Genomic DNA, 72,089 nt, shown 5'->3' on the forward strand with positions numbered 1-72,089 from the left:
GCTTATAATTCGGAACTTCAGGCAGTACCGAATCATAATTTGAAAAGTAGTACTCGAATCCTTCCCTACCATAAAATATACTAAGCAGTAAGCTACATGTTATCCCATAAGTCAATGGGAGATGGTGATATCTAATGCCTTCGTCTACAGAAGCCGGCAATTGCATACAAACATAGCAATCTTTGGCCTCCATGGCATCGATATACTCATATAACAATTTGGCATATGCATTTGACCTAAAGTTTCCCTGTGACTCGTCTACATGTAATCTACGAGCTTCATTTGCCAATAACGCCTTTTCACGCATTTCATTGCTCTCCCCTTTCTTCCCCACAAGAGCAGGTCTCAAAGTCGTTACAGGCTGTACATTTGCTGTTTCTTTATCACTTTCATGTCCTATTATGTATGATATTGTCACTACTGCAATTATGAGAAATATTACTATTGCTATCAGTGTACCTATTATACATCTAGCTTTTCGGTTTGGGTTGCCGTTCTCCATGTTATCAAACAGCTTAGCTCCTTCTTTTGCGAAAAGTTTTTCTTTTCCAGTCTTTGTTTGCTTTATTTGCTTTCTCAGTCTTTAAAGTGTTCTTTATCAAAAAGTCTCTTTTTCGCAACAATGTCTTTCTCTCTTTTAGCAACAGACAACCCTAACCCTTCTCCGTCCTCTAAATGTAATCCCTAATTTTATTCTTCTTTCCACTCGGCGCTAAGTTATCTTCTTCTTTATAGCTTATACACAAAAGTCTTTTATGCATCAACAATTATTCTCGCACCTGCAGATTTCACAACAATTTCCAATAATTCAAAACGAATGACTTTTTCTTCTTCCTCTGGAATTTGATGACCAAAAGTCGGAAACTGTAATCTATTTAGCACTAGATCTTGAATTTGACTCAAATATGGGGGTATGGGAAGTGTGAAAGTCAGTAACCCCTCAGTCTCGAGTCCAGGCGTCAACATCCATATCTCCACTGCCACAAATGGATCGTGATCGATTACTTTCACTTTCTTCACTCTCCCAGATTTCTGTCCCCAAGACATCTGCTAGATAAGTCCACTCTGGGGTGGCGTACCTTCTGCAGGGCACACGTACCCTTCTCGATCTCCTTGGACTTTCAGTTCCTGAGTCTGTAGTTTCCTCCTCCTGGTCTGATTCCTCTGCAATCGGAACAAGAGTTCTTTCTTGCTTTTCTTCCGAGCTTGGCCTTTTCCTTCTCTCCGGCCAACTGGCTTCGTCTCTCTTTGTCCTCCTGCTCCTTGTTCTTGGACTTGTCTCTTGTTCACTCTCTACTTGTTCATTATCTGTGTCGGACTCCCAATTACTTTCTTCTCCTGAGGCGACTTCGGTCCCACTGATGTCCTGACCTTCGTCGACCTGTTCCGTCTCAATCTCAGTCTCTTCGCTCACCTCCACAGCTTGGCTTTCCCCTTCTATGGCTTCTCCACTTTCCGCTGGATTCTCATCCGAGAGAGGAGCTGTTTCTTCTAGAGGTGTTGGCACTCTTCGGGTGTGTGAGGCATGTATCCAGTTTGGCAGACCTCCACACTTTACTGCAGTATTCGTCACAAGTATAACTTGAAACGGTCCTCTCCAGCGCACGTCTAAGCAGTTCTTCCTGACATGCTTCTTCACCAGGACCCAGTCCCCCGGACTCAGGTCATGGCACAAATCTTGTGCTGATGGAACCTCTGCAGCCTGGACCTGGAGGGACACAGAATTAACGGCATCAGATAGTCCCTTACAGTAGTCCAAGATCAAATCGTCTGTGATGTTCACTAGCGCTGCAGTCGGAACCGATGGCAATCTCATAGCTCTCCCCATTAGCACTTCATGTGGAGAGAGACCTGTTTTTCTATCCGGTGTGCTACGTATGCTCATAAGAACCACTGGAAGTGCGTCTGGCCAACTCAGGGATGTTGCTGAACAAACTTTGGCAAGTCTGGACTTTATCGTGCTGTTGATTTGCTCTACAATCCCTGAAGCTTCTGGTCGATAGCTGCAATGAAGTTTCTGATCGATACCCAAAGCTGAACATAGCATCTTCACTATTTTGCTGTTAAAATGAGTTCCTCTGTCCGATTCCAAAGAGGATGGCACCCCAAACCTCGGTATTAACTCTCTAAGTAACAATTTTGCTACTGTAAGTGTATCGCACCTACGTGTAGGGTAAGCCTCAACCCATCTAGAAAATATGCACACAATCACTAAAACGTATCTGAGTCTGTTGCACGGAGGCATTTCTATAAAATCAAGCTGCATTCTATTGAAAGGCCCCCCAGACCTCCCAATGTGACTCAATGTGACTGGTGTTCTCTTTCCCACATTTAGTTGCTGGCAGATCGTACATCTCTGACACACTGCTTCTGCCGCTACTCTAAACTTGGGATTAAACCACGTTTGTCTGAATACTCTCACCATAGCCTCTCTACCTATGTGCGCTGATCCATGCAATTTCCTTGCCATTGGACTAACAAGTTCATTTGGTAAAACTGCTCTCCCATCGGCAGAGATCCAGAAATTCATCTCACTTCTGGAACAACCTGCTGTTTCCCAACTCTTTTTCTCATCATCTGGTGCATTTTCCTGAACACTTCTCAATTCATCCCACGTATCTACAGTATCCAACAACATTGTCAATTCAGTTCTTTCCTGGATTCCCCCCACTTTTACATCAGTGTGAGAATATCCCTGTTCTGCGCAGTAACGCGCTACTTCATCCGCATAGCGGTTACCTAGTGACACAAAATCTACGTTCTTCGTATGCGCAGCACATTTAACCACTGCTATAGCTGATGGGCCTTGCAATGCCTCTAACAAGAGTCTCACGAAATCTCCATTCCTAATGGGAGAACCCGAGGAGGTCATGTAACCTCTTTGAGACCATAGCTGCCCGTAATCATGAACTACCCCGAAACCATACTGGCTATCAGTGTATATGGTGACTCGAAGTTTGTCGCCCGCTAAGCAAGCACGAGTCAAAGCAACAATTTCAGCTACCTGAGCGGAGTGTATTCCTTCCAGGCAAGCGGCTTCTATTACTCTCGTAATTGTGCAAACTGCATAAGCTGCTCTCAGCTGACCGATATTGTCTCTTACACATGAACCATCAACAAAGAATATTTCATCGGGGTCAGTCAATGGCTCATCTACAATATCGGGTCTCGGTTTGGTGCATAGTTCAGTCACATCAAGGCAGTCAAGATCTGTACAAATTTCGTCATCAATCTCGTTTGGAAGTGGCATCAAAGTTGCAGGATTCAAGACGGAGCATCTTTTTAGGGTCACATTCTCGGCAGCCAGTATGACTTGCTCGTAGCGTGTGAGCCTGCTATTTGTCAGATGCTGAGTCTTAGTCCTGGTCATTAACAATTCTACAGAATGAGGTACATACACAACTAACTGATGACCCATGACTACACTTTCAGAACGTTCAATGCTGACACCCGTTGCAGCTACGGATTTGAGACATCCGGGCAACGCTGCGGCTACTGGATCTAATGTAGCCGAGAAATACGCCACTGGCCTGCGCGCATCTCCGTGGATCTGAGCTAAAACTGCTAAAGCGCATCCCTCTCTTTCGCAGCAGTAAAGCAAAAATGGTTTTGTGTAATCAGGCATTCCTAAAGCCGGGGCGCGACATAAGTCCTCCCTCAGCTGCAAAAACGCCATCAAACAATCCTTGTCCCATGGTACCGGATCACTTACTCCTTTATGCGTCAGTTGCAACAAAGGTTTTGCCTTCAGTGAGAAATTGGCTATCCACTGCCGACAATAACCGACCATACCTAGAAACATCCTGACTTCTCTTTGTGTTGTAGGCGCGTTCATTTTCATGATCGCCTCTATTCTGTCTGGAGACACCTTCTGTTTTCCCTTTTCAATCCTATGGCCCAAGTATTGCACCTCAGTCTTACAATACTGCAATTTACTTGGAGACACCTTGTGTCCGTTCTCGGCCAAGTGATTTAACAAGGTTATGGTGTCTTCTCTGCAAGCTTCCTCAGTTTCTGACGCAACTAGGAGGTCGTCTATGTACTGGACTAGAACCGAATTCTTGGGCAGTACTAGACTTTCAAGATTTCTTTTTAATAACTGGTTAAAGATCGATGGGCTTTCTGTATACCCCTGAGGGATACGACACCATGTTAAGACGCGATCTTCCAGCTTAAAAGCGAAAAGATACTGGCTCTCTTCATCAAAAGGTATCGAAAAGAAAGCCTGGCATAAATCTATCACTGTAAACCATTCGGCTTGGAACGGTATCTGAAATAATATCACTGATGGATTCGGTACCACTGGACAACATGAGACAAAAATGTTATTAATCTTCCGAAGATCCTGCACTATTCTGTATTTTCCACTAGGCTTCTGCAAACCCATAATCGGGGAGTTACATGGACTTCCCACGATCTCCTTCAGTATTCCCTGTTTAATCATGGATTCGATCACAGGCTTTATTCCTGCAATCGTCTCTGGAGTCAACTTGTATTGTGGGGTTCTTGGATACTCAGCATTGGGTCTTACCAAGATTTTTACTGGTTCTACTCCTTTGATCAGTCCTATTTCTTCTCCAGTAAAATCCCACACCTCAGCTGACACTTTCTCCCTCAAATCCTGTGGAAGTTCTTCCACTGTTAAGGTAGGATATAGTTCCACGCACTCTTGCGAGTTTACAACCTTAAAATCGGCATCCTCATCATTGGTCTGTACTTCCACTCCTTCAGGTGTGCAATGTATTGTGCAGTTCAGTTTACACAATAGATCTCTTCCTAGCAAACACACAGGGCTAGAATCACAGATCACAAACTGATGTTCGTCACTGTAATTCCCTATCTTCACTGACACTGGTTCTGTCAAAGGATTCGTCATCCTCTTGTTTGCGACTCCTACCACCTGAATCGTCTCTCCCGATATTGGCAAACCTGGGACTACCGCTGATCTCAACGTAGATCGAGTAGCGCCCGTATCTACCAAAAAGGTTGTAGGACATCCAGCTACTTCAGCCTCTACGTATGGTCCCCTCTGATCTACTTCCAGGGCTGCTCATAGAGTACAGTCTTCCTCCCTGTTTACTCGTTGCCCTGTAAGAGGATCAACGTAGTAGCATTCTTCTCCTCCTACAAACAATGGCATTTGTCTATAGGGTTTCCCTCCGTTTGTGATGCGAGGCGGTTGAGGAAACGGGGCTCGAGGAGTCTGAGTCCCCCCTTTGATAAATTTTCCCTTCGGGGCTGCGGCTCCCTTAACCACGTTATTCTGTACCTCTTCCTCCTCTTGTTCTAATTCCCCTGTCTCAACATTGTAAGGACACTCGCGTCTCCAATGTCCCACTTCGTTACACTGATGACACCTCGTTGTCTTTTTCAGTGTCGCGATATCCATTCTCGGTCTCGGTCTTTCTTCCTCATCTCTGCTCTGATTATTCTGTTTCTTTGCTTGCGTTCCTGTTCCCTGTTGCCGCTGTCCACCCTTTCCAGCTGCTTGCATTTGTACCAGCATTAATTTTTCCTTGAGTTTCTTCGCTTTCGAATCTATCTCATCGCTACAGTACCTTGCATACCTCAGAATTTCGTCTAAAGGTTTGTTCTGCCAACAAATTAGATGCTGTTGTATCATCAGGCTTATGTCTGGTCTTAATCCTAAAACAAACTTCGACACAAACTGTCCTATGTCCTTAGGATCCATTACGTCTAACCCACTGTATTGTTTAAATGCTTTCAGCAGCCTCTCATAGAACTCGTGAACTGTCTCTTTGGGCTCCTGAGTTGTTCGATCTATCTTAACCCAGTCTATGTCTTGTACTGGCACTTTCTCTTTTAGCCAAGTTATTACTCTTTCGTATTTCTCCATGACTCTGTCTGACGGACCATTTGTCCGACTATCTCTCGGAGGCTCGCAAGCGGGCCATTCAACACTGAGCTTGCATGCCGTCCACAAATCTCCGGGTACTACGATATCGAACAATGTGTTCAAATCGATCCACAGCACCTTAGAGATCTTCACGAACCTCTCTACCTGCTTGTACCACTCAACGGGATTTTCTCTAAGCTTTGGGAAGGAATTGGTAAATGCCGCCAAATCCCCCCTACTCCAGGGTACATGAACATAGTTTCCGTTCGCGATTTCTCGCAATGGGAAAGCTTACATTCGCATTAGGTCTGTATCCGGGGACCTTGTAAGTGAACTCCTTCTAACGGATCCCTTCTTAGACCATCTTTCCTCCCATTTATCCAAATTCCTCCATAGTCTAATACTCTGAATCAGTTCCCTTATGTGTACCTTCAGCGCGATCGTTCTACGCTCATCCAGATCCTGATCCTAGCAAGTTAGCCTATGATTACCCTGTAAAGCTTTGGTTCGTGACAGGTCTATCATATATCTATTTGCCAAATTTGATAAATTTTCATGAGCTGACCTCGCTCTCCGAGTAATGTCCTTGGATAAGAACAATATTTCATCTGGTGCGTACAATTCTAATCTCTCTATTGTCACGGTGCCATCAATTATTTCATCTAAGTCTGACTTCAAACTCATTACATCGAGCCGTTTTGCTTTTATTTCAGCTCTCAGTATGTCAGTCCTAGGCGGTTCGCTCATACCCCTCTCACCTCCACTATGCGCCCTACGCCTGAACACAGGTGAGTTATGAGGAGTTTTCTTTCCATCCCTTTGTTCCCACCTCTCTAGATCCCAAGCCTTTCCATCTTCCCGTGGGGTGTGGTGGAACATTACTCCATCCCCCATCCCTACACTTCGTCTTTTCGGCTCGGTTTCTCCAGATACGAGATAGGATCCACCGTTCTGTTCAAAATCACTATAACTCGCTTGCTGTCTGGTGTCGCTCAATAAACGATAAGGTCCTTCATGGCTCCCCATGCTCCCGCGATCTCGATCCTGATCACCAGAAGTATGGCGAGACGTTTCGCGACTCCCTATATTCTCATGACTTCGCCCATGATCACCAGATGCATGGCGAGACCCTTCACGACTCTCCATGTTCCCGTGATTCCAATGTTGCACTGTTTCACTCGGGGTATGGTGAGTGCATCTGAAAGTATTACGGTACTCCTGCGTCCTTCGTTCCCCTTCACTAAAGGTGACGCGAGGCACTTCGCCACACCCAGTACTCCTGTCGTCGCACATTTGCCTATTGCCGCTGATAGTAGGACAATTAATTCCTCTGCTTTCCTGACTCCCTCTCTCCCACTCCGGGCTGCTTTCGCCAGCTCCACAATGAGAGAGGATCCGGTTATCCTGATCTCTCCACTCTGCTCCTGTTTCTAAACTTTTATTCCGAGCCTCTTCGGCAGTATCCCATTCTTTCAGGTATTCCCTTAATTCTTTATGGGTTTTCGGTTTTGGTCCCCTTAAGTCCATTGGCCCTCTTTGACGCCCTTGTTTTACCCAGGGACCTGTTGCAGCATCTAATGGAGTACTCCGACTCATCGGTGCTAGTATCTGTCTCTGAGGATTCATCATGGTATTCCTATTCTCCATCTCTGCTCTTTCCCTGTCCCATCGTGCCTGTTCCTCCTGCTGGACCCCCTCTGGGTTGTAGATTGACACTATAGGGCCTATGGTAACAGGTACTTGTAGAGCATCCGGCATTTGATAAGATCTTGCATGTTGCGTTTCTGGCATTTTCTGGACCACGAATCTTCCCACTACTCTCTGTTCGGAACTAGATTGAGGTACTTCCTCCTCTTTCTTGGCATCCCACTCTGTTACTGGGATCGATTTATATTCCCCCCATCTAGCTCCGTCCTCTTGTGGAAATATAGGACTTGCGGCCCCTCCGCTGTACGTAGGTGGTCTATCTGTCAATAGCCTCTCTATCAAATCCTCTTCTGTCTCGCTTTCCTCTTCTTCCTCTAGAGGTTTCTTTTCTCCCGTAACTTCTAGCATCGGGTACAGTTTGTCTGCTTCTATCTTTTGTACTCTCCACTTTTTCGCTTGCTCGTCCCATTTAGCATCCTGCACTGCTTTTACCGATCTTCTCACTCTTTCTTGGCGCCTCTTTACGCTCTTTTCGTGTGCTGTTCTAAACCATACACTAAGTGCTTCGAACTGTGTTGGCCTCGGTAGAGGTCTTGTTGCAAGCATTACCGCTTTTAGTTCGTTCAACACATCTAGCTTAAACGTTCCGAATCTCGGAAACGTCAGTTCTTTACTCCCTTCAGTTAGCTTATTCCACTCGGAAATCCATAATATCGAGTGCAAGCCTACATTCACTGCCATATAATAAGCTGGTGTGCCTTCTGGTGGAGCTTCTTCTCCAGCATATAAATTTCTTCTATTCCTCCTAAAGAGTGCTCTTAAGCTCTTAAAACACTTCATTTTCGATAATCTACAATTTTCCCTTTACTCTTCCTTGTTTACGTCCCACTGACAACCAACCAACCAATCCCTACGCGGCTCTCGCTAATCGGCCTATCTCAGCGCGACTCTTCGCTGACCGACCAATCTCAGCGCGACTCTTTGCTGACGTCTGACAAACTAACCAATCTCAGCGCGGTTCTATGCTGACGTCACTCGTTCCCTCTGTAGCAGTTCTCCTTCTTTCTCAACTCGTCTCACGATCTCGCATGCGTTTTCATTCATCCGCCGAAAAATGACTACTTCCGTCCAAGCGATCACTTTTCTCTGACTGTACGGCCACAGTCTAACTGTAATTGTCACCTCAACTGACGAAACGTCTTCCCTCTTACGGTCAGACGATCGCCTCAACTGATAGGTTACTTACACACAGTAAACGTACGACCAGCGTCCGTTACTCATTCACTCACTCTTACGCTCCCCCTATCATCGGTCTGTCGGGAAAATCAATGGTACCTCATGACCCCCTTTCAATGGTAGACAAATTACTCTGGGTGTTCGATACACCCGAACCACTTAAGTCCTTCCCTGGAGCTTAAGATTTCATCCGGTTGCGCGCGCTCACAACCATCCCTCAATCACACTACAGGCATTCAACTCCGCTTGACATTACACCACAGGAACAACATAAACACCGCAATCTTACAACGCATGACCCTTATACTCACTCTCGACCGACTCTGCTGCTTTTCTCTCGTCGCACCGTCAGCACCGTCTTCGGCTGGGATTCATCTTCTGGTCGTCGATGACTAGGGACCTTGGGGTAATCTACACCTGACCTAGGTTGTCTTCCTCAAGAAGAGAACCATCTTTCTCTGCTACCAACTGCGGGGAATGAGATTTTGATATCAATTTATGATCAATTTAATAACTTATCTCATTCGTCAATTTTGGATCGATTTTTCCCTGTCATTGAGTAAAAGACAAACCCCGCTTAAGTTAGATAAACCCCATAAACTGACGCTACTCTGAAGAACCACTTACAACTGATAAAGTTTGAAAGTTTTATATAAAAGTCAAAGTTGGATGCAATTACAATCCTTTCAGGATCAAAGTATACAAAAGAATACAAAATCAATTCCAATATCAGCAATTTAAAGCTTCGATGTGAAGTGGTTCCTTGGCGTCATCTACAGAAAGAGAAAAGTATCACGTTAACTCTGTCCCTACTCTATGCTAGGTGACATCCCTACTTCGCAAGTTCCTAACCTAAAAAGGTGTCAGCAGTTTGACTTCCAAAGAAGATCAAACTCTCTTAGCCTCTAAAGGTAACTTAAATTTAAGAAGCAGTACCCTCTCTGCCTACCCATCCGCTCTTCTTAAGGGTCCTCGGCCTACTGCTCTCTTGCGCTCTGATCTCTCTCAGCGCATCTGCTCAAGTCATCTACGCTCTTGCTCTCTATGATGACTTCTGCTCTGAGCTGTTCGCCCTCGCCTTCGCTCTTCCTTCGCTATCTTATCCCCGGGGTGCTGTCCCTAAAATACACAATCACAATGTGGGTGGAACGCCCCTTGACGCCCACCACGGACTTTCCCCGATGATGTCAGCTTCTGGCTTCGTCCATTGCTTCATCTCTTTCGCCGTCCGTTAAGTTGACCTTTCTTCTTTAGATGTCATCTTCGTCTTCTTGTTGGCGACTTCAACTGACACTTTCAGATCAAGAGTCATATGAACTTAAACAAGACTTTAACTTACAACTGCTATTCTTGACCCTTCTAGGTCCTGTGAATGGTCATTCAAAAACAAGTTTCAAATTCTAAGCGCTTCTTATCACGTTCAGGCCATAAACCTTGTCCAGCGTTGTCACCTTAAATCTAACAAGTGCTAGACTTCTTGGCTCTCACGTCCACATCAAGCTATTCACGACTCCTGTGAGTCCACTAAATTACACACATTGGACTGTGTTCCTGCTAACCCTTGGTCAGTCAGGTTAAAATCACAAATGACCTAAACCTTTCTAACATTCTTTACAAGATGCCTTCTACACAGTATAACCTTTAACATACATTTTCGTACTTAGCAAAAGTCTGTTACATATATGTGAATACTTTGTACATAGAATATAACTACGTAGAGTATAATTTTTATATTCTCATTCGCTATATCGTGTTATACGTGTTCTACACATTTCTTCACGTTTCATTTCTCGCCGCTTCTCCAGTTTAAGGTTACACACGTACATGAATTCTATTTTGCACGTTCTACATTTTCATAAACATTTCTACACCATCTCTACATCAGCCCACTACGTATACGGGCCTTCTAAATCTAATACATGTCCTAAAGTGAATAAAGTTACATTTCCTATATTACTTTGGATTATATCAGTTATCTATACTATAAGTGTCAACTTCACATTATGATATACATTTCATTCCTACGTTATACAATGTGCTTGTAAATATGGCCTATACATTTTTTTTTTATTCAAATTTGCGCTCTCTCAGTTGTCTCCTGGATGACAACTTAAGAAAGCAAATTACATGTGAAACATATCCCATGTAAGTCAGGTTTGTACAAGCAGTGTGAACATGTTTTTGGTGCACATAACATCGCTGTGCCTCATTTTCTTCAAATAAAACCATCTCACAACCATGGACAATGACACAGGGCCTCTAAACACAACGCACTTTCAAAATCAGTGACTCACCCAGCTCAAACCTTGGTCAGCCGGGAGTAAACTTGCATGGGTTCAGCTGGGCACTCTGAGTATGCTGTGGAATTACAGGTGCTGGATAGCGCAGATGTTCCACCATAAAAAGGAGGGCAGTCTCTGTGCTGTGCCCAGCTTGAAATCCATTCTGCGTGATGTCTAAGATGTTGGCCCGTGAGAGATGGTCTGACAGGGCAGAATTTACATGTGCCTCCATTACCTTGGCCGGCCAAGGAAGGAGCGAAATCGGGCGGTAGTTCTCGGGTTTGCTGGCATCCGATGACAGCTTCTTTAGGATGGGCATGACCACTGCCTGTTTCCAATTCGCAGGAACTGAACCGGATGTCAGCGAGGTATTGATCAGAGAGCAGACCGGCGAGAGGTCGTAGGATGCCAGGTCTCTAAACAAAGCTGGCCTTAATGGATCAGCCGGGGACCCAGACTTGACCTGCTGAGCCAATTTCTTAAAACTTTCAGGTGTTAGGCTAGGAAGAGAATGTAGGACATCCTACACTGGGAGGTTACAGGGTCTTGCAACAGAAGGCAAAACCGTAGGAAAGGCTCTGTAGATGGCTTGGACCTTTTCGAGAAAAAAGGCCGCCAAGGTTTCGCAGTGTGAGATAGAACAGTATTTGTTCGCTGAAGCATTTTTAGCCACCAGATCTTTAAGAGCCTTAAAAATGGTTTTGGATGGATTGGTAATGTTGCGGAATTCAAGGGCATAAAATGCCGCGCGAGCTCTGCAGATAGCTCGATGATAAAGTTTAACAGTAGCCAGGTACAGGACTTTTTTGTTAATATCATAAGTTTTCCGCCATTCTTGCTCAGCACGTCTACACGTGCATTTGAGCGTCCGCAGAGATTCATCGTACCAAGGACTGGGGTCCCTTGATTCACGTTTGCACAATGCTATCGGATATGACTCCCAGCAGTGCCCAGACATAGGAGGGGGTGTGAATAGGACTCCCAGCAGTGCCCAGACACAGGAGGGGTGTGTGTAGGACTCCCAGCAGTTCCCAGACGTAGGAGGGGGGTGTACATAGGACTCCCAGAAGTGCCCAGACATAAGAGGGGTGGCTGGATATGACTCCCAGCAGTGCCCAGACATAGGAGTGGTGGCTAGATATGACTCCAGGCAGTGCCCAGACATAGGAGGGGGTGTGGATATGACTCCCAGCAGTGCCCAGACATAGGAGGGGTGGCTGTATAGGACTCCCAGCAGTGCCCAGACATAGGAGGGGTGGCTGTATAGGACTCCCAGCAGTACACAGACATAGGTGGGGTGGCTGGATAGGACTCCCAGCAGTGCCCAGACATAGGAGGGGGTGTGCAAAGGACTCCCAGCAGTGCCCAGACATAGGAGGGTTGGCTGTATAGGACTCCCAGCAGTGCCCAGACATAGGAGGGGTGGCTGGATAGGACACCCAGCAGTGCCCAGACATAGGAGGGGGGTGTACATAGGACTCCCAGTAGTGCCCAGACATAGGAGGGGAGGATGTACAGGACTCCCAGCAGTGCCCAGGCATAGGAGGGGTGGGTGGATATGACTCCCAGCAGTGACCAGACATGGGAGGGGTTGCTGGATAGGACTCCCAGCAGTGTCCAGACATAGGAGGGGTGGCTGTATAGGACTCCCAGCAGTGCCCAGACATAGGAGGGGTGGCTGTATAGGACTCCCAGTAGTGCCCAGACATAGGAGGGGGTGTGCACATGACTCCCAGCAATGCCCAGAACCAGCGAATTGCTGCATTTGCGTGGCTTGTAGCCTCCACTCTACCCACGGAACCACCACTGTTCGAGTAAAGTCCTTGCATCTCCATCAATGACAATATCAATGTCAAAACTGAAACTCTCAACCACATTGGAGCTGACGCATCAACACTACTGCGAGACCAAGACCAGTGCATCACCTCCAAATGCATGAATCGACATCAGCACATCGCCACCTCTGTGCTCTGCAGTCTCTCCAATCACAGGATGTTTTTAAATTGACACAACCTGCACTGAGGCCCTTTTGCTCAGTGGGTCCAAGCTAGTACCTGTAGCCAGCCAACTCTCCATCGCAGTCAACCTGAACTTTGGACTTTGTCCCTGTCCTGTGCTCCAATATGTTCATTGTTGGCGCTTAGTGCTTTTTGGTGCTATTTTCACTCTATTCTTGAAAATTACACATCTTGAGTTCTACTTATTGGAGTTTTGTTGTTTTGGGTTCATCTTATTTATTAAAACAAGGTCTGTTTTTCTAAACTGGTGTAGGATCTTTTTCAGTGGTGTGTTCACTGTTTTTACCGTTTGAATTGTTGCAAAAATACTTTACACATTACCTTCAAGCCTGACTGTTATGTGCCAAACTACCAGAGGGTGAGCACAGGTTAATTTGGGAAGAGCTGCTGTTTTCCCCTGAATAGAATTTTGGTTGCGCATACTTAGTCAACCAACAACCCAATTTCTAACAGCCGCTATCCCTATTTTATTTGATTATTTTAAAGAGAAGGTTGTAGTGCTTGAAGGAGCAAATATGTTTTCTTCTGAAGCCACTTTGCAACTGTTCAAGACCTGCAATGTCTGAAAACAAGATCCCTCCTGCTTTTCAGCAGGAGGAATAAGAGGACAGGTGCAGCAGGAGGAGAATTGGTGTAGAAGAGGAAAAAGCTTAAGAAGTCAATTGTGGGGAATTTTTTCTCACTGCATCCTGGAGGGTAAAAGGTCAACACTAAACTAGTAAAATGCAACCTCTGTAACAAAGTAATTACCTGTGGGAACATGAAACAGTACTCATTTGGGACCACAGGAATGAGAAGTCACCTGCAGGCAATGCATTCAACCAGGTTGGTACGTGCCAAAAGTAGGCATCAGAAGGAGTTTGAGGAGTGCGAAGCAGAAAGGTCAGATGAGGGCACTTCTTCAGCCACTGCAACACTGTCAACTTCTTCTGCATAGCCAACACCTCTACCACCACCTACTACATTTGTTCCTCCAATAGCACCCTCAACGTTTTCAGCTACATCTGTTCCTCCACCCCCAGCCAGTGCATCTGGCCCTGCATCAGTACCTGCTCCCAGTACCACAAACCAAATCCAATTTTTAAGGCAGAATAGGGAAATATCTAACAGTATGGCAGTACTGCAACAAACTGTCTGCTTTGCCATACTGCGATGGTTGCAGGAGAGAGCAACATGATGAAACAGCAGGAGCTGGTCATGGCTCACCAGTGTCCTCCCCAGCATGCTTTGTTTTATTTTTAAGGATTTTTACTCCTGTGTCTTATGTTGACCTTTCAAAAAAATTATCTTTCAGAAAATATCATAACAAAAAGATTTGTGGCAAAATTAATCATATGTATTCGGCTATCAGAAATACATCATTGTAATTAAGATAGAGATAAATTGTACTTGCAAGGTAAGTTAAACATGTTCCTTATGGCGGCTTCATAGTAGATGGTAATTTAACAATAAACTATTACAAAGATATCTTATTGAGATTGGAATGGAGTAAAGTGTTATAAAGGAAGTGCCACAGAGTGGAGTGAGGTGTTGTAAAGTGGAGTGTCAACAGTGGAGTGGCATAGACTAGACTGTAGTTGAATGGAGTGTCATCCAGTGGAATGTTGTTGAATGGAGTGGAGTTTTGTCGACTACAGTTGCATATAAGGGCATAGAGTGGAGCGTTATACAGTGAATTGGTATTGAGTGGGGTAGAGTGGCATAGAGCATTGTGGCATAGAGTGGAGTGCCACTGAGTGGAATGGCATGTAGTGGAGTAGCAAAGATTGGAGTGGGCTACAATGGAGTGGAGTGGAGTGGAGTAACGTGTCATAGAGTAGAGTGGAGTGGCACAGAGTGAAGTGGCATGTCGTAGACTAGAGTCGAGGGGCATGTCCTAAAGTAACATGTCATACAGTGTATTAAAGTGGAGCGGCATAGAATGGAGTGGCATATAGCGGAGTGGCATGTCATAGAGTGAAGTAGCATGTCGCAGATTGGAGTGACCTGTCTTAGAGTGATTTGGCATTGAGTGGTGTTTAGTCGAGTAGAGTGGCATAGAGTAGCATAGAGTGGAGTACAGTTTTTAGAGTGAAGTGGCATAGAGTGGAGTACAGTTTGTACAGTGGAGTAGACTGTCATATAGTGGCATAGAGTGAAGTAGAGTGTTGTAGACTGGCATAGAGTGGAGTAGAGTGTTGTAGAAAGGTGTGGGAAAGACTGGAGTGGAGTGTCATTGAGTGGAGGGGTGCAGGGTGTTATAGAGTGGAGTACTCTGTCACAGAGTACAGTAGAGTGAAGTGTCATTGAGGGGAGTGAAGTAGGGAGAATTGTCATATAGTGATGTGTCAAAGAGTGTAGTGAAGCACAGTGTAGTGGCATCTAGTGTCATGGCATACAGTGTTGTGGTGTACAATGTTGTGGCATTGAATGTCATAGGTTTGAGTAGAGTGGCTTAGATCCAAGTGTTGTAGAGTGGAGTGGTGTACAGTGGTGTGGCATAAAGTGGTGTGGCATAGAGTGGAAAGGCATACAGTGTTGTCTTGTAGAGTACTCTGGCATAGAGTGCTGTGGGGCAGAGTTGAGTGGCATGGCGGTGAGTGTCATAGAGTGGAGTGGCATAAAGTAGAGTAGTGTAGAGTGGAGTGATGTACAGTGGAGTGATGAGTCATAGAGTAGAGTCAAGTGGTGTAGAGTGGAGTGGCATTTTGTAGAGTATACTGGAGTGGCATGTCATAAAGTGGTGTGCTGTAGAGTGTCTTAGAGTGGGGGGCATTGAGTGCGAGAGGTGTAAGTGTAGTGCCATGTCATAGTGCTGAGTGGCAAGTCATACAGTAGAGTGGGATATTATAGAGTGGATAGTGTGTCATGGAGGGGAGTGTAATATCATAGATTGCAGTGGAATGGCGTGCCGTTGAGTGTCATAGAGTAAAGTAGAGTGGAGTGACATGTCTTACAGTAGAGTGAAGTGGTGTATCATAGAGTGGAGTATTGTAGAGTGTCTTACAGTGGAAGGGCATACAGTGGAGTGGCATATGCTGCAGTGACATCTCATTGAGTTGAGTGGCATGTCACAGAGTGTAGTGGCGAGCTGTAGAGTGGATTGGCATGTCGAACTGTGAAGTGGTGTGGAGAATCATAGAACAGAGTGACATGTCTTACAGTGGAGTTATGTGTCATAGAGTAGAGTGGAGTGGGATGATGTAGAGTAGAGTAGAGTAGAGTGGTGTAGAGTGGCATATCATAGGGTGGCATTTTATCAAGTGTTTAGAGTGGAGGAGCATACCGTGGAGTGAGGTAGAATGAAGTGGCATATCATCGAGTGAAGTAGCATGGCATAGAATAGAATGATGTGGAGTGAATTTCTAATTTGCACATCACGTTATAATTTACAATATTAATGTATGCACCACATCAATTAACTATACGTTGTGCACCTCTGTTCACAGTCTTGTAATAAGGCTCAGAGAGGGGGTCGCCCCTTTTTTTTAATTGTATATACCCCTTGGGGATGTGATCCGATGGGGCTGAGATGGCTCGTGGAGCGATCGTGACCGGACGGACTGCCTACTTGATTCACTCGGGGTTGACCATTTGGCTGCCCCCCCAAGCTGTGATAATTCCACCTGCTCGACCCATTCCCAATACCTTCGCCTGTCTTGATAAAGACCCGCCGCGACCACCAACTGGGGCGCCATAGGGTTGAAACGTCGACGCTCAATATTGGCCAAGATAACTCCAGGCACCTGCAAAGCTACCTCTTGTCTCCTTGGAGTATTAACTCAACACTCTGGCCTTTTTAACAATCCCCTTGTATAAATCGTATATATGTGTCACTGAACTCAATGCACTGATCACTTTGTTCACCAACAGTAACGTTTATCACATGTTTTCGTAACGGTTCCTCATGTATTGAAACTTGTGTCATCATGCAATGAAGTAATTCCTGTATATTGTGATTGTTTTTACTTTTTGCTGATATAAAAAAACTTGAATTTCAGTTGTTTTCAGAGAGGTTTATTAATTTCAGTGTGTAATAAGCTAATACAGCCATTTTTAAAGCAATTGTTTGTTGCCCAACAGAACCACTTTGTTCTTAACCACGCTCACCCAGGTTCTGAGGGACACAGGGTTACCCCATTTATGTTTAACCATTGTGGAGTTAATCAGGACTTCGGCTATAACAACAAATCCTCCTTCTATCCCTTCCGCAAGGGACAAAACCAATTCAAGAACAGACGCTATGGTGGAAATCAAGGAGAACATCACGATTTCTCAGCTTCAGGTGAGCCTAATCTCAGCTTCAGAGGTTTGGTTGGGGGGCAGAATTAAATGTTTTCTTCCAAGTTGGCAACTGATCTCAAGCAATGCATGGGTATTGGAGACTGTCAAGGGTTACAAGAGAGAGTTCTTTAGTTGTCGGATTCAACCTCATCCTCCTTCGCCCCTGTTTTTTTCCCTTCACAATAAGGTGGCCATTTCCACGGAAATAGGCTCTCGTCTAAGAAAAGGGGCCCTAGTTCAGAGCTCCCATCACCCTCAGGGTTTCTCCAGCAACGTCTTTCTGGTCCAGAATAAAGGGGGTGGTTCCAGACTGGTTCTCAACCTCAAGGACTTCAACGGCTGGGTTGTGTACCGCCACTTCAAGATGGAGAAATAACACCACTGGGTTTGGGCTCCCAACAGTAAGGCCAAGCCACTGACCAATATAGAACTAAGCAACTGCCAATACTGTTACATCAGATACTTTTTATGTTAACACCATCATATTGGAATTCAACACAACATGGGTCTAAGACTTATAATTCTGTCTGAATTAATCTTTTTGTTTTATATATATTTCTCAACACATTACTTTGGTTTAATTTCACCAATTTTTCATTTTAAACATCTACATCACAAATACAAAAAATCTTACTTTTAATAAAACAATCAGCTTGCATATTCATGATCAACCCATACACACTGTCACTCACCCTGGTCAAACATTCAGACACATCACTCTCACAAACACAGCACCCGATATTTATTTACAAATCATTACTGTTTTCACTTTTTACAATCTTTACAAAAATCCATAGTATTCAATCAAGCAAGTATATTCTCTATTTTCAAAATTTGGAGCAATATTTTTGGGATTTCACGTTCTTATGGTTCAAGACAAAATGGTCTACGCGTTTTGAACTCCTACTTGCTGTGGAGTTCTCATCAGGACCCAAAGGCTGTGAAAAAGAACAAAAACCTTCTTTAGACCTCTAGCTCCTTAACATAGCTTATCAATGCTCTCCACTTTTGACTTTCTTAACTGCCTCTTACCTCTTACAATGAGAACCTGACTTAATATATCCCGACGTTGAACTCTGAAAATGGAAACATGGGTAAAAAATAATCACTACTTAAAACAATCTCATTACAGGCTGCACCACCGTCATAGTTAATCGAATGGTTCACTCACTTCAAACACACCCATACATGCTCTTCAAATTCTCCAAATGATGTAGGTGACTTGGGGAACGAATGCACAGTTTTTTGTTAAAGATGGCCATTCATATTTGAGACATAATCAACAGGGAACTTGGCGCTGGGTTCATGAAGGACTTAGTTGTTTTATATCCAATGTGCCCTTTCAATAATCAGTTCACTCGGTCGCTCGGGGCAAACCTGTAATCTAATAAAAGTTTTTAAGAAAGATGTTCCATTGGTCGCCAAATGTCTTATTAATTCAAACGAACGAACTCGCGGCTCTATTACCTCTGTGCTCCGCTTTTTGAACGGACCGATTAGAACGGCGTCTCGTTCATTAGCGTTCTTCGGAAGCCTGCAGTATTAGATAATTTTGTACACCGATGTATTTAAGCGATTTATCAAGGAGGGTAACGTATGAAAAATGAGCGTACAAACTTGTCGAGCCTCAAACATTTCGCGCATTCTGTCTAATTTCGGGCCAATCTATTAACCATTAATGGTAACATCAATATAACAATGAAAATAGGGGACTCCATGTTTTGGCCGAATTTAGTGCGATATCTGTTCATTCTGTTATTCACTCATTTGACCGGCAATAAAGGCAACATAACGTGCAAGGTGACCATTTGTTTGCAGTAATGCACATATTAGAGAATCCCATCTTAAGGGCCCCCTAATAAACCCCATCTTGAGTGTTAAGGGGACTAAACTTCCTATCGCAACTGTGTTTTGGTTGTGTATTAAATAAATTCTGTGCGCACCTATATCTCTCTTAAGTTGGTGGAACGCATCATTGCATGGCTCCTCGAGTGTGTCTATAGGTGGTGAACCAATTCGACGATATGGAGCCTGATAGTTTGTAATAGTAGTCAATGTGTTTTTAATTCAGTTTGTAAATCTCTGTTAACTCATTTAAATCATCAACTGCAGAATTGAATTTGACAATTAGCACAGCTTCTCTTCTGGATAACTTTGCATCTAGGTCTCCTCCTCTGACATCATGTTCAACTTTCGAAATGACAGTCCATTTTAAATCAGTTTCTGTATGATTGTTCAGGCGCCAAAGATTGACTAATGGGGCCGTTTGGATGTTCTTTTTAATTCTTGATTTATGTTGCGTGATTCTTGTCCTTTTTTCTTGGTTAGTCTTGCCAATATACAACTTCTTGCAAGGACATTTTATTCCATACACCATTCAATTATTTAAAGTCTTGCTTGTGCACAGGATGGTCAATCTGCTAAATACACTTGCGACCTGTGCTTTAAGCACACCACATACAATCCACACAACATAGTTACACATTACACCACAAAATTAAGCAGCACACCATCGTGTAACAGTGACTACGCAAATCTTTGGATCACAGAACAGGTTGTCAGTGATCATAATAGTATTTTGTTGTCCCTGTTATGTTGGGGTAATAGACAACTAAGTAGTCCTAAATGTATCACTAATATTATCCCAACAGGAACAAATGGCATGAGGTTAAAATGGGCAGGCATTGATCCAGAAAAAATTCATAAGGACGTGGTTACTGAATGCAGACAAGAAATAGACCAGTGTCCTAAAGAAGAGGCTAATTCAGTGTCATTGATTTCTAATTTCCTTAGGATTAATGAAATCATAGAAGGTCTCTTTACTAAGAACTTTAAGACAAAAAAAAACCCAACAGGGTGGTTTATAGAAGTTGCACCCAGGCCCTGCATAATTTGAAGACATCTCTAGCAACTAAGCCACGCGATAGAGGGTATATTCAGGAACTACGTTTTAACTACAGATATATCAGTGAGGTACGGAAAAAAGAATTAAAAGGCGAAGCTTGGGAGAAACTTAGCTTTGCAGAAGCAACTAATAATAGTAAAAATTTTTGGGAGACAGTTAATAGTCCCTTTTTAAAGGATGATTGCCGACCAGAACTAACCTCGTATGTAAATAGTAATGCTTGGACCGTACATTTTACTAATATTTTTAACCCAGATAGAACTGATATTTCCTTATATAATGATTCTACCTGGCCCATCCTACTGCTACTGATTAACATGGAAGAAGTCAACGAAGGGTTAGGGGATAGTAAAGGAGGTAAGGCCCCAGGGCCCGACGGGGTGCCCATTGATTTATACAAGAGCTAAATGAATTTATGGGCCCCGATTTTAATTAGGATTTTTAATGCTGCCGCAGAAGGCCAGTTCCCACCATCACGGGGCCAGGCATTAATTATTCCCCTTTTTCAAAAAGGCTCTAAATCAGAGGCCTGCAACTACCGACCCATATCGTTGCTGGACTCGTCTATTAAAGTTATGAGCGGGGTTATGTTGAAAAGGCTAGAGATATGGGCCCTAGATAACAAAATCCTTTCACCAGCTCAATATGGATTCAGGAAGGGTTTAGGCACCTTAGAACAGTGCGTTAACTTGGATCTTCTTATTAATAAATACACACTGGCCAAAGAGGGTAATCTGTTTTTATGCTTTGCGGACCATAGTAGCGCCTTCGATCTTGTGGACCACTCCATATTGTGGCAAACTTTACTGGATACAGGTGCGCCGAAAGAAATTTTATTCTTTCTGGCAAGGGTGTGTGAGAGACTATCCAGTAAAGTGCGCTACGGCCCGGCAGGCGAATGTACCCCCTGTTTAATGTTAAAAGGGGCATCCGGCAGGGTTGCATCCTTGCCCCATTGTTGTTTTCATTATTTATTAACCAAGTAGATGCAACACTTAAACAGATACCTGCGGATGTCCCCGTGATTAATGGCCAGCCTGTTACAATTTTATTATATGCCGATGATGCGGTTTTAATATCACGAACCCCTATTGGCCTCCAAAGTCTTATCAATAATTTCTTACTATTTATTAATGGCAGAAACCTTTTAATAAACAAATCTAAAACTTTTGTCTTGGAAAATACAAAAATGCAATCGGTTAAATCCTTTTGTTAACTTGGTGTCACATTTGCAGGAAACGGAAAATGGTCATGCGAATTTGAGAATATTCGCCATAAAATGAGCAGGAACACCAATAGCATTTTCAGATTCTTTGCAAAAGTTTGAGCAAGAAGAATTAAAGATATGGTAACAATATATAATGCCAGATATGTACCTTCTGCACTCTATGGTGCAGGAATTTGGGGCCATCACATTGAAAAGTCATTACAGCAAGACGAAAATAATTTTCTTAAAACGCTTGTTGAGTGTCCCACCATCGGCCTCCACAAATTTAGTACACCAGGAAGTAGGACTTAACTACATTTCGGATTTAGCCGCTCTGCGTCCTCTTTTATTATGGCGTTCTAAATGGGCAAAAGAGGAAACCATATTCATGCAAAGTATTATTAAGGACTGTCTGAAGCTTGACTACTGCGCATGTATCCCATGGCTAAGCTTCATCCAACAGTGGTTAAGTCTTTTTATTTTATTGTGACATTTATACAGAACCAGAGTACGTAGCCTCAATTGGGAAAAAAGAGCTTAAAGAAACAATCCTAGCCTATAAAAGAGAGACACGAGGGAGTTTAACTATGCATCACCCCACCCTCGTATTTTACCAGCAATTAAATCTCAAAAATGGTTTTCAGGCGTACTTGGACGAAGTTACAAAAACATCTCATTGTTTTTCTCCTGACACGCCTAAGGCTAGGGATAGCTCACCATCTTGTGGCATTCCCGTTTATGAAAAGAGGTACTAGCTCAGTATGCCCATGTGACAATTTGTCCAAACAAAGTTCCTGCCATTTTTTAATGTTTTGTAAATTTTACTACATTCTAAGGAAATTTTATCTGAAACCATTGCTTTTAAAATATCATGTTCGGTCCACGAAAAATGCTATGAGGCTAGTATCCACACTGGAAAGTCCGGATATCTGCTTTTTTGTAGCATCCTATATTTTAAAATGTATTGCTGCTTGGAAATCCATTATTTTTTAAACTTGATATGCTAGTATTAATTCTCTTAATCGATGATAACTTGCACTTTATGCACAATTTGCACAAAAAAAGGAAATCTAGCAGGCATATGACACTTTACAATGCTATTTGCACATTGTATATAATGTCAGTAATTGTACATTTTACAGTGTTCTTTGCACATAGTATGTAATGTAAGAACTGCTGCTTATGACTATACTAGTATGGTATGTTATGTTAAAAAATTGTAATACCGCGCACATACACCAATTGGTTTCTTGGCGCTCAAGGACCATGGAATAGGACACAGGGAGTGTAGGCAGCTAACCGTGAGCAAGACGGAACAAATGAGTTTTCAGAGATTTGCGGAAAGTGGGGTAGTCAGAAGTGAGCCGAATTGGGAGGGGAAGGGAGTTCCAAATGGATGGGGCAAGGAAAGAGAAGCCAGCACCACCATGCTTCTTGCGTCTAAACCTGGGAATGATCAGCAGGTTGTGGGCAGAGGATCTAAGGTGTCGGGGGGGAACATAAGGGTGTAGGCAAAGGAAAATAAAAGCAGGAGCAGAAACAAAAAGAGATTTGAAAATAGTGCAGCCAAGTTTGAAGATGCATCGTTGCGCAACCAGGAGCCAGTGCAGGGTTTTTAACAGCGGGGTGACATGTTGGTGTTTGGGTTGCTGGAAAATTAATCTGGCTGCCTGGTTTTGCACCAGTTGAAGCCGTTGAAGATGGTATGCTGGAATCCCCATGTAGAGACAGTTGGCATAGTCTAAACGTGAGGTAACCAGGGCCAAGATGACAAGAATAAGAGCCTCTGGAGATAGGTACCTTCGGATCTTCCCGATCCTGCAAAGATGGAAGAAGCAGGCCAAGGTAACAGCATTAATGTGCGGCCGCATCGAGAGGTCACTGGAGATGATAACACCTAGGCTCTTCACGGAGTCAACTGGGCAGGGGGGGGGCCGAGGGCAGGGGGCCAGAAGTTGGGAGTCCAAGGATGTGGGGGCCCACCAATCAGGACCAGCTCTGTCTTGCTAGGATTGAGCTTCAGCTGGCTGAAGTTCATCCACTCATAGATGGAGAGCATGGTGGTTTGGAAATTAGAGCAGGAGAGAGGAGAGGAGTCGATAGGAAAGATAAGTTGCAGATCATGTGCGTAATTAAAAGTGGTAACAGAAGAGTGGCGGAGAGAAACCAGGAGAGGCTGCATATAAAGATTAAGCAGGAGGGGAGATAAAGCAGAACACCGCAGGAAAGTGAAGTGCAGGTGGCAGAAAAGGAAGATAAGTGTACAGATTGGGTCCGGAGTTGGAGAAAGGACACAATCCAAGACAGGGCCAGGCCCGAGATCCCAGCGTTTCTGACACGGTCGACCAGGATGTCATGGTCGACCGTGTCGAAAGCGGCCGAGAGATCAAGTAGCACTAGGGCCTGGGCCATGTTCTTATCAGCCCCCTGTCTCAGCGTGTCCATAACCGCTATCACCACTGCCTCCGTGGAATGGGAGGGTCTGAATCCGGCCTGTTGATCATCGAGGAAATGAGTTTCCTCGATGAAGGTGCTCAGGCAACGGGTGACGTAGGTTTCCAAAACCTTCCCCAGGTATGGGAGAAGGGAGATAGGTCGGTAGTTGCCCAGTACCGCAGGGTCGGAACCGGGTTTTTTCAGAATAGGTACCACCACAGCGCTTTTAAAAGCATTAGGGACAGAGCCTATGGAGAGTGAACGGTTTAGGAGGTCCAGAGGAGGGCCGGGACATGCCATAAAGGTGTCTCTAAGGATTTGGGGAGGGCAGCAGTCCTTGGGGGAGCCTGAGCCCACAGCCGAGAGTAATGAACGGAAAGTGTCTAAAGAGATCAGGGGAAAAACATTCAGGGAGTGAGGATTCGAAGGGGGAAGGGCGCTGATCTGAGACATAGTGGTGGGGGGAATATTGTTTTTAATCGTGGCGATTTTGTCAATAAAAAAAGAATTAAGAGAGTCGCACAAAGCTTGTGATGGCTGAGGCTGAGGTGTTACACGGTCGGGTAAAGAAAGTTCAGCTACAATTGAAAAAATGTCTTTTGTCTTGGATGCAGAGTTGATTACTTTTTTGGAGAAATAAGCAGATTTGGCCAGAATAATGGATTTTTTGTAAGATTTTAGTAAATCAGTGTAGGCAGACTTCAATAAGGGATCATAGTTACGCCTCCATCGGCGCTCAGCCTGACGAAGAAGGAGTTTGCTGGCCTTAAGTTGGTCAGTGAACCAGCGCTGAGTGTCGTGGGGTCGCTTAGATTTAATGGATTTGGTTGGAGCGACTACGTCACTGGCTTGAGACAGCCATTGATCCACTGCAGCTGCTTGAGAGTTCAAATCAGGGTGGTTAGGGGGGAGGGTGGAGGCAAGGGTCGAGTGAAAGAGAGAAGTATCGGCGTGCTTCCAATTACGTGCCGAGAAGTTGGAGGCTAGTGGGGGGCGGGTGGGTACAGAGATTTGTAGGGCAAAAGAAATGAAAAAGTGGTCGGACCAGGTGCAGGGATACACCAAAGGAGAGGTAATATCCAAATTGGTGGTCCAAACCTGATCCAGGGTATGGCCCTTGATGTGAGTAGCAACAGAGATATGTTGCGAGAAATTTAGGCCAGATAGAAAACCAGAAAATTCAAGTGAAAGGGAGGATTCAGAGGGGTCGGATGGCCAGTAATTAAAATCACCGATGATCAAGATCCTAGCAGAATTAATGGTTAGTTGAGAAATGAAATCACTGAACAAAGATGGGAAAGAGGGCATGTTAACAGGGGGGCGGTACACTAAAACACAAATGAAGGAGTGTTTGGGAGAGGAGAATTTCAACATAAGAATATCGGAATTCAATATAGGGGTGGTTGTTAAAGAAGTGAGTTGAAGGTTGGAGCGAATGATGGCAGCAACTCCCCCACCCGGTCTGCCAGAGGTCCTGTTGGAATGAAGGATATAGTAGCCCGAGGGTATTGCGGCCAAGATGTCAGGATAGGAGTCCGCGTGTAGCCAAGTTTCAACGAGGAGCAAGATGTCAATATTGCCAACCTCGAGAAATTGGAAGACCTCATGCTGGTGTTTCGGGAGAGAGCGGGTGTTCAGATACACTACAGAAATGGAGCGCATACCAGGGAAACTAGGCCTGGAAGATATGGGGGTGGCAGAGTTGGAGGGAAGGGTAGTAGAAGGAGGAGCCAAGGGAATACTAGATGAGAGAGGAGAGAAAATGCCATGATTCCGATCGATGGCAATCGTGTGAGGGGAAGGAGGGGCACAGGAAAAAAAAGAACGAAGTTCCAGGGAGGTATATCTAATGCGTTGAGCAGCATGCATGGCCCCTAGCCCCGGTCGGCCGTGGACGGGCGCAGACGGGCTTGACTTATGCGCGACTTCGGCGCGAAGTTGGCGCTCCCGCTGCGCTCGTCCGCTGCGCTTCCTCCAGGTTGACATTTATGCTAATCGACGTTAACCACTAGACCGCTCACCTGCACGGTGGAGAGGCAGGGCGGAAGTGGTGCAAAGCCGGAAGTGGCGCTCGTGCGGGGACCCTCCGCGCAAACGGCACTCTGCCGGGGTGGACCGGGGTCGAGAGCGAGGAGAGTAAGGTGAGCAGTTAACAGCAGGTCAGAGAATACAAATGCGGGCGCGATGCAGCAAAGAAAATAATACAGGTTTAAAATCCACAGCCAGCTCGTAGTCAGCTGGAGTGCAGGTTAAAAGTAATCACCGGCAGCGCTGGTACACGCCCGCGGCCAGTAGCCACGATTGTCAACCTGCGGGGCCAAGTGCAGAGCAAGTTATAGAGACGAGCTCTGCAACCACTAGACCGCTCACCTGCACAGTGGAGAGGCAGGGCGGAAGTGGTGCAAAGCCGGAAGTGGCGCTCGTGCAGGGACCCTCCGCGCAAACGGCACTCTGCCGGGGCGGACCGGGGTCGAGAGCGAGGAGAGTAAGGTGAGCAGTTAACAGCAGGTCAGAGAATACAAATGCGGGCGCGATGCAGCAAAGAAAATAATACAGGTTTAAAATCCACAGCCAGCTCGTAGTCAGCTGGAGTGCAGGTTAAAAGTAATCACCGGCAGCGCTGGTACACGCCCGCGGCCAGTAGCCACGATTGTCAACCTGCGGGGCCAAGTGCAGAGCAAGTTATAGAGACGAGCTCTGCAACCACTAGACCGCTCACCTGCACGGTGGAGAGGTAGGGCGGAAGTGGTGCAAAGCCGGAAGTGGCGCTCGTGCAGGGACCCTCCGCGCAAACGGCACTCTGCCGGGGCGGACCAGGGTCGAGAGCGAGGAGAGTAAGGTGAGCAGTTAACAGCAGGTCAGAGAATACAAATGCGGGCGCGATGCAGCAAAGAAAATAATACAGGTTTAAAATCCACAGCCAGCTACTAGTCAGCTGGAGTGCAGGTTAAAAGTAATCACCGGCAGCGCTGGTACACGCCTGCGGCCAGTAGCCACGATTGTCGCTGGTATGCTTTAATTGTGTATCCTATAAGCACTAGTCACTTTATTGCGAAATTTTCACCTTTTTGCCTAAACAGCCAAACAAAAATATTTATTTTTAAGGTTTGACTGTTATGTATATAAATTTGATATAACAATAACTGTATAGTTTTGTAAACTGTTTGGCAAATTTTTTCTTAGAGGTAACATACATAGATCGTTTTTAATGAATTGTTTCTCATGCTAAGCTTCATTTGATTTAAATAATGATATGGTGGATGCAAATGCGTTTTTATTTTGCTTATATGGTTGTATTACAAACCGAATAAAAGCTTTTGAATTGAATTGAAAAAAGCAGCACACCACATAATTAAACTCACTGCATAGCACTCCACAACACAATGTACAATACCACATAATTACCCTCCACAAAACACAATCCCACTTCCCATAATTCTTATATACTAAATACCACTTGATTCCCCTGCACAACATCCCACATAATTCCCCTGCACATCACATACTAATCAACTCCACTCCAAAACACATCAGTAACAACATTTACATTTACAACGCCAATGGCTCTATCACAGATCCGAGGACAAATTACATTGACAAGGCTTGTTTCATTTGGTTTCAAATAGTAAATGCAGGGATTTGCCATGTAACACTAAAATAAGGTTACTAAGGTACATGATGACATGTTACCTGTCTATTTGGTTATACGCCACATAATATTTCACAGCGTGAAAAGCGTAATCTGTTTTAATTATTTTCTCTTACGAGTCCTCAGGTCGTGAAGGCTTTTCAGATGCGCCCACAGCATGCTCGATTTAGACTGTTTTAGAAACCCATGAGCACAAAGGGCGCCTGCTGGGAAAAATTAACCTCCACGGGGATCCCCTTCCGAATGAACTCATCATTAACGGACTGAAAAAAACAGCAGGGGGCGCGCGCGCTCCGCGGGCGCACCACTTCTATCAGAAAGACTTTGACCACAGGCCGCTCCAACAACTTAGCGCTACGGTTCGAAGTACTAGGCGGCCAAATTGATCACCAAATGAATACTTGCAGTGAAACTACAGAGCGATAGATGATACGCACGCTCAGTTCGCCGACCACTTCTGTGCTTTTTAAAGGAAGATATGCCAAAGCGTATAAAATGCATCCCGGCAGCCACCAGTTTCTATAATTGGTTCTGCGAGTTCGCCTTTGAACTGGTGTGTTGGGAATCCTGGAATGTGTGTTCTTGAACGCATACATGAATACGGATTCCAACTGCTTTTTTTTTGCCAAAATGTGTGATTTGCATGAAATGTGTATATTTGGATATATAAAAGAAAAACCTAGTACGTGCCTCTGCTGCGTGTATGATATACTTTACAATGTCGTGTGTACACAGGTATGCCACTGTTTCAGTGAATGGATGGTGGACACCTGTTATAATTCAGCAAAAATACGCCTGCTTATAGCAGTCTCTAGCATCAAAGAGGATAGCCCACTGGCGCCACGGGAGCCTAACCCTGTGACCCGGAATCAATTTCAAATTAGGCTCGACAACAGCTGGGGAGACGCTTGGATATCTGTCTGTGTGCAACATGCTTAAATTGCAAAAAAAAAACACAGGGGCACGCGGTGCGCATTCATCATGCAGGAGGGACCAGGCTGCACACCCCTCCCCCTTTCAGGCTTTCTGTGGCATGCTCTAAAAGCTGAGAGACGTCTCCTGGAGGCTGCCTGAGGCATCTGTTCTTGGAGCCATCCCTTTCAACCCTCCCCGGTGGCCCAGCCTTTGATACTTAGATGCTGCTGCGCGGTTAAGCGCAAATGTATTATATATAGAACAACCTGACTTAAAACTGCTGCCTAAACTATATAAATAAAAAAAGGCTCAATTGCGTGTCTGTGGGAGCCGCAATGTTTAAAATGCAGTAGCTCTCGATTGCTTCTGTATCTGCTTAATGAGGGAGATGTTTGAATGACAGTTGCAAAGAAAGGCGGCGAACCTGAAATAAAGCAACCCCTCCTCTTTACATTTTTATTCCGGTGCTGAATAATTCAAATATGCATGTAAACACATGCAATGTCAGTGTAAGGGATGTGTGTGTGTGTATATATATATATATATATATATATATATATATATATATATATATATATATATATATATATATATATATATATATATATATATATATATATATATATATTACCTACTGGCTATCGCCAGTAGGTATATATAGTTAGGATTAATTCCCTATGGGACTTTTGAAAATTCTATGTCTAATAACTTTGGCGTTTGTGGATGGAATCGGCTGAAATTTTCAGGAAAATGGCACATTTTGTTTCTGAGCAGCTCCTGAAAATTTGGTGGGGTTTCGTCAAGGGGGGGCTGAGAAAAAAGGGGGGTCCCAAAACGTGTTTTTCCCATTCATTTTTCCATAGGGCGGTTGGACTCACTTTTAGCTCGAACGGCTGAATGGATTTGCACGAAACTTGGCAAAATTGTAGGGACTGTTAGCCCGATGTGCCTTTGCTAGGTCTCAATATATGTGCTCCAGTAGTTTTTGAGAAATTAACGTTTAAATCAAGATATATATCTGTAACAGCGCTCTGGGCAGCGATCCGGTCCGCTTACTTTTCGCTTATCGGAACTTTGCGCGCAGAAAGCTGATTGGCTCTCCGGTGTCTGTCAACATTCTAAACAGTCCGGAGCGGCCGCCATCTTGTCTCTCGGTAGGATCGAGAGAGAAGAAGAGGTGAAAAACGAAGGGTGAATTTAATGAAAGGGGGCAAGGTATCCCCCTCTTGACCCCCTAGGAATGCTGTTGGGGTTATTAAAGGGACCCGTGGGGAAAAGAAAAAAAAAATGATTTTTCACGGTAGAAGCGCTTCACGGGCCGCGAACTGGGCCGCAAACTGGTAGCGAAACGGGAATTCGCCATTTTGTGCTTCGTAAATTAAATTACTAGTTATAAGTGGGTACGGGAGACGTATCCTAATCCCCTATGTTTCCTGAGGGTGGGTGAGGAGGCTGATATATGTTGATACATCTCTTCCAGCGGCTGTGCGTGAGCTTTTTTTTTTTTTTTGCTGCGTGACAGTCCGGAGCGGCCGCCATCTTGTCTCTCGGTAGGATCGAGAGAGAAGAAGAGGTGAAAAACGAAGGGTGAATTTAATGAAAGGGGGCAAGGTATCCCCCTCTTGACCCCCTAGGAATGTTGTTGGGGTTATTAAAGGGACCCGTGGGGAAAAGAAAAAAAAAATGAACTGGGCCGCAAACTGGTAGCGAAACGGGAATTCGCCATTTTGTGCTTCGTAAATTAAATTACTAGGTATAAGGGGGTGCGGGAGACGTATCCTAATCCCCTATGTTTCCTGAGGGTGGCTGAGGAGGCTGATATATGTTGATACATCTCTTCCAGCGGCTGCGCCATCTTGCCTTTTTTCGAATGCCACAATTTTGTCGTGCACGGCAGCCATTTTAGATGCCAGGCTGGTCCCAGGCTATCACCTACCCCTGCGGATGTAGTTTATGGCCCCAGCTGTAGAGAATTCAGACATGCCAATCCTCCTGATTCAGGCGTGTGAGTACTGATTTCAGTGCTAGTCTCCCGCCTCCCGATTTCTGCAAGCAAAAACCCGGGGGCATATTACTAACAACTAGCGATAATTTTTGTCTATAACTTGTTTAGAGACAAAAATTATCGCCGCACATCGGCGATTTTTATCGCAGATAAACCTTGCTATTATCGCAGAAAAGTCAGCGATATTCATGTATTATCGACCTAATGCTCTTAGCCATGTTATCCACCTCCCATTGGATAACATGGCTAAAACCTGCTCAGGGCAGGTGTTAGCTTTTGGAGATATTCGCGCTTAGTGCGAATATCTCCAAAAGTTGGTAATAGAAGGTAGCGATGTTAGGGACTGTTTCCAGTCGCTAACATCTTGGCACGCCACTTTGCATGTCATTAGTGATAAGTATCACTGACATGCAAAGCCGGGCCCAAGATGGTCGCTATCTCCTTTTAGGTGTCACTAACTGGTGTTAGCGACAGCTTGATAATAGGGAAATAATTTTATCTCCGCTTTCATGGTTTTTAAAGCCAAAAAAGGGGAGATAAACCCCCTTGCTAATATGCCCCACGATTCCTTGGGGGTTTCAGCTGATAGGGCTTGGTATTGTGTTACATGGTAATTTTTCCATGAAACGTCAGAGGGTCGATGTAGGGGTTCTAGAAGAGGTGATAAACCATTTAAGCCTCATGAACAAGCGCATGGTCTTTTAAAGATTTCTGAAGTACTCGGGGCGGCGGTGTGTGTGTGCCCTCTTTCAGGAGCGGGCGGGGGGGCACTGCCAGCAACTTGCCAGGTCAGGTAGTGTTCAACACGTGCATCACCCTTTCTCTGCTTGCTATTGCGCTCCATGCTTCGGAAAGGTAAGAAAAAGAACGTGCATTTGAGTTTGAAATGTCCGATCCTGCAGCAGCACACTTCCAAAGCCCACACATGACAATAACCCGATTCAAGGCCCCATTCACCCGTTTTTCAAAAAATAGATAACACTCCAACAAAGTAAGATTATAAAACTTTATTAACTTTTAACGATAATGAACAGAACAAAAACTAAAAACATTTAAACATTTATTAACACAAAAAGCAACAATGGTTAGAAGCTGTCTTTTGTGCGAATAGTCCCAAGGCAGCACAACGTGCAGAGTTCTGGACGGCACCCAGGTGATGTCGCCTGGGTGCCGCACTGGTTTAGGGATCCTACAATGCTGCTCCGAAAATTGGCGTGGGGCGTCCCGGGTGGGGCGGGGGGAGGCCTCGTCAGTAGCGGTCTGTTGTGCGAATAGTCCCAAGGCAGCACAACGTGCAGAGTTCTGGACGGCACCCAGGTGATGTCGCCTGGGTGCCGCACTGGTTTAGGGATCCTACAATGCAGCACAGAAAAACAGCGTGGGGCGTCCCGGGTGGTGCGGGGGGAGGCCTCGTCAGTAGCGGTCTGTGTCCAGTGTCACATGGCTGACACAACATGTACGACAGGCACCCAGGTGATGTCCAGTAAACTGCCGCACTGGTTTTGGTATCCTACAATGCTGCTCCGAAAATTGGCGTGCGGCGGCCCGGGGGGGGGGAGGCGGCGTGAACGGGTCTCCCCAGGTGGCGGCCATCTAGCTGAGTTGCGCTCGCTCTTGCGGCCACAGCGTCTCGCTCACCATGTTGTGGAGTTGCTCCCACTCTTGCAGTGCAGCGATAGGCGGCTGCCACATGGCTGTCAAAATGGCGGACGGCTCTTCGGTTTTGGGCCTGGTCCACTGAAATGGCCCTGGGACACCTTGGAAGTCGGACGCTTGCCTGCTAGGGCTTGGGCTCCATTCTCGAAAAGCGTCCCCTCAGCCGTGAAGATTGTATAAAAGTCTTGGGGGCCCCCGACTCCCGCAGGCTTCCGGTGGGGAGCGGCTGCCATGATTGCTCGCGGAATGACCACGACGGAGCCACGAGATGGTGGTGCTCTCATGCTGACGCCAGCTTCAGTCTGAATGATCCAGAAACAAGGTGGGGCTTTCATCGTTTGGGAAAAAAAAATGTTCTAAACCAATGAAAAGTGTTATTTTTAGGTCATATGACCAAGCCTTCCATCTTTAGGAAACCAAAAGTAAAATGAACCAATGAAAAGTTTTATAAACAAGTCACATGACCTGTTATGCGACATAGGGCTACAAAAAGCGTAGAAAATCCGTTGGCACGTGAGGCGGCGTCAGTAGCGGACCGATGTGCGAATAGGCCGAAGGCAGCACAACGCGCCGAGATCCGGATGGCACCGAGGTGGTGTCCAGCAAATTGCCGCACTGGTGTGGCCATCCTACAATGCTGCGCCGAAAGACGGCGTGTCCAGCTGAATTGCGGTCACTGTTGCGGTACAGTGACTCGAACGCGCCGAGATCCGGATGGCGCCGAGGTGGTGTCCAGCAAATTGCCGTACTGGTGTGGCCATCCTACAATGCTGCGCCGAAAGACGGCGTGTTCAGCTGAGTTCCGGTTACTCTTCCGGCACAGTGACTCGAACGCGCTGAGATCCGGATGGCACCGAGGTGGTGTCCAGCAAGTGGCTGCACTGGTGTGGCCATCCTACAATGCTGCGCCGGAAGTCGGCGTGGGGTGCCCCGTTGGCTTATGAGGTGATGTCAGTAGCGGACTGATGTGTGAATAGGTCGGAACCAGCACAAGGCGCCAAGATCCGAATGGCAAGTCCTGGATGTTGAGTGCCTCAGTTGAGATTTCTGAGAAGTGCTTGTAGAACTGTCTGAAGCTTATTTGCACCTGCTGCAGCTTCACTAGGTCCGGCGGAACTTGTTGCCTTTTCCTTTGTGCTTCTTTTCCTACAATGCGTTTCTTCTGAAGACACGACCAGGTCCCTGAATGTGTGCAGGGGGACGCTATTGAATGAATGAACGCGCCGAGATCTGGATGGCACCGAGGTGGTGTCCAGCAAATTGCCGCACTGGTGTGGCCATCCTACAATGCTGCGCCGAAAGACGGCGTGTCCAGCTGAGTTGCGGTCACTGTCAGTAGCGGACCGATGTGCGAATAGGCCGAAGGCAGCACAACGCGTCGAGATGCGGATGGCACCGATGTGGTGTCCAGCAAATTGCCGCACTGGTGTGGCCATCCTACAATGCTGCGCCGAAAGACGGCGTGTCCAGCTGAGTTGCGGTCACTGTCAGTAGCGGACCGATGTGCCGAGATCTGGATGGCCAAGTTTCAAGTTTCATCTGGCAGTTTTTCTCCATCCCTCCTGGATCAAAGAAGGTGAATGCTAAATATGCCACCTGCCTCATCTGAACATATGAAGTTAACTTGTATACACTGTGGTGCTATGCTGTCCTATGGCAACATGAGCACCAACCTGATGAATACGGCATTCGAAAATCATAAATGCCCTAATGCACCCAAGAAGTAATTTTTTTTTTGCTCCAGTTGAGCCGTTTTCAATGCCTGTTTTTTGTTGTTTCCCCTCCATCAAGAACAAAACAAAAATACAAGGCGCTAAGATCCGAATGGCAAGTCCTGGATGTTGAGTGCCTCAGTTGAGAGTTCTGAGCAGTGCTTGTAAGACTGTCTGAAGCTTATTTGCACCTGCTGCAGCTTCACTAGGTCCGGCGGAAATTTTTTCCTTTTCCTTTCTGCTTCTTTTCCTACAATGCGTTTCATCTAAAGACACGACCAGGTCCCTGAATGTGTGCAGGGGGACGCTATTGATTGAATGAAAATGGCGGCTTGACACAAAGCTGACTCAAGCGTTACTGTTGGTGCTATACAGACAAAAATTGGTTTTCAGTTTGTACATTCTTCAGGTTTTTTTTCCATCTAAGTCTGATTGAGAGTTTGTAGAAAAATGGCTTCAGATTTTCCACATACTACTCTTCAACATTCTTCCTAAATGTAACAATGTGAAACTCACTAGGAGAACGGCTGTTTCTGTTTCCTTTCAAAATGCTGCCACCAATATTTTCTGAATAGAAGACACCATCTTGTAACATAAAGGGCCGAAAGGGGTTCTGGTCTGGCCAATGGTTGGTGGAGACATTTTGACTATATCTTGGACCTGCCCGGCCTCGCCCAAAATGGCGCCGGTATAAATGGGACTCGTAACTCTTTGCCCGCAAATGTATATCTAGAAAATGTTATTGTAAGTGGCCCTGTCGTATTTTAATTACAAAATGTACGTCCACCGATTCCGCAACTGTTAGACACCTTTGTTCTTGTCACCTAATGGCCCGCTCGTTACGTTCCTCTACAGTGTAAATGTCTCCTCATCATATACGATTTGAGTTTGCTCCGTGGCCGGCCCACGTGGTTATAGGCCCGTATTTGTATACTGACATTTTCACAATAAAGGTTTTTAAAACAAAACACGGTAGTAGTATTTTCATTTGTAAAGTTTTTACTTTTAGTGACTGTTTTGGAATCAGTAAAAGGCAAGTGAAATAAAGCAGTCCAATTACATGACGGATAAAAGGTATAATATGTAGGAACGCAGTAAAGATAAATGGTCAAGGGCAGTTGTGTTTTTCATGTCTGCAACATAAAGTGATCGATAAGAATCTGATAATCAGGCGTATCGGCGACTAAGACAGCAGGCCGAATCTCTTTTACTCAACGGCTCCGTCATGGAAGGAAGAAACGCCCTTTTTCTCGAAAAAGGAATATATTTTACTTGCAAGACAGTTGTAAATTTTCCGGGAAAGTACATTAGCCTGGAATATTATAACATATGTTTGAAAAAAAAATATTGTTCGAAAATAATAAAAAGCGTAATTTTTAGGTCATATGACCAAGCTTTTCATCATTAAATTAACAAAAGTAAAATGAACCAATGAAAAGTTTTATTAACAAGTCACATGACCTGTTATGCTTACGTTACGCGCTGCGCGCCGCGCCTCGGATCACTTCCGGGTGCGCTAACGCGGCGTGTCATAAAACGCATTACGCGACAACGTAGGTCAAGAATATAGTCTAAATGTCTCCACCAACCACCGTTCAGAACACAACCCCTTTCAGCAGTCCAAAAAGTTCTGTTAAATGACAACAGAGGGGACAGGCAACAAGAACCATCAGTCAAAGAGGGGAGGGCAAGTTCTTCTCTTCCGGGTCATGTTGGGGCGCTACCGGAACTGATCGAATTGGTAGTCTACAGTGTTTCTGGATGTTTCAGACTAAAGCTGGCGTCAGCATGAGACCACTACCATCTCGTAGCTCCGTCGTGGCCATTCCACGAGCAATCATGGCAGCCGCTCCCCACCAGAAGCCTGCGGGAGTCGGAGGCCCCCAAGACTTTTGTAGAATCTTCACGGCTGAGGGGACGCTTTTCGAGAATGGGACCCAAGCCCTAGCAGACAAGCGTCCGAGTTCCAAGGTGTCCCAGGGCCATTTTAGTGGACCAGGCCCAAAACCGAAGAGCCGGCCGCCATTTTGAGAGTCGTGTGGCAGCCGCCTATCGCTGCACCGCAAGAGCGGGCGCATCTCAACTACATGGTGAGCGAGACGCTGTAGTCGCAAGAGCGGGCGGAAAACAGCTGAATGGCGGAAGAGGCACAGTGTAGCAAAAGCGGGCGGAATGGCAACTAAAACGATAAAGGGGCGCCCCACTACAGCTTGTCTTCAGGTCAAACGGATTTTGGGACAAGGTCCAGAATTGAAGAGTCATCAAAAGGCAAAAAGTTCCGCCGGACCCCGGGAGCCGGCCGCCTATGTCGGGGGCGATCTCAGGCTACACCAGTGCTATAAGACTTGGGGAGGGTGTCGGAGCCAAGCGTCTTCTCCGAGTCCATGGCCATCACACCGCCCCTCAGGGGCCTCCGTCAAGCTGTTTAGGAAGGTAACATATCACATTGTTTTCTAATGCAGTCAGGTCCACAAACGACACTCACTTACTTTGAGAATAGTGAAGCTGCAGTAGGTGGAAATAAGCTTCAGACAGTGTTACAAGCGCTGCTCAGAACTCTTAACTATGGCACCCAACATCCAGAACTTATGCTATTTGAGAATGGTAGTGACATCGAAGCATCTCAGGGACCAAAACCATTAACGTACTTTCACGTATGAAAATCTTACTTGGGGAGGGGGCAGGAGCGAAGCGCCCCCTCCCAGTTAGCGCCACCACACCGTATGTTGAAAATCTGAAGCCATCGTTCTACAAAGTCAACCAAACTTGGATTGAAAAATCTAGAAAAATGTACAAACTGAAAACCAGTTTTGGTCTGCATAGCATCAGTAACAACGCTTGAGTCAGCTTTGTGTCAAGCCGCCATTTTGATTCAACAAAGCACAGGCATTGAAAAAGGCTGAAATTCAGAACTCTAAACTATGGCACCCAACATCCAGGAGCTTGCTATCCGGATCTTGGAGCCTTGTGCTGTTTTCGATCTATTCACACATCGGTCCACTACTGATATCATCTTATAAACCAACGTTATGTAAATAGTTTTTTAATAAAATGTTTTACCCTGTTTCTTTGCTGGTGTGTTGTCTATATTTTTAATATTTGCATAGGGTTTGTCATTATTTTGTGCGGGATGGGTGATGGAGCCGAGCTGTCTTGCAGCCCTCATGGTGTGGAGCTCAGTTCATCTCACTATTTTCGTATTTCTCAAGAAGGGTTGTTCCTAATATTTCTATTTTAGCGAGGTCAAAAAGAGATCCAATTAGTGGCCTACTGATTTTGCTCGATTACTTTTATTTTTTTACACGATTTTTCACTATCTGCAAAGACTAAACAGAGTATTGCGACTTTGTGCTTGTTTGTAAATAGAGAATGATCCAAAGAGAACCAATTCTAAAACAGTAAATGCTTGGACAACAATCAATCAAATGGAGAGACAAGGAGGCACGACGGATTACAACGGGGGTAAAGGCCTGCGTTAACTACCCTTCAGTATCTGCAAAGAGAGAGTACTACTAAGGCAAAAGAGGGGAGGGGGGGGGGCAGCGTTCAAAGCACATCAGCGTGCATAAATACGAAAATGTTTTTATCTATCACGTACTTGACATTTTAAAGCTTTTCATATTTGCTATTAAAAAACCAATGAAATTCACAGAAAAAACCATAGGTTATAGTGGATATATAGTTAGGAATTTGCATTTACAAAACCTTGAAAATTCAATGAAAAAACCATAGGTTATAGGCCATATATAGTTAGGAATTAGCATTTACAAAACCTTATTTTACTCGCATAAAACCATTGAAATTCCATATATAGTTAGCTAACTATAAGCGCTAACTATATATCGCGCACCCGCAATCCACTGCTGATGATGTCACATATTACATCATTCATGACATGGTCAGTGACATCACTGATGACATCACTGATGACATCTCAAATGACATCACTGATGACAACTCAAATGATATCAATGATGACATCTCAAATGACATCACTGATGACATTACTGATGACAACTCAAATGACATCACTGATGACATCTCATTTGTCATCACTGATCACATCACTCATGTGATAATACAATGAACCTCTTCAGACTCTAATATAACCTTACATACACTCAGTATAAACAGACACTCACAGACTGTCACTCATCCATGGAGTTACTCACACACCTAGTCAGTCATGCAAAGAATCAATCACACCTCCATTTCCTCAACTATACAGTTATACACATCTTACTTATTCAAACATATAATAACACATATTTACTCTCTTATATAATCCCTGATACAAGCTCACAGTGATCGATACAGCCACTCACACATTCACTGGCTCTTATGTTCAGTTATTTATATATCTCAACTCTCACATGTATTGTGTTTTACATACGTACTTACTTGCACATGTAGCAATGAGAAATCCATTCACTCACCAACACACCCATGCACAGTCAACCGCCCATATAGCTGTTTCCACATGCACTTTTGAACTCATACTCCTAGTGAATCAACTGCTTACACATCTATGCACAGAGTCACGCACCTCCCAGCCACCCACACACACACTCAGCCTCCCATTCAAATATTTGGGCAACCAATCAATAACCCATATGGCCACTCTTATAGCTACTGATCAACACATGCAGCAGCTTACACAACATCAAACATACTGATGCACGAATTAAGACAGTTTAGTCACTAACCCATGTACTCAGTGAGACACATTTAATCACTCACTCATACAGTCAGTCATGCACCTACTAAATTCTTCATCCAGACACTTATACATCCACTCATTCTTCAATATGTAAAACATATTTAAACTTTACAGACACATACAATCACTGGATGTTGTGATCAGTGATGTCATCAGTGATGTCATTTGAGATGTCATCAGTGATGTCATCAGTGATGTCACTGACCATGTCATGAATGATGTAATATGTGACATCATCAGCAGTGGATTGCGGGTGCGCGATATATAGTTAGCGCTTATAGTTAGCTAACTATATATGGAATTTCAATGGTTTTATGCGAGTAAAATAAGGTTTTGTAAATGCTAATTCCTAACTATATATGGCCTATAACCTATGGTTTTTTCATTGAATATATATATATATATATATATATATATATATATATATATATATATATATATATATATATAGTTGCAGGAGATCCCTTACCTCAGACAATCATATAAAGAGGCTTTATTTAAAAAAAACCACAAGCTATCGAGATCTTGGTTGGGCTTTGCAGCTGCTGCAAGTACCCTTCTCTCTAGGTCACTGTGCTAACACGAGGAATAACCCTTCCATCCAAAACAAGATGGCTGACATAGAGTCGCAAAGTGGGCTACAGGCAAAATCTCGTCTCTATTGATCATTCGATCAATAAGTAACTCTCACCAGGTTCCCATTCTCATGCTAATGTTGACGCCCTTGATCTTCTCTTCAGCACCAAAAAGAGGGCTTCTATTCCCCGCGTTAGCACAGAGACCGAGAGAGAAGCGTACAGCAGCAGCTGCAAAGCACAGCCAAGGTTTAGCAATCTTTTATCTTTTTTTTACACTAAAGCCTCTAAATTATTTTATTGTCTTAGGTAAGGTATCTCCTCGATATCGTAAAAGAGACGGCAGAAGCAGCGATACAAAATGACGACTCGCTTTGCAAGTGAGAGTTGGAGATTGCCACATAAGACTCATTTATTGCACAGGAATTTCTACAGGCCACAAGCACAAACAGGAGCCCGCAGTCAATTTCCACTCCAAAGAGGTATTCATTTTTCATAAACTCGAGCAAAGTGCTTCCATAGTAATGATCAATAGCACATCATAGCAATATATTAAGCAATAATGCAACTCTACTTTAATTTAAATCATTACTCTTGTGTTTTCTAGGCATTCACTCGCACACATAAAGCCACGTCGCACACTGCCAAATAGGACGCCCTAATGACATTCCCTTTTCTTTACATATTTTAATTTGTTACAGAAGAACATGAAAAATTCATTAGCCTTTTGGAATTAAAGCTGTCAGTCACAGTACCAATACGTGTAGTTCAGTCTTTCAGTAATGCAATATTAAACACATTTTGTTTTTCTATAACAAAAATGTTAGTTCAAAGCACTTTTCATTTCCATAATAGGCAATAAGAAATGGGATTTATCAAAGTATGTGCTCTTTGCCAATCCACACTCCCCTGGTTTCCAGGTTGATTCCAACTAAGAATAACAAAGATTGAGTTCCTAGGCATAAATACCGACTAAACATCAAGAAACCAGCATGCATTTTCATACAAAGAACAAAGAGCAGGCCTCGAATTACTGCGGGCCATGGAAGCAACGGTGCTGTATTCAGGCATGTTAAGTAGCTACCTTAAGCTGTCAATTATTACGGAAGCCTATTTTACAGAGGTGCCAGGTTCATATGTTAATGTTATTGAACAAATGGCTAATGTATTTTTTTCATTTAAACCCACTGGACTATAAAATTGCACTAATAGGCGTTCTATGGTAGCCACAGAGGATGTTTTCTCAAGAGCTCAATGCAGTCCCCTGGAAGCCACTGTATATTTTGTATTTCAAAGAGTGAGTTCTTGACACACTCTTTTTTGGTGAATACACTGTAGCATGGTTCCCCACTGGCCGGTAGACCAGCAAGAGTAGGACTTTCTTGGAAAATTGTTAATTATCAGAAATGGCACCATATTATGCTGAGCCTGCAGCATATAGAAGATTGAATGATGTCAAGGCCTCTTCCATCAAAAAGGATGGAGCATCATTGGCCTGACATTTATTGGCAAAGAACAGCCCCCAAGTGACAGCCAATACAGCACACTATTGGCTTGTTCCCAGTGGAGCCGACCTACCAATATCATTATCGGCCAATATGGCTCGGTGAGTTCAATAATTGCTTCGACATTGGTGTTAACCTGCAAGCCACAAATTAAAATCCCACTGGACCAACACTAGCTGAACATCCTTCTAATGTTGATAACAATATCACCTTTTAAAAAAAATGTATACTGATTTTATGACTATTTTGTAATAAAGTATTTTTTATATAGATATAAGATTGTCTGAAAATGTAATCTTTGGATATTTTATGGAATGTAAGTTTTATGAATCAATTCCCGAAAATACACTGGTATACAAGACGTAAACACGGTAGCGATCGGCACTATCCAATCTATACTCAACATGCACACAGGCTCATATTTGTATTTGTGCCAGCAGCAAAAGAATGATAAATACATCAAAAATACATGCTGTAAACATTATTACAGGTATATCCTACTTCAAACTGTTTCCTGACTACAAACCCGTTACCATAGCTTATCAAAATTATATTTTTTATTGTTCATTGTTTAATCTTACACCAAAACATTAAAAATCGAAATGTGTACTATGTGTTTTTCCTCTGAAATAAATATTTATGAAAATAGTAAATGAAAGGATGCTCCTCCTTATAAATAACAGTAAAAAGACAGATCTGGGGGTATATTTACAAGAACTGTTGCACCGCTGTTTTGCCGCAGCGCTGCAGCAAAAACATTACCGCCGCCATGTTTGCACCGTATTTACAATATGCTGTCTCATTGTGTTAGGAAGAAGCTGGAGTCATAAAAACTAATGCTGCTATGTGCACGTGTCGTAAGGAAATTTGACAGAAATGCTTCAAAAGTGACATTCGGCCAATTAGCATCATGAAAATAGACGGTAGCCATCTTAGTGTCACTTTTGTGCCCCTGAGTAGGAAAATACATTTTTTAAAAACAGCACTATGTGAAACAAAATGGTACATTTATGTGAAAGCATCAATGGAGCAGGCAGAAGTGAGCAGAGCGTAGGACAACAACCTGAGCAACCCCAGCACCAGCCAAGATGACCAGCCAGAGTCCCAGGGGAAGAGGAAGTAAAAGTTTAGTGAGGAGTAGAATGAGATCTTGATCACGGAGGCGATGGAGCACCAACACCAGCTCTTCGTCTACTCCAAAATATCATTGGGAAGGAAAAATGCCAAATAGCAGGCCATTGTGGACAAGGTGAACAGTGTTACCGAAGTCGAGAGGACAGTGAGTGACTGCAAAAAGCGTTGACATTATTGCAAGCGCAGGACAAAGGAGAAACTGGCAACCAGTCTCAATGCAGCATTGCAGACCGGATGTGGTAGTCCAGGGCCCCAGGAGGAGCTGGCTCCCTTGAAGGAGCGGGTGACAGCTGTCATCTCCAATGAGTCAGTGGCAGGATTTGCGAGACAGTACAGTGCTGGCTATGATGAACTACAACAGCAACAGGGTAAGTGGCAACCAGGGACAAAGGGGGTAACTAGGTCATGTCCTACAGTGCAGGCAGCTATGTCCCTGTGCTCTGTGGCACTGTCTGCAGGCCAAAGGGTAGTATGCCGGCTCATCTATGGGTGAAACATAACATAAATGGAAGGCTCATGGGTATTTTGACAATATCATGGACTAGGGCACCACCCCAAGCCTTCTAGCAGTGCTGCCCAACTCAAAAGAAAAGGGCAGGAATCTGCTGTACCTAAAAGATACTGTGCATTCCTGCCCTTTCTCCCAGTGAGGGCACACAAACAGCAGCTGAGCCCCTAAGCAGACACCCTTGCACCATGGTGCAATGGTACCAATGTTCGCCATAGCCAGCCTATTTTGCACCAGCACAGAGGAAAGCACAGGGATACATTGTATTGTTGTAAATACAGCACATCTTGCCCAGCTTGGTGCAGGAATATGCTTTGTGATGCTCCTCTGCACCATATGTTTAGGAAATTTGCCCTTCTGTCTCACCTGGGCCCATTCACATTAATCTAGTCTGAAAATCCGTGGCATGGAATGAGTTTCTCAGAGGAGAACCAGCCCACCAGAGGGGTGGGGGAAATGGGCCATGGGAAGTATCTACACATAGGGACATTTCTAGAGCCCTGTCAATAGTAGCCTAGATTAAACTCCATTGTACACAGCCATCCTGCATGCAGGGTCAGAGTACACAGGTTGCATCTCAAATGCTAGGGTCCACATGAACTCCTCTCATCTACAAAATCTAACTAGGTGTGTGGTTGAATATTTATGATAAAATTTCACAGCGTGTCACAGCATGCAATTCATCTGTGCCGAGCTACATCATTTAAAAAGTGCAGGGATGCACCGTATTCACAGGATTACGTGCCACCCATGTGCTCACCCCTGAGCCAGCGCAAAAAGTACAGCCGTGCACCAACACAGGCACCTTTGCACCATGGTGCAAAGGTCCCTTCCTGCACAACAACTATCATCCCTGCAATGACCATTAGGGGACAATAAGAACCATCTTGGAGTCCATGGAAGGAGGACACCTTATTTGCTGACATGGCTGCCTACCAAAGTGATGTTGCTGGTGTTTTACAAAGCCAGCAGATCCTCCTCGCTGCTGTGCTGCCTCATGTTTTGGCACAGATGAATGGTGCTACAGGCATGAGATCCACATCTTCCAACCCTGATGCGTATGTGCCTCCCTTGGCAGATGTGGGCTGCACCTCTTTCACATGAAAAAGTGTCCGTAGCATTCATTGGTGCCACATACCAAGTTTCTCCTTCGACCTGTGCTTATGAACATGCCAGTGAAAATCAGATGCCACTGTCCTCATTTTGTTTTCACCCTGTTCACCTTGACCATTTGTGAACTGCCATTCTGGTCTATCCGCCCCAATGACAGTCAGAGGGAATGTTATACAGTGAGAGTGAAACATATTTGCTTAACCCTATGTTGTGTTGACTAGCAAGGGGTTACTTCAGGTTAACATCATGAAGTGCAACAGGTGTCATGCAGTCAGTGTTAATGGTGAATGAAGTCACACCACCAGTAACAGGTCTAGACCTGAATACTAGCAAGCAAACAACAGTAGGCTAACAAGTAAAAACTGCAAGTGTGAGTGTGCAGGGGGCTGATAGCAGTGTGTGAGTCGAGAACCCTTTAATTTAGCACTGGTTTTGACCACAACACCCTTCCAAAACATGTTGCACGAGCTACCCACACAGAGTAATCCTATGTGAATTCATGTGTTGCTCTATATACCATTTCCATCATGATTGCCAATTGTACTGCTAAAAAATGTCTGTAGATAGATAATGTAAAGCAATGGACAAACTGACAGATCCCTACTCGCACATCTCGCCAAAAATTGCTAGCTTACTCTACACATTTAGCATGACATGATAAACATCAACCCCTACCCCCTTAAGACAAGTCTTCACACAAGGACAACAGAAACCACACCTAAACATCAACTAACTACACATAGAATCATAAACAGTCATATTTTTGGGGTATTTTGGGGAATTTTGTATTTGATTTTCATAACACATATATCCCTCATCAACCCCCCCAACCCCAAAATGTCACAAAACACCCTACCCACTAGATTTGTTCCCACCCCGACAAAATCACTACCACTACACTATAACTACATTAACTAACCTAAACTAAGCTATAAAACCATTAAGATCAACTTTAAAAATATGCACAGGGTAAAGGGCAGAAAGCCTTTCTGTGGATAACATGTGGCCCTTGCGAGGGCCTGCTTGACTTCCTGGACCAGTGTGATAGCCAGGTCCATCTTGTGCTCAAGCACCGCAACCCTCAACTTACGGTCCGACATGTCCTTCTTTATGTCTTGATCAAATGAGCTAGCCTGTCCTGTAGGCTGAGGCGTAGGCAGTGATGGTTGTGAGGGCATGCTGGTGGAGGTGCTTAGTATTGGTGCCTTCGAGGTACCTTGACCTGTCCGACTATCTTTCCCTTTGCTTGTCTTGTCCAAGGTCGTTAGTCCCTGAGCCAAGAATTTCCATTTGCTCAGAGCTTTCTCCTTCGCATGTCGCTTCCTCATCTCCCTGTGAGCCTTTGTGACTCATCGAATGTGGAGGTAGCTTTCTTTCCTCAGGTTGTGCTTCCTCACCTGCTCTGGGGTCATGTTGTCTGATTAAGCAAGAAGGAAAACTGTAAAGATGAAGGGCGACTATTAACAGGTACAGACATCATAAAACAATATTATTTTCACAACATCAAAGGTAGCCACCCCTACTGCATAAATTCATCTTGCAGCTTAGAGTGAGCATTCACCTGCATATTATCTATCATCTCAGATTTACTAAGGCCAACGTACAAAGGCATTGCAATTGTTGTGCAATGCAATTGCACCACTTTGGCACATCTAGGTTTGACCATGTCAGTACATAGTATGCTTAGAAACAATGCTGTTTTGTTCACGTGGTATGGTACACATGTCATCTTTTCATTTTTACTGAACATTAGTGTGCCTTCTGCATCTGGAAGTAGCCTTAATGCCATTGGCATTCACCACAGTAAGATTTGCAATGTCTGAAAAGTACATGTATTGTCTCTCAACATAGTTTAACTGATATGGCAAGAACCTTTATCAGGACACATTACTAACTATACTGAACACTTGGCAGGTATTATATGTAACAATGGGCACTGGATAAGTACTTCACATCACACAGAGGCATATCAAACCTCTCCTATCTAAACTGTTGTAAGTCCATGATGGACCATGCCACCGCACATTACATGTTCTCAATATCACTGCATGTGCAACTGACACACATCCCAAATTATTCACATCCACTGCATTGTTCAGATGTGTAACCACTTCCACATATTTTCACATAGTCTGCCACTTTTATCATGGCTCCCCTGTCAAGCCTCTATCATGTGGTCCATCCTGGATTGACAATGTTTTCTCCTTGACATAAGTCAGAGGCTGATACACATGCAACAATTAACATCCACTTTTCTTGACCTATTAATCATTATACAAAGGTTTATTTGAGATAGGGATGCACATTGAATCTGGCAATTCACACAGCATCTGACATCACACTTAATCCTCGCACCACACAATTGGTATTGACGAAGGCACTTACTGGTGATGTTGGGGTCCTTGAAACGATTGACCTCACCAACTGGGTGTGACGGTGGTCCACCTACAAGATATAACATATAAAACAAATCAGTTAACTTAGAACACATTTATTATATGCATTAGAAGCGCAGTACATATGTATAGCATTTAGGTTGCAAGCAATCAAATGGCACAGTTGACATGACCAAATGATACCCATCGGTAAGGCAGGCTGAAGTGTACATACATATGATGAGCCAAAACATGCACCTGTTGGCCAATTTGCAGGAACTAGTTCTTCAACCTCATTACTACTATATTTCACTATGATAGTTGACTTTGATGAGCCTCTGCACCAACATAACTCAAATACCATACTCAGCAAGGCATAGCAATACCCATGCCCTCTTAATTTTGACACCAGTCAATGAGTACATTACATACATCATACATTAGGCATACTTGTTCCTTAAGTTAAGTGAGTTCTGTACCAGTCAGTGTTGCAGAGTACCAGATATTGTTCAGACATGTTCCAAATATCCCTAAGTATTTTATTGAAAAATTGAACAATAACATGTATGGGATATGTTGAGATGTGTAAGATTCAGCCTGGAATACCATTGAATACAGTACCACACGAGTGGACTCTCCTCTGACATACATTGGTCCTCTTATACATGAGGTATGTACAATGAGATTCTCATTTGATGTTGAGGCTCCTCGTGGGAGTGCTGCGGGCGGCGTGGGAGGGGCAGGGTGGGGGTAGTAAACTCCTGTTTTATTTATTTATTTAACTGAACTCCATTCGGCCTTAGGCAGGAGTTTACTACCCCCCACCCTGCTGGTCCCCCACCCTGCCCCACTGCCCCACAGCACTCCCACGAGGAGCCATGACTGCTCATGTGTAAGGACAGCCCCAGTGGTTCTGGTCTAAAAAAAAAACACCTCCATGCAAAGCCAGTATGTGGGGTTTGCTATGCATTCAGAGGTATGGAGTCAGGCAAGGCAGTGCAAAGTAGAAAGTAGCCACAGTGGACATCAAGGGACCATAATTTTTAAATAGGAAATGCTGTTCAAGACCAGTGAGTTTTGTCACATTCACAGTTTAGCAAAGCTATGTAAGCCATGGGAGGCCTTATTAACCCTTTGCATGCGCAGCAAATTTTTGTGTTGTGCGGGTCATTTACATAGTGGGCGGGATTCAGATCTCCCCCGGCCGTCATGAGCACACGCCCAACGTGATAAGGAGGATCATTCAGTATTATATGCAGGCTGTATTCCAAAGCACACATACATCAGTGTCCTACTTTGTCTTAGCATTTCTTTGTGGTTAAAGCTGTCCCTTCCGGTACAATACCAATCATGTCAACAATGCACACACATGTGCACCATAGGCCTAGGGTGCATGTGTATGTGAAGCACACCAAGGAGCTACTTTGCAAGCCTCTCGCTCCACTGAGGCCTTACTATTTTACATATGAAAAGTTATTCACCAGTGCTGCTAGAGGCTTATAAATAAACACTGTAGTTGGTAAGGTGGCCAGCTAAAACTCAGCGGACTGCCCCTTCGTCAATGACTTCTGCGAAAGTCTGCATTTTTTCTATCTTGCTGGTCAGCACAGGGCAAATCCTCGTTGAGCTGTACAGCACCATTACATGTGAATTGCACTCTCCCAGAGTTTTGTAGATGATTATAGGTATTATTTTCAAAGCTTTACACCGCCAGTGAATTACTTTTCATAAGGGGAAAAAGTGCCATCCCAGCAGTGCAAGGGGTTTGTGTTAATAAGTAATGTATGTTCTGTAATGGCCCATCACAAGTGTACCTGAAAAATGCTTGTGGTGGAAGAAGCACCAATGGAGCTGATATGCACTACTTGGTTTGTCATCATATGAGTTGTCTGGATGGACTACGGGCATGTGCATCAGCTCAATGCTTCCCTGGGACTCATTTGTATCACCTAAAGGGACACTAAAACTTATGTGGCCAGCACAGTGTCACAGATAGCACTGGTGCACAGATCGTACAGTAGCTATTGCCACAGCATTTTCCTCATTTGCATAGGGTTATGGCTATTTTGTGCAAAAAATTCATGTGAGCCATACTTAATGCTAGCACTATTCCTCAATGAACGCAACGGGCCCCCAAAGCAGATACCAAATGCCTTTCCATGGCGGCATTGCTGCAACAAAAAGGCATTTGTAAATGCCCATTGTAATATGGCTGGGGGTGTCTGACCGCCACCATATAAACCCTTTTCCGACCTGGTCGCAAGGCGACTGGGGCTGAAAAGTGGCGGACGGTCTTTCCATCCCCCGATGACCCCCCCAGCCATGTTAATATGGCGGGGGGTCTTTGCAGCAAGGATGGCGGGCGGATTGCCCCTGCCAGGCCAGCGGTGGCTACCGCCAGGCCAGCGGTGGCTACCGCCAGCCTGGCTGGGGCGATCCGCCCGCCATCCTAATGGGGCCCTAGGTTTGGGACTGTGATCTCATGGAAATCAACAAAGAGTGTACAGAGTTCCCCACATTGGGTAGACTAAAGTAACTAAAGGAATCCTCTCTCTCTAGGAGCGTATGTGGCAGGGAATGTGGTAATCCCTTGACGGAATTAAGGATGCCTCACACAATTCAAAGGTTGGACGACTGTTGCCATCCCACCCGATGATCGTACCATGTCATCATTGGCTTCCTGCTCCTGCGGCAGGCTGGCGATGCAATGCCTGTCGGGTAGCACTGGGTGCTACACTTTGGCGGAGTTCTTTTATTCCTTAGCCAATGGGTGCGTGTGTGTGAGGGGCCAAAGAAAGAGGTGCAGTAGTGAGCGTGAGTGATGTTAAAAGAGGTCAGTGGAGTCCATTAAGACAACTTTAATAACATGGCTCACTGCCTTATTAAAATTGGTGAAATGAGGGGTACTGAGGCGTAACAGTTAGGGTGATCTGGCCTCATTCAACCCTCAATCATGGTGTGGTCGACATGTTTCATGCCTCTCGGGCAATTCATCAGGACCTAAGTGCTCATCAACTTGCTACGAATCCCCCCCAGTTTTGAAGGAATCGAGTATACGACCTGTGATGTGTCGTGGGATCAAATCCTACGTAGATTCCCACCCTCGGACTGGAACAGGAAGGAGAGAAGGGCACAGTCAATAAAATGTCTGTTCGGAATAAACGTTTACATGTGGTAATAACATGCAGGCAGGGTTGCGGTTTTTAATGAACACAACCCCGGTAAGGTGATAACGCTCGTGACAGAGAGGATTTTATACAAAGTGAAGGGAAAAGGAGGATTTATACTGCAAATACCATATGCGGTCAAAGATAGGGATACATTATTTTTATACATATGGGAAGCCACACCATGTTAACTCACACGTGTGTGTCATGCAGTCAAACGGTAGTGTGTGCATTCACACAAAATCAACCTTGAAAAATTACCATTGAAAAATTACAAACTTAACCACTTAAAAGCTGAGCATTTGTAAGCTTAAACCCGTACTGGAGGGATTGTACTGATGTGAAGTATTAGAAACCGGATCAACCCGGGTGAGTGTTATCGAAAGGTTCTTACCCGTAGTCCCTGATCGGAAAATCCCACAGACTGTCCTCGTGGGGCCAGAGCTATGTGGTAGTCACCTGGAAGGAATCAATATCACTGCCGATTATGGTCGTGGTTAGCGGTACAGATTGCGATCGTTTAGGTACCAGTAGGGTAAAACCATGGCGATCATGGGCCGATGCCATTAGGAGTGATCGCAACGGTACAGCGCACCATATCTTGCTCGCTTCTGGCTCTAGGCACGTAGTCACCTACCCAACCCACAGCGGTAAAACTCGCGGGACAGCCGATCAATCCATTGTGCGACCCAGCCGCCTAAGTTACCGAGTTCCGCGGGCGCCGCGGATGGCGTGTGCAGTGAGCGTTGCTAGGTAACGCAACGCGGCATGGTGTAAAAAGGGAAGATTACCACACGCCAGTGGGTGTGCATGAGCGGGCGCCATCTTGGAACGGGGTTAGGGGAGAATACTTCAGTGTTTAGGTGAATATGAATTATACTCGGACATGGGTTAGATCAGTCCAAGTTTTGGTTATCCGGCTAGCATACTCCAAGGCACAGCATCATTCAAGCCAAGCTCATCAGCATGCAGGCGGTGTACCCATCTTTGTTCCATTCTAAAAAGGGCCTGTTGATTGATTGAAGGATGGCATTCGAGGATGGTCCATTGCATATTCTCTGCCAAATGATTTTGTTCTCTACAATGATCATATAGTCTCGTGTGGGTCTTTTTACAGCGGATGTTGCTATTATGCTCCATGATGCGTTGTTTCACAGGACGCATCGTCATCCCAATGTAGATCATCCTGCAGGGGCATATTAATACATAAATGCACCTAGAGCTATTACAGTTTGTGTGCTTGTTGATGTTCCAGGTAAAGTCCCTTGGCAGTTCTATAGTTTTACCCTGGATAGTTTGAGGGCAGACTACACAGGATCCACAACGGTAATGTCCCGTAACAGGGGGCAGGTCCCATAAGGTATTGACTGGGCGGGTGCTCGATTTCTTGGGGCGAGTATGGATTAAAGTATCTTTAAGATTCGCTGTCCTCTTAAATGCAAAGCGGGGGCGAGGCAGTTCCATGCCCGCTGTGTTGAGAATCCCCCAATGTGAGCTCACAGTCTTCTTTATGAACGTGGAATTCCTAGTATAGGACGTCACACATGTGATTGTGTCATCTTTTTCTTTGGTGTGGACTTCAAGCAACGAGTCTCTGTTGTTGTTGAGAGCTCTTTTTAGTGATGTCTTCAGGAGTCGTGTGGGGTATCCCCTGTCCTGGAGCTTATGTTGCAGGATACTCGCTTCTTGTTTGTAATCTGTTACAGAACTACAGTTTCTACGGAGTCGGAGAAATTGCCCAAATGGCAGGTTGTCCCTTAGGGATCTCGTGTGATGACTATTATACATGAGTAGACTATTCCTGTCGGTCTCCTTCTTGAACAGGGTTGTGGTAATCGTTGAGGGATCTAACTGAATAGTCAGATCTAAGAAGGGTATTGATGTTTCAGAGATTGTGCCTGTGAACTTCAAGAAGGGATCTTGCTGGTTGATCCATGTGCAGAAGGCCTCGCAGCTAGTGCGATCACCTTTCCAGAAAACCAGAATATCGTCGATATATCGACGCCAGAGTGTGAGATTATCTCGAAAGGGGTTCTGTTCAGGAGGGTAGATGTGATTCTTTTCAAAGGTGGCCATATAGATACAGGCCAGGCTCGGTGCGAATGTCGAACCCATCGAGGTTCCGCGGACCTGGTGATACAGTTGTAATTCGTATCTAAAGAAATTTTCAGTCAGGGCTATATGGGCTAGCTCCATGATGAAGGCTATCGGGGTCGGAGAGGTCCATTCTTCCTGTCGCATCATAGAGTCCACAGCTTCTAATGTGGCTTGTTGCGGAATGTTGGTATACAACGCCTCTACGTCTAGGGTTAGAAGTAGATCGACATCTTCTCTTCCATCAATGTCATTTATCAGACGGAGGACGTCTCTGGTGTCTTGTAAATACGATGGAATCTGCTTAACCAAGGGTTGGAAGAAGGCGTCACAGAATTGGGATAATGGCTCCAAGAGTGACCCAATACCAGAGACAATAGGTCTCCCTGGGACTGGAGTGGTCCCCTTGTGAATCTTGGGGAGGGTGTAGAAATAAGGTGTGACAGGGTCCGTTGTGGTCAGGAACTCAGCTTCCTTCTTACTGATCCACTCGTTGGTTTTGGCTTCAATTATGAGGCTAGTAATGGTTGTAGTCAGCCGTTTCGTGGGATCCTCCATGAGGGGTCTGTAGTGTGTAGTGTTCGACAATTGTCATCTGCATTCACAGTCGGAGTCCTCATAATTTTGTATAACCGTTGCTCCCCCTTTGTCTGCCTGTTTGATGACAATAGAATCATCCCTTCCCAAATCAATGGACGCTTGTTTTTCTGCAGATGTTAAGTTGTGGAAGGGTTGGACGTTTGGTTTATTCCGCAGGCTCATCAAAACCGCTCGTTCGAAAGTTAAGACTTCAGGTGGGACCATCCCATCAGTCGGGGTAAAGGTGGACGGTTTTCTCAAACCAGTGTCTGAACTGGTAAGTTCAGGTTGATTGTCGAAGATCTCATGCACATACTATGTGGATGTCTTCACGGTAATCATACTATCAGTGGACTCTACTATCATCCACAAGTATAAGAACCTACAAATGGCTAGATGAAACACACATAAAGTCATAGCACAGTATCTACTTTACCACACCATGTTAATTGTGGTTGGCAATGGAGGAGTATTTGCTACAGGTAGTTGGCATGCACACTATTTTGTTTGTACCAGATGTTGTCCTATGCTGTTTGTTACAGATAGCTACATACATTTTCTGTGTGGCAATTAGTAGCAGATAAGGTGTCAATGTTATGATGTTAACTGTGACTATGAAGTCCAAATGCTGGTAGTGCTCATTTGTTTATTTACATATATATGCACACATTTTGATGTAGACTTCATTTTGTGACATCGTGTAAGTCACTCATGCATCAGTGAACAAATTGAGAATGATATAGTCCCTCTTTCCTCTTGCTGCTACTGATGGAACTGTTTGATATGGCTCCCCATCTTCCTAATCCTCATTGTCCGCCAGTCCCTGCTCCTCTTTGACATCAGCCCATGGTACATTTGTCCACACACAAATATTGTGTATTATGCAGCAAACAAGTATAATTTTACATACCATTGGCGGTGAGTAGAGCAATTGTCCCCCAGACATATCCAGACTCCTGAAATTAGATTTGAGTATGCTGAAGGCCATCTACTATTTACCGGGTCCTGTGTAGGGCAGGATTGTACCTCCATTGTGGTTCTACCTGGGCTTTTCTTAAAGAATCATCAACGACTGCTGCAGAGCATATCCTTGGTCAGCTGCAAATATGGGAGGGATACAATTGGTTCAGAGTCATGAAAAGAGATGACCCCACATTCATTATATTCTGTTATGTGTCCTGAACGACTTGTACACTTTGCCTACTGTAAGAAACTTTATATGACATTGTGTGGCATGCACACAATTATGAATTTATGAATTGGAAATGACTGAAACTGTATTACACATACAGGTGTGCTGTCCACTGTTATTCACTTACTATTTGTCATACTTGGGAGTGCCAATGCCATGAAGGTGATGATTGTTCACCAGTCAGGAGAGAATTAGCCATTGAGTAGGCACATATCTGACACTTATCTATTGTGTCTGTTATTGACTACAAATTACTATTTCTCGACAAACACATGTCAGATTTTACAAACTGTAGATTGAGCCTGTGATGTTGCGTACTTCAGTCTCACATTTTTGGCTGTGAGAGTTGGAGACAATGTTAAATGTGTACTGCAGTAGGGAGGGTAGTGAGTGGATATCAATGTGGAACATGATAGTGTACACATGGCGGTGCACTGTGTTCACTATGTTGACAATACACAAGGCATTTGAGTTATGTGGGATTCTTGGAGGACTAATAGAGTGAGTTGTGCATAGGAAAATGGTGTGCACAATCAATGGGATGTGTTTATATGATGAGTAATATAATGTAGCATGTTAGACATGGTCTTGTGAGGTTAAAATATGACTAAGTATCTCAGTTTCACAGGTCAGGGATGTATTATGTCTCATGACCATGGGATTTACCTGTGGACACAAAGACTAAAGGAAGGGGATTCCTTACTTCAACATGGTGTTTGGACACAGCATTTCACATAGTGTTGCATTTGTGAGGCTCTTCAAACAACTGAATGCACACACAGGGTCTCATGAAATACATGTTGCCATAGGGCAGCACTGAATATCATCTGGCTATGCTGACCTGCCTCCAAACTGAAGAGCTGCAAAGTGCCATATTCGTAACATACAGTATATCCAAGGTTCATCCGCATACATACCATCACATATTTGAGACTAGTGCAAACACCCCCCTTTCACCATTATGTTCCAATAATGCAGTCCGAGGGCCAACCTTGTTGGGACACCACTAGGTGTTTGAATTTTCCACTTACTTAATGGGCGTTCACAGAGAATTTTGCACACTGGCATGAAGCGGCTCGAAGTCAAGCGCATGGAGAAGTCATATAAATGAGGCAAGACAGCTTTAAGGTAGAGGAGGGGCATCACTCCAATAGTAGCGGTCATCTCAACATCAAAACAAACACCAGGTGAAATGACCTGCCAATGAAACTGGCACTGAAAAAAGGCACAAGGCTGAAAAGCATCTGCCACAGCATTTCAAGGACTTAGGAACTATGCACTGATAATACTTCACTGAATAAAACCACTTGAATCCTACCCGAGCAGTGTAAGACCCATTCCTATGTGAGTGAAATATTGGACTTTCTGTTTAGCCAGTATTGTACGCACTTGCAACCGGCATGCCCTCTCAGTCTGGAGCAACGCGTCAGCAGGCAATTTTTGGTATTTTATATATAAAAAAATATATATATATATATATATATTTGCCACCAAGTTCATCTAAATACGGAGGGCACGCTACTGAACGGATGGTACAGGCAGTGGGAACGGACTCTCCCCGAAAATAATCCTTTGCCAAAAGAATATGCTTGCACTCGCTCAGTTCAGTAGTTTAGGTTTTTATTTCTTAAGAGGCTCTTGCCAGCACTCCCACACCTACGCGTTTCGACCAACAGGTCTTGGTCGAAACGCGTGGCAATATATATATATATATATATATATATATATATATATATATATATATATATATATATATATATATATATATATATATATATGTATATATACACATCCTTGGCAAAGGATATATATATATATATATATATATATATATATATATATATATATATATATATATATGTTACACAAAGTTGCTCCTTCCGACTGCTGGGGACCCAAGGGAGGTGGCGCACACGCCGGCGAAACACGCCGGTAAATTATTCCAAAATGAAAATTGACAATGACGTGCGCTCTCAAAAACACATACTCCATTAAAATTCCAAAGTTCTAAGGGCGTTTATTCACAACGCGTTTCGGCTTACTGCAAACCCTTGTTCACGTGAATGTATGTGCACAAAACATTACTGATAAAGCATTGAGCAGTAAACATAATCATAGGGCTGAAATGCATCTAATACAATCAGGAGTTAGGCGGACATCTTGGAATGTGTAGCTGAGCCTCGTAATATGTTCAAATAATACAATGATGGCTTAAGTGCCATGTAAAGGCAAAACATGAGTCATGTGAGAATCAAGGTAGCCTAATTCCAAATGGGGATCAAATCTACCAGCATGCATGGAATCAAGTATTCAGCATGAAATTACAACCCACATGTGTCAAACAGAGTCTCTGCACGGCACCATGCTGACGCGCGATCAAAAAAGTCATCTCATGATCAAAATGATAATGGTTATACACATTAAATGTAGGCAAAATTAAATCTGTGCATATAAAAAGCATGGTTGAGCATTGTTATGTGCAAACCTGAAATAATTTAGTTCACATCCAAAGAGTCTCGTCTGGGCAAAATGTATAGCACAGATACCTTGATTGCCAAGAAAGCAAGACCTGCCAGCATGTGAATAAATTGTCAGCATGTAAATGTTATGTTATATTATGTTATGTTAAATATGTTATGTTAAATAGGTCTTTTAGAGCGCACGGCTACTCCGAAGAGTGTCCCGGCGCTTTATACTATATGACCTAAAGGAAAATGGACAAAACATAACAGTAAAGATTGAAGCAAAGGCTCAAGATTCAAAAACAGAGCAAAAGGTCCCTAACGGGCAAAGAGCCATGTCTTCAGGCCCTTCCTAAACGCGAGCAGATTAGGTATAGAGCGCAGGGTCAAAGGTAAGGAGTTCCAAAGCTGCAAAATGAACAAGAAACAGTTGTGGACTAGTGGCAATAGGTAAAGTGTCAAAGAGTGTATTGGAACTACTGATCTAAATGTAGACTGTAAAGGCCGTACTATATATCACTGTGATTGTTTCATGGTCACAACAACCTTTACCCAGTCCTCACTTCCTTCCCATCACACCCATCCCACCTAACTACCTCCTCTTTTCATCACTTTGAGCGCGTTGAAATGTTATAATACAGATATTATTTGTAACATTTTCTGCATACGAAGTTTTGTATATATGCATCCGAATGAGACCTGTGTTCTCAGGCATTGATGTGATTTAATGAAGTAATTGAGTTACTCATTTTTCTGTTTGTATAACTGGCAATTTATCAACCCTGGTACTTATTGAGTGATATTAAGTACCTAGCTGACTATGTGTCAAAAAATAATGAATAAAAATGTATGCACACTATGGATGAAATATTGATGATTCATACTCAATTAGACTCATGTGATACATTGGATGTTGCAGCTAATCAATAGACTCTGACCACTATTTATGTATCTACCTTAACTGACCCAGGTCAGAGAGTTCTTAGGGTATACCCCGTTGTAAACTCATCACCCCTTGTGTTGAAGGCATGGTGGTGCACTGTGGGGGTACCCATGGTACCCCCCTACATTTCACTGCACCAAGGGGCAGGCACCGCGTGGTGCCTGCCATGTAGTGCAGTGAAAAGCATAACCTGCATGTTTAGCATTGTGGCAGTTGCTACAACCAGCAGCACCCGACACATTGTTAACCATGCACGATGCGACTGCCACGGTGACGGTCGCATCGTAATATGAAGTGTGGGACCGCCCTGTTGCAGGCGGGCAGTCCCAGGCACCGCTGCGGTAGCGGGCGGACTTGAGTCCACCCGTCATCAAAATGACCCCCATAGTTGTTAAAAAATATTGTTTGTTTATTAATGATATATATTTTTGTATTTATTTTTATGTATGTGTTGTATGTTTTCTTGTATTAGAGTTGTGTGTATTTTTAAAATATGTGTTAAATGTTTAGTGGTTATTACATTTTTTTAATTAGAATTTTACATTTGCAGTTCCGTAGCGGGTTGTGGGTTTATAGAGGAATAGGGTGGGAAGTAATTTATTAATGTTAAATGTATTGATTATTTTTTATTTATTAATGTTTGTTTACTTGGGATGTTATAGTGTTAAATGTGTAACGTAATTTATTATTAATTAATTAATAATTGTTTGTTAATTAATTTAAATGAAATAATTGGTAATTAACTATGGTAATTGTGTAATTCATTTTAGGTGTGTGTAGTGGTGTTTATAGGTGTTAAGGGTAGGAAGTAATTTTTTTAATTGATGAATTAATAATTGGATGTTAATTAATTTTAATTAAATAATTGGTAATTCATTTTGGTAATTGTGTAATTAATTTTAGGTGTGTGTTGTGGTGTTTAAAGGTAATAAGGATGGGAATTAATTTAATTTTAATTGATGAATTAATAATTGGATGTTAATTAATTTTAATTAATTAATTGGCAAATAACGATGGTAATTGTGTAATTAGTTTTAGGTGTTTGTTTTGGTGTTTATAGGAGTAAAGGGTAGAAAGTAATCTCTATTTAATTCATTAATATATAGTTGTTAATGTTATTTATTTGATATGTATTTTTGGGTAATTGTTTAATTTTTTGTCTGTTGTTTTTACTTTTAAAGAGGTAAAGGGTGGGTATTAAATACATTTTAATTACGTTACTGTTAGTTGTTAAATGTAATAGTTTTTAATTTATAAATACGTTTTAATTGTGTTGTATTATTTTAGAGTTTAATTTAGGTGTGTGTTGTGGATATCATAGTGTTAAAATGTCTGTAGTCAATTAATGTTTGTTATTTTCTTTATTAATAATGTTTTTAAATCCATTATTAATTATGTAAACTCTTGAAAAATGTAATTAGAAGTGTTGAAAGTGTTTTGTTATTGGTGTGGTGATATAGGGTAGGCAATATAATAAATACATGTATGTATTAATTCATTTATTTGTTTGTAAATATTTTCTAGTTTAAAACAATTTTATTTTATACATTTATTTATTATTTTATGTCATATATTATTTGTATTTTCTTTATATGTAATTAATATGATACATTTTTTATTTATTTAATGTATTTGAATTTTCATACCTGAAATTTTATTTTTGTTTTAACTGTTTGAGCTTGCAAAGTAATTCTTGTCTTTTCACTATCCAAAACTTTCCCTACTGTTGCACTCACTGGAGTGGGAATAGTAATTTATATTCATCTGCTAGCCAATAATTTCCCTACGGTTGCATTCTTTGGAGTGGGAATGTTTAATTCCCCCCCCGCTATCCAACACTTTCCCTCTTGTTGCACTCAATGGAGTGGAAACAGTACTTTTTACCCCTCCACTATCCAACACTTTCCCTACTGTTGCACTTACTGGAGTGGGTATAATAATTTTTACCTCTCCGCTAGGCAACACTTTCCCTATTGTTGCTTTCACTGGAGTGGGAATAATATTTTTTTCCCCTCCGCTATCCAATACTATCCCTACTATTGCTCTCAATGGAGTGGGAATAGTAATTTTTACCCCTCCGCTATCCAACACTTTACCTATTATTGCACTGTTTGGAGAGGGAATAGTAATTTATACCCCATCGCTATCCAACACTTTTCCTACTTTTGCACTGTTTGGAGTGGGAATAGTAATTTTTACCCGTCCGCTATCCAATACTTTTCCTCTTGCTGCACTCTTTCGAGTGGGAATAGTAATTTGTACTCTTCCGCTATCCAACACTTTCCCTACTGTTGCTTTCACTGGAGTGGGTATAGTAATTTTTACCCCTCAGCTATCCAACACTTTCCCTACTGTTGCATTCACTGGAGTAGGAGAAGTAATTTTTTTCCCCACCGCTAATCAATACATTCTCTACTGTTGCTCTCACAGATATGGAAATAGTCACTTTTACCCCTCAGCTATCCAACACTTTCCCTACTTTTGCACTGCTTGTAGTGGGAATAGTAATTTTTACCCCTCCCTATTTAACACTTTTCCTATTGTTGCACTGTTTGGAGTGGGGATAGCAATTTTTATTCCTCCTCTATCAAATACTTTACCTACTGTTGTATTCTTTGGAGTGGGAATAGTAATTTATCCCCCTGCTATCCAACATTTTCCCTATTGTTGCTCTCGTTGGAGTGAGAATAATAATTTTTCCCCCTCCGCTATCCAACAATTTTCCTATTGTTACCCTCACTGGAGTTGGAATAGTAAATTTAATTATTTTGCTATCCAACACTTTCCCTGCTGTTGCACTGATTGTATTGGGAAATTTAATTTTAAATATTCTCTAATAGTTTAATGTTTTAAATGATTGCAGAATGTTTTTTATATATTTTAAATTACTAATATATAATATATATTTTATTTTTATGTACTTTTAAAGTTTTAAACTAAATTAAAGATAATGGCTTATTAATTATTTTATATGTATAAATTATTATGTTAGTGTGTTTATTTTTTTATTAGGTTTATTTTTTCATATTTTGTTAAAATGCATGTTAAGTGTAACTTATTTTGTTAAAATGAATATTAATATTTAATATATTTAATATTTTTTTTATTTTACATATATATTTAAATCTATATTTTTGATTCAATATTTTCGTACCTACCTGTGTAGGTATGGGAGTCAATAAGTTTGTATTATATATATATTTTTTAGATATTTTTAACATTGATGTTTTTGTCATCGATATTCTATCAGTGAACCATTTTAAACACTAAAGACATCCTCTATTGGCCTCCTTTCTCCTCCAATTGAAGCATGTGTTTTTTGTTCACGGTTGATAGTTTCTTAATGTTGCTGCAGCATGTAGTCTAACAAGGATGATGCCATTAATAGGCTTGTTAAATTTTGTATTTAGTAGCTTTCAAGACAGACCACACAGGAAAGGAACAACCTCAGCAATTATGGATGTGGAATTCAATCTCATGAACAGTTTCCATAACATAGAGTACTAGTCTGAAGAAAATCCCTGATAATTAAATTCACCCACAGGAAACCTTAATGTACCTATGGCGTATTAACACATAGCTGCATCTCAGTTGTGGAGAAGTGTGACTCAATGGTTAGAGCGGCAGACCCTGATGCAGAGGTCTGGCCCAGGACCAGGGTTCAATTCCCAATGCGGCAGGGTTTTGGGCTCATTGCCTGCGGACTCGATAATTCTCGCCTCGGCGCCTACTCTAATCATGGGGTCCCACGCTGCAACTCTGGGCAATAGCTTGCTTAATCTCCACAATGGCCCCTACAACACTGGGATGCCTGGCTTCACCTTGGGGGTGCCCAGGAGGGGCATCTCACAGGGAGAGCCAGGAAGAGTTCCACAGCGCCCGGACGCCCCGGTGATGGGCAGCTGTGCGCTTTACAAGTATACTACATTAACATTTACATTTGAAATTCATCAGTGCATCTTGAAAAGTGTAACAATAGTGAGATGGCACCACAGTACACAAACAACTTTATGGAACAATGGGAAACGTCTATGTTGTATAAGCTAGAACTGTTTAGAATTGTTTATAGATAAATTCCAGCTCGCTCCTGGTATTCCAGTCTCCACGGTGATGCCTGAGCTGAGGCAGTTAGAGGCTGGAGACCTGAGAGTTGGCAGTGTATGTTCTTGGTGTTTGTTATGGAATAAACTTCTCTGTGAAATCACTCAGTGTTTGTCTTTACAACAGTCTACTTACTGCCAGCCATTTCAAAACTCTAATTTATCACTTCCCCCCCGGATGGCTTATTTATGATACTATCTGTACCATGCTACAATGGGAGGGGCGTGGCCAAGCCGTTGATCAAGATGGCCACACGGCATTAAAGCTCCAAAACAGGGTGCCTATTTCTGCCACTATTCTACAGGAATCCGCCCTCAACATAATGCTACCAGCCTATGTTCTGGTGAAAGGGCCCGCCCTGATCATAGCCGCCTTTCTGGCCTTTACATTCTATGTACAGCACCCTGCCTGTAGCCGACTGCAGAAGCCTGACACAACCCTCTGAGGCCACGTGGTAATAGGGACCACGGGTGAGACTGAGGGCACGGTCGTGGCATGTATGTGCCCAATCCAACTCTGATGTTCGGATGCCACTTCTACGGCGAGATGTTGATCTGGCATGTGGCCTCAGGATTCTGAAAGGGGAGCATGGGTTGTAGCTCTGAGTCTTTACCTGCACTTTACTGATATGGGGGCCCATGATTGAGCAAGTATGCTGTCCGGACAGCGCTGCTTTGGAGACTGGCGGTCGGAGACGTCCCCCGCAGGACCGCCGCCCCCTCTTGAACATTGGTGAGTGGAGCATTTGGTGGGTGCGTCATCCTCCCCTACCTTACCGACATCTGCCACCCTTACCGGGATGAGCTTCCAGATTGCCTGCCCTTCAGCCATGCGGCCTGCGTGCCTCTTGACCTGATTCAGCACTGCCTCAGCAAGCTAACACTGCTCGGCGCCGTAACTGCTGACCTTGCCTTATTGCACCGCATTTGGGCCTGCTTCCTAAATGACCAACGCGGACTGCTGCTGCAGCCATGTGGCAGCCTAATTCGCTGTTCAGCTGGTTGCTACTCTGAACTGAGGCTAGTATGCTCCCCCCACTGCTTAGGCTCTGCTCCTGCTGTGGCTGTGTTCCTGGCAACCACGATGGGGCACGGTTCCCCAGGCAAAAGAACAAAAGCTCTCCTTCGACCCCACGAGGATACTGTGGTGACCACCATTCCCTCTCCGACTCCAAGGAGGCTTCACACAACGATGCTGCCACTTCGCCATGAGATGGTTACTCTACCATAATGGCTGAGTACCGCGCCAAGTTAAAATCCATAGATGCCCGGTTTGATACTCTCAATAGCAGACTAAACCACATGGGTCAGCTAAAAGCCCATAACACTACATGGCTTGATGGAGCTGAATGCAGGATCTCCAAGATCGAAGATGAGGCCATTGAAGTCTGAGGTGCCTTGACAAGCTAGAACGCATTTTATAAATCTGCAATGGCCAAAAGCGAAGTTCGGGATGCACGTTCACACCACAATAGCCTGTGGATTATGGAGATTGTCGAATCCACTAATATTGGGCACCCAGATGTGTTAGTTGAGATTTTCTCACTGAGCTATCCAGCAAACAAGCCTTTACTGATACATTTGCAATTGAACAAGCGCATAGGACACTTGGCCAATGTCCAAATTCATATCTCGCCTTCTTAGTTTTAGGAACAGGGACACGGCACTGCTTCTTGCTCCGGCAATGTCTTTGGGATGTGTGCAGGCTGATTTTATCCTGATGAGGGTGACTTTAACATAACATGCCAGCCTGCCCAAGACTCCACTCTTCCGCTGTCACCAAGCCCGACTCCTTACATACTCTCAATGATCTCCTTGACACCTTCCAGCTTACACATGCTTGGTGTACTCACTATCCCCATACCAAAGACTACATACTATATTTTATTCAGCTCCATATGATATCTGGACCCGTACCGTTCACTGGTTTGTGTCTCAAGGGGCTTTCCTTTGGCTAACAGATGTCACACATAAGTCCCACACTCTTTCTGATCATGCCCCAGTTAAGGCCACATTGCTCATCCATTGCCAGTGCCATTCGCCCTGCCAATTCCCGAAAAATGCCCTGCACAAAGCAGTATTCAAGTCAGAACACCGAGAAGCTTTCAATCAATATTTTGCAATAAACACAGGATTTGTAGCTATGCACTCCACACTCTGGGAGGCTTTGAAAGCTGATGTGGTGTTTGCATCACCAAACATGCGGGTGTCCTTCCTAGTATTCGAGGAGAATTGTCTAGAGTAGAGAGGGAGCTGCAGGAAATTGACTTGGCCAACATGGTACACTATCCCGCCCAGCTACACAGCTACTCCAAGTTATTGCTGGAATTCAGGGTTTTGACAGAATGCGAGATTGCCTACATGCGAAATATGCCAGGGCTCTTCAGTATGGAGAAGGGGAGAAGGGGAGTAACCGGGCTGCACGATGGAGCAGCTCTTATGGCCTAACTACCAAAATACTTGTGTGACAAGCCTTCTCGCGGATGATGGTACAACTGCTATTGATAATGCTGCTATTACATAACCTATTTCCAACACCTGTATATGACCTGTGCAACTTGAGACGAGTCGGCAGAACCTGAATACCTAGCTGTGGTGGCCATTGTACGGCTATCGGTAGGACAACAACAGTTCTTAGCAGCTCCTATTACGTGCGAAGAAATAGTGCAGACTATAGATCCCATGAGCGGCTCCAAGGCCTCATGGCCTAGATGGGTTTACCGGTCATTTTTACAAAGCTTATAAACACATCTTGTCTCCCAACCCCTTGAGGTTTACGTTGAGTCTCTCAAAGTGGGTATTCTACCCCCCACCCTTCTGGAAGCTGTCATCACCTTATTGGTAAAACCTGCTAAGCCAGCACATCTCTCTACCTCCTATAGCTGCTAACCCACTTGAACCACAATAATATAATTTAGGCTAAAGTTATTGCCACATGTCTCTCCCTTCTGATGAAACAGATAATCTCTCCCATACATCCTGCAATCAACCACATGATTTTAGCTGTGTTGAATCAAATTTCTCCGACTACCCCGGCAGTAGTCACCCTCCTGGGTGCCGGGAAGGCCTCTGATTTACGGGATTTGTAATTCCTGCAGGTGATGCTTGTCAAGCTAGGGGTGCGCAATGGCTTCTGCGATCTGATCACGCTCCTTTACTCTGCACCTGAGGCTCGACTGCTTGTGAATATCATGCTCCTATGGTCAATCCAGTGACAGGGCTGTCCTCCTTAACCCTTGCTCTTTGCTATTGCCCTTGACCCACTGGTCAGGCATCCGCAGGAGTGTAACATGCATAGATACACCGGGTTTTCATGGTTAACTTTTAGCATTCATGTATGTGGACCATATTTTACAATTTTTCTATCCACCCATCTCCCTCCCCTCATATGCAAAGTAATATGCTTTAAGCTTCTCTCTGGTCTAACAAGAACTGGGGTAAGTCGAAACCTTTTCCGCTTACTGAGGCCATGTACCCTGCGACCTGGAGTACCCCCTTCCGAGGTGCACAGATTCCCTGAAATACTTGGGTATCGTCCTGCAGATGCAAAAAGAGGAAGTTGTAAACCAAAACTATGGCTTTGCCATTAACAACCTCACATCACAGGTGTAGAGATGGTTTCAATTACTGTTGACCTGATATAATAAAAATGAGGGTCCTTCTGCGCTTTCTATTTCTCTTCTTACATATACCTATCGCTCTTTTTTGCCACCTTTTCTGGCCTCCTAGCCTCCTGACACACCTTGTTTGGGCAGGCTGTCATCCCTGAATATGATGGAAGACATTCACTCTTCTATACTACCGATGCAGCTTCAGTGTCCAGTATTTTATTTTATACTACTTAGTGGCACAATCCCACTTCACCATTATTGATATCACCCTAACTCCTTTATCTGAGGATGGAATGGGACCAAGCACAGAGCCTTGTTCTGTCCTCTCCCCTGCCCCTGAGACTCCCACATGATCTTACCGACATACAGAGCCTTTCCACAAAATGCTGGGCTTGGTCTAGACTCTGTCACTACGTGGGTGGCGGGGTGTTGTATTCTACTCAATTGCCCCTCCCTAACAACCCACGGCTCCGTTTTTATTCACAAGTGACTGTTACACTGCACCCTAGCAGCTCACTAACTGCATGTAGTGGGAGACCTCTTCATACATGGCAGAATGACAGCCCATCCCATGCCTGCCCCTCCAGGAAGGCTCAGTACTCATGGATAGTATTGTCTTTCATCGTTTGCATAGTACCATGCTCAACACACTTCCCAGATAACCTGAGGAACTTGCTCATTGCACCCCGTCTTAGGTGATATTCACCACGGACAGTGGCAGATTGGTTACTTGACTTTACCACAACTGCCTGGCGATGGATCACAGGGTGCACAAAAGATCCAGGGCAGCCTGGAAACTTGAATTGGGGCATTATATGCCAGAGAGCACCTAATGCTACTGTGGTACACAGGCTAAATTGATCTCTAACAATCACCAGCATAAGTTGCTTCATTATAAGTATTTGCACCGCACACGCACTATGCCAAAAGCACTGGCTAGGCTGAACACTGCGAGATCACATCAATGTTCCAAATGTGAGACAGACCTGGCCAAGTTTGTGCACTTGGCTTGGAATTGCACTGTTATTTAAGCATTACGGGGAGCTGTTTTTACTTTGATTTCCCCCTTATTTGACCATACAGTTGACGCCGATCCGTTGATAGCATTGTTGGGTTATGTAAAGACGCTCCAAAGGCAAGCCGATCGGCGCCCATCCGCATCCGTTTCGCGTCCAGAGCCCAGCCAAGCTGCCCATTATAACCCCGCTACAAGAATTATTTGGTCCAAGAAACAAATCTATGGGTTAGATTCCAATGGATGCCCCAGGCCGACATGCTTAGATCCCTATTCCCTGGAACAGGAGCTATCCGGCCATGGGCCACACTGTAAGACATGCTCCTTCGAGTTTGATAGAGAGATCTTGGGAAAGATGTGTAAGGGCATTGACATGGCTATACCTTCAAGATCACAAACTTCAATTCCCAGGCCAACTTTCAAAGCCTGTCTAATCCACTGTAGATTCCTTCCCAAACATGCATATGATGTCTGGCTATCAAAAAAAATAAATTATTGGGATATCATATTCCTTACAGAAACATGGCTAAATGATAACTCTAACCCCGACATAATAATGGCCATCCCTGCGGGCTGATGAGAGGTGTTACCTCGAAACCGGTCCGGTCCTCGGATGCTTGATTCCGTTCTGGGAAGGACATGGCTTTTGTAGTTCGGACTGGACTGTTCCCATGGGGCAACAGGGTCAGAGCTGATTTGCATATCGCCATTGTCTAACCCAGGGTGGTGTGGAGTGCAAAAAAACGATGGATTTGGGCCCAGATCTTTTGACTGGGGGAGTGTGTGACATTGATCCACATTCAGTCCATCACTTGTTGTTTTTGCAATTGCCGCCCTAAGTACGCTGGGGATGCCCAGACGTGGGTCCCAGGCACTCCACACCACTTGGAGTCAAGCTAGCCGGGATGATGAGAGGTGTTACCTCGAAACCGGTCCGGTCCTCGGATGCTTGATTCCATTCTGGGAAGGACATGGCTTTTGTAGTTCGGACTGGACTGTTCCCATGGGGCAACAGGGTCAGAGCTGATTTGCATATCGCCATTGTCTAACCCAGGGTGGTGTGGAGTGCAAAAAAACGATGGATTTGGGCCCAGATCTTTTGACTGGGGGAGTGTGTGACATTGATCCACATTCAGTCCATCACTTGTTGTTTTTGCAATTGCCGCACTAAGTGCGCTGGGGATGCCCAGACGTGAGTCCCAGGCACTCCACACCACTTGGAGTCAAGCTAGCCGGGCTGATGAGAGGTGTTACCTCGAAACCGGTCCGGTCCTCGGATGCTTGATTCCGTTCTGGGAAGGACATGGCTTTTGTAGTTCGGACTGGACTGTTCCCATGGGGCAACAGGGTCAGAGCTGATTTGCATATCGCCATTGTCTAACCCAGGGTGGTGTGGAGTGCAAAAAAACGATGGATTTGGGCCCAGATCTTTTGACTGGGGGAGTGTGTGACATTGATCCACATTCAGTCCATCACTTGTTGTTTTTGCAATTGCCGCCCTAAGTGCGCTGGGGATGGCCAGACGTGGGTCCCAGGCACTCCACACCACTTGGAGTCAAGCTAGCCGGGCTGATGAGAGGTGTTACCTCGAAACCGGTCCGGTCCTCGGATGCTTGATTCCGTTCTGGGAAGGACATGGCTTTTGTAGTTCGGACTGGACTGTTCCCATGGGGCAACAGGGTCAGAGCTGATTTGCATATCGCCATTGTCTAACCCAGGGTGGTGTGGAGTGGAAAAAAAACCGATGGATTTGGGCCCAGATCTTTTGACTGGGGGAGTGTGTGACATTGATCCACATTCAGTCCATCACTTGTTGTTTTTACTCTAACAATCACCAGCATAAGTTGCTTCATTATAAGTATTTGCACCGGACACGCACTATGCCAAAAGCACTGGCTAGGCTGAACACTGCGAGATCACATCAATGTTCCAAATGTGAGACAGACCTGGCCAAGTTTGTGCACTTGGCTTGGAAGTGCACTGTTATTTAAGCATTATGGGGAGCTGTTTTTACTTTGATTTCCCCCTTATTTGACCATACAGTTGACGCCGATCCGTTGATAGCATTGTTGGGTTATGTAAAGACGCTCCAAAGGCAAGCCGATCTGCGCCCATCCGCATCCGTTTCGCGTCCAGAGCCCAGCCATGCTGCCCATTATAACCCCGCTACAAGAATTGTTTGGTCCAAGAAACAAATCTATGGGTTAGATTCCAATGGATGCCCCAGGCCGACATGCTTAGATCCCTATTCACTGGAACAGGAGCTATCCGCGCTCCTTCGAGTTTGATAGAGAGATCTTGGGAAAGAATTGTAAGGGCATTGACATGGCTATACCTTCAAGATCACAAACTTCAATTCCCAGGCCAACTTTCAAAGCCTGTCTAATCCACTGTAGATTCCTTCCCAAACATGCATATGATGTCTGGCTATCAAAAAAAAGAAAATTATTGGGATATCATATTCCTTACAGAAACATGGCTAAATGATAGCTCTAACCCCGACATAATAGTGGCCATCCCTGTGGGCTATAAAATAACTATGGTTAACCGAGCTGGCAATAAACTGGGGGGGGGGTGGGCTTGCTGTGATCTGCACAAAAGGATTCAATACACTGGTCTGATTGAAGCAATGTCCTTCAGTATTAAAATCTCCTCTACTTTCTCTATTGAGGGAATGTTGGTATACAGACCCCCTGACTCTAAACCCTCAGGGCTATTGGAGCTGTGCGATTTGAATGCAAACTTTATGGCCCTGGGTGACTTTAATGTCCACACGGACAATCTCAGTGCCCTCTGGCCTCCGAGCTGGCTGATACCCTTAAGTGGTTAAAGCTCAATCACAAGGTTTCTTTGCCTACACATGTGGCAGGCCACATGCTGTATCTAATTTTCACCAATATCCACACTGTAACAATAGATGATCCCATTCCCCTCACATGGTCGTATCACAGGCCCATGCCATTTAATCTGACCACTGCCATGTCTAATAGCTCTGTGAAACATGATTATGAAGATAGAAGAAACTGGAGGATAGTCATCCCTGAAGCAATAAGCTCATCACTTTTAAGCACTTCTATGCTGCTCACCAGAGAACCAAACGGTGACACCACCACTTTTAACCACTGGGTCACATCAGCCCATGACAAAATAGCCCCTATGAAAACCATGAAACTGGCTAGAAATAAACCCTCTACCCCCTGCTTCACAACTGAACTCGGACTAGAGAAAAGCCTCTGCAAGAAGCTTGAGTGGGTTTGGCGGAAAACCTACAACATAGAGTCCAAGAGTGCATACAGAGTAGCACTAAAACAATTTCATAAGCTAAAGCGCAACTCCTTTAGGGATTATGTTGCTAATCAAATTAAATCCTCAGACAACTCAGCTAAAGAAGTTTTTAAGATTGTTTAAGGCTTCATTAACCCATGGACAATGGAAATCAACATAGCTCCCTCAGCCACCCTCAGTGATGATCTTTCGGCCTTCTTTCAGGAGAAAATCCATGCTACCTATTCTTCATTCTACTTGATTGAGCTGCCAGCAGCACTTTTTGCCACCTAAGTATATGGTCGGAATTCCACCCTTTTAGCCCTGCAACATCCCTCATTCAGTTGGAAAAAATGAAATCCGGTTCTCCAATTGATCCCTGTCCGGCTAGGTTTTTTAAACTACTGGCCCCACTACCTAATCCCTCTCTAAGCCTTCTTTGAAACTCATCTCTGAAATTAGGCATCTATCCTTCTATTTGTAAAACAGCACTTGTCCAACCAATCCTCAAGAAAGAGGATGAAGATCTGGCAAAACTGAAAAACTTTAGACTCATCTCCCTCTTGCCAGCACCAGCCAAGATCCTTGAGAAGGAAGCACAGAAACAGCTCTCCGAATTTCTAGAGTCCAACAAACTACTCCATGACTCCCAGTATGACTTTAGGTCAGGTTACAGCACAGAGACAGCTCTGCTTGAAGTAGCAGCAAAAGTACGGGAGACCATGGATAAGGGTAGTTGCGCAATGCTAGTGCTGCTGGACCTGTCCGCAGCGTTTGATATGGTGTCGCATAAGATTCTTTTAGACAGGCTCAGACACCTGGGAGAAATGGGGACCACCTTAGCCTGGTTCGGCTCATTTCTTGAGGGCCAGTCTCAGAAAACACTCCTTCACCCCCATATCTCATCTCCCCATCACTTGGTTTGCGGAGTCCCTCAGTGCTCGGCCCGAGCCAGACTCTTTTTAATATCTACCTCATTCCCCTTGCCCCACTAGTAGAGCAGCATAGATTAAGTGTTATCTCATATGCTGATGATACCAAGCTTGTGTTTTCTTTCAAGGATCCTTCTGGGGCAGCATTTACCAACTTCAAACAGTGTCTGATTGACATATCATCCTGGATGACTGACAACTGCCTGAGGCTGAACACTGAAAAACCGGAGGTTCTGTTTTTTTAATCAGCCATCACCTCCACAATCCGACCTCTAGTGGCCATACAAACTTAATCCTCCCCCTCTTCCGGTCTCCTTTGCTAGGAACCTGGGTTCAAATTTGACTCCACCCTCTCATGCAGGACCCAGTTAAGCCATGTCTCCTCGTCATGTTTCTGGAAAATGGAGTACTTACGGAGATTTCTTCATTTCCTACCGATGGACCGCAGGAAAACGGTGGTCCATGCTTTGATCACGTCTCAGCTGGACTATGCTAACAGCCTGTATTTGGGTCTGCCAGCCTACTTGATCAGGAAATTACAAACTATACAGAACGCAGCTGCCAGGCTCATCAGAAATGTACCACTATGGCAACACATATCCTCCCACCTACGCAGCCTGCACTGGCTGCCTTTTAAAAGGAGGATGGAATTAAAGGCACTTACTTTCGCCTACATAGCAGTCAGAAATACTGGGCCTCAATATCTGATGAAGAGACTCCGAAAATACTATCAGACGAGGGTCCTGAGGTCCAATCATCAGGAACTCCTAGTCACTCCTCGCTTTGCAAAAGCCAGGCTAGGTGGCCGGTCGTTCTCCCTCAAAGCGTTTCTTTTTGGAACTCCATGCCTGAGCATATTCGGAAGGCCAAGTCAGATTCTGAATTCAGGAAGATCCTAAAGACCAGACTCTTTGGCCTCCCTTAGCACCTGGAAACCTGTCCCTACCTCGCTACATCCTCTGCTAGCGCCAGTACACCTCCGTTGGAGGTAGCTGCGCACTCTACAAAATAAATAAATAAATAAAGCCCTTGAGTCCAGGTCTGGAATGCTTCATGGCCATAGCACTGCTGCTGGCCAAATAGCAAAAAGCTCTATACTGGGACAGCAGCTGGGTTCCTATTACTTATGCATGGCTGAGGGATAGGACATCGTACAATACCACCAGTGAACTTTATGCCTCCTTACAACCTCTAACTTCCAGAGCTAAGGACATCTGGAAACCTCTCCGGAACTACCTCTTAACACTGGAATCAGATGTCGACGAAGGCACTGATAGTAGAACTTGCTTGTCCGTTAAAAGATTCATTATTACGACCATAGTCTGTTTATCGCATATGATTATGTGTACTCCTTTATACCTCGCAGCCTCAACATTCCCATGTCTCTCCTTTCTAGCCTGTGCTTGATTGTTATATTTGCTCATACATATAAGTCTTACCCACCTACTTTGTGATGGAGTGAACACACGTGTATATCTGTGATGTGTGCAGCATTTTTGTCTTACTTTGGAAAATGATAAATAGAATATTTAAAAAAAATGCCACAACTACATGAAGAGTGAATATCCCCACACTAAAATACAAAAGATACAACATCTTTACTCAAACAGGGGCATATTATCAAGGAACAGCGTTAAAATTATTGCCGCTTTAGCTCCAGGAAACTGCTGCTAAAACGGCGTTAATGGGCTTGATAATATGCCGTAGAGAATTCCAATAGAAGCCCATGTTAACACCAGAACATTGGCTTCTAGTGGAATTCTCAAGGGCATATTATCAAGCCCATTATCGCCGCTTTAGCAGCAGTTTCCTGCTGCTAAAGCGGCGATAATTCTAACGTCGTTCCTTGATAATATACCCCAAACAGTTTGGTACTAGTAGGAATACTCTTATGTAGCAGATAGGTCCAAAATTACAAATATCCTCTGGAAAACAGACTGTAAACAATTCCTAATTCATAGGGCAACTTTTCTACTTTGAAAATAAACACATGAAGTACAGATGAAATCCTAGAAATGATTGTGCCACACTTTTCTTAACACATAATCTCTAGTTGGAAGTCCTCAATAATGGGGTCATTAGGATGACGGGCGGACTTAGTCCGCCTGCCATCCTATCGGAAATCGGGACCGCCGGCCATAAGGTCGGGGGTCCCGTGGGGGGCATTAGGATGTGCCCACCACAGTGGCGGGCATATCCTGCATTTTAATCATTGTGGCGGGTGGTTCTCTCAGCACCGCCCACCACAATGATACAAATGCACATTTGCATTTACATTAAAAAAAGCGACAGGCACAGCGCGCTGCCTGCCACTTTCTTAATATAAATGCACCACCTGTCCTTCACTCCGGGGGCCCGCAGGGGACCCCCAAAGTGAAGACCGCATGCCTTTCCGTGGTGGCATCGCCACCACGGAAAGGCATCTGTTATGGGCAATGCTAATATGGCTGGCAGTGTCTAATAGACACCGCCACCATATTAAACCTTTTCCGCCCCATCCGCAAGGCGACCAGGGCGGAAAAGTGGCGGACGGTCTTTCCGTCCGCCGCGGTCACCCCCGCCATGCTAATATGACGGGGGGTGATTAAGGGTAGGATGGCGGGCGGATCGCCCCCGCCAGGCCGGCAGTGGCTACCGCCAGCCGGGCTGGGGTGATCAGCTCGCCATCCTAATGGGCCCCTAAGTGTATTAATAATGCCCAAACATAACAATTTGAAGTAAATTATGGTGCAGAGCAGGAATATTGACGGGGAAATATCGTGGAGCAAAAATATCGCCGCAGAAATATAATTTGGAAGAAATATCGACCACAAAAATATAGATGACAAGAATATTGACTGACAGGTAAGTAATACCGATTAAAAAAAATTGTTGTAATAAATATTGTTTACAAAAATATAGTTGACTAAAATATCAATTTTGTTTATAATGTTATGTATTTATGTGTTTTTAATAAGAATTGTTTGTCATTTTATTATATGTTTTAGAATTTTTCAACTTATTAATTTATTT

The sequence above is a fragment of the Lissotriton vulgaris genome, chromosome 1_1, assembly GCF_964263255.1.
Source record: "Lissotriton vulgaris chromosome 1_1, aLisVul1.2, whole genome shotgun sequence".
In the NCBI taxonomy this organism is placed as follows: Eukaryota; Metazoa; Chordata; class Amphibia; order Caudata; family Salamandridae; genus Lissotriton; species Lissotriton vulgaris.